This window comes from Pinus tabuliformis, chromosome 3_1 (genome assembly GCF_031772625.1).
Source record: "Pinus tabuliformis cultivar Carrire ecotype Pingquan chromosome 3_1, CPIR1, whole genome shotgun sequence".
Lineage (NCBI taxonomy): Eukaryota > Viridiplantae > Streptophyta > Pinopsida > Pinales > Pinaceae > Pinus > Pinus tabuliformis.
Genome location: NC_142301.1, coordinates 434,292,693 through 434,364,781, shown reverse-complemented (window position 1 = coordinate 434,364,781; position 72,089 = coordinate 434,292,693).

Below are 72,089 nucleotides of genomic sequence, written 5' to 3'. Positions count from 1 at the left end.
TGTGTGATTGATTTCTCATTCTCTGTTATATGTGTTCCAATTGATCTTGCTCAAAATCGATTAAGCTTCCGCAAGTTTGTTTGTAGAAGTAGATCAATTATTTTGTTTTAGTATATTGAATTATCAGGTGATCTACAGTGGGAATTTCTACATGCTATCAGAGAAAAGGTGATCAAAGCGAAGAACAGTATACAAAGAAGGGAGAAGTTCGAAGTTTCAAGTTCCTGATTATAGAATTCGAATTCTTATCACATCTCAAATTTCATCAATGGCGTTCAACGGTTTAAGACTCGAGTATGCCCTTGATGGCAGCTTGAATTATATAGCCTGGAAGGATCGCATGGAAGCGGTATTAGAGGACAACGGTCTAAAGGACTTCATTGATCAAGAAGTCCACAAGCTAGCAGCAGCTAATGCCCAATAATTGGCGGAATGGAAGAAATGTGTGGCTAGAGCGAGGAGAATCCTCCTGGAGGGAGTTCGAGACCACATTGTCTCGAGCCTCCATGGGAAGGAGAGACTGTTTTCAATGTGGAAAAAATTGAAGGATCTATATCAGAACAACAACGATCAGAGGAAGCTGGCGCTGAAAGACAAGCTTCAGAAAATCAAGTGTGAAAAGGGCGACACGATCTCTACATATCTGAACAAGCTCACCACCTGCAGGGATGAGCTTGGAAGTGTAGGGATCACGACAACCAATGATGACATGGTGAGTCTTGCTCTCCTCGGTCTTCCTAAGAGCTGGCATAGCTACCAAGACTCGGTAAATGGAAGAGAGAAACTGCCATATTGGGAACGACTTTGGTCAGATCTGATGCAGGAGGAGATAAGGAGAAGCACCAGAGATGGATCTTCATCAAAGCAAGATGATGAAGAAAATCTAGCCTTAGCGAGTAAGGCAAGGAAAGGGAAAGGGAAGGTGTCCCATTCCAAATCCAGTTCTTCCCATGGTGGGAAGAAGTTTGACAAATCGAAAGTGAGATGCTTTCATTGTCATGAGGTGGGCCATTATGCTACAAATTGTCCACAGAAGAAATCCAAGAAGGGATCCTCGAAGGGATCAGATGGTGAGGCACTGGCCTCACAGTTCGAATTGGATTTCTCTCTCATATTATGCATGGTTTCATCCATGGTGGGATGTTTTTGGCACATGGACAGTGGAGCTTCATTCCACATGACCGACGACAAGAATCTTTTCAGTACCTTGGAGGAGAAGGATCTCCAGATGCGGATCGAGATGGGCGATGATGGAAAGTACCGTGTTTCAGGTGAAGGTACGGTTGTGTTTCAGATGGAGCATGGAGATCCTCTCAGCCTGACTAATGTAAACTATGCACCAGGTCTGAAGAAGAATCTTGTGTCCATCGCTATGCTGGAAGACAAAGGCTATGATGTAGTCTTTAGTAAAGGAAAGGTATTCCTGAGGAATATCGGCATTGGACAGACCAAGAGGATTGGGATTTGAGTTAAGAATCTCTACAAGTTGGAGGTAGATGACTGTGCTGCATTGAGTTCCAAAGCAGAGTTGGTGCAGAGCCAAGATGTTGGCAAGCTATGGCATAGAAGATTGGGCCACTTGCACCATGGGGCCTTGAAGATCATGCAACAGATTTCTACTGGACTTCCCAAGGGAAAATTGGAGCAGACGGATACATGCAAAGGTTGTACCTTAGGTAAGTATGCGAAATATTCCTTTCAGGATCAAGATAGTAGAGCTGGAGCAATCCTGGAGCGAGTTCACACAGATGTGTGTGGACCATTCTCTACAGCCTCCACCGCTAAACAAAGGTACTATGTTATTTTTATTGATGATTTTTCTCGTAGATGTTGGATCTACTTTATGCAGAAGAAGGATCAGACCTTCTCAAGGTTTTGTGAGTTTAAAGCCTTGGCAGAGAAAGAATCTGGAAAGAAAATAAGGGCCTTGCATAGCGACAATGGTGGAGAGTATGTCTCCCAACAGTTTAAGGACTTCTGCGCAGCAGAAGGAATTAAACGGGAGTTGACGACACCCCATAACCCACTGCATAATGGGGTGGTCGAAAGGAAGAATAAATCGATTGTGGGAGTAGCTCGAGTGATGTTGCATGACCAAATCCTACCACTTCATTTGTGGGCTAAGGCATGCAATACAACAGTATACTTGCAGAACAGAAGCCCGCACCGTATACTGGGGATGAAGACACCAATGGAAGCCTTTTCCGGGAAGCGACCAGATGTGAGTCACTTCAGGATCTTTGGATCATCGGTTTATTGCCATGTGACCAAAGATGCCCGGAAGAAGCTAGATCCAACAGCTGAGTTGGGGATACTTGTGGGGTACACTGATACACCCCACAACTATCGGGTGTTCCTGCCTACCAGTCAGAGGACAGTGGTACGCAGAGATCTGAAGTTCGACAAGCAAAAATCCATGCGAGTATCACTTGAGAGGGAGCTCAAGTTGCATGCAGAGGAGGAACTTTTAGTTCCTAAGGAGGAGGAGCCTCAGACTGATGCGGAGCAACCGCATGCAGAGGATTCGGGAGTGGAGACATCCACTCATGCTGAGTCTTCTAGAGATGGGCGGAAACGCTCAAGGGAAGCTGATAGGTTGATGTTGGATGTGCGAGAGAATGTGGGACAGCCATCTTCTTAGCACAGACAGAGGAGGTCACCCGAGTGGTACACTGGTTACATGGCCCTCGTTGGGGAGTGTGTAGAGTACGAACCTTCTTCATTCGAGGAAGCAGTGTAGCAACCAGTCTGGGTTGATGCTATGGTTGAGGAGTACGACTCCATCGTTCGGAACTGTGTTTGGGATGCTGTCTCAAGACCTTAGGACAAGTCAGTGGTGAATTCCTGATGGATTTACAAAGTAAAGCAGGCAGCTGATGGCAGTGTTGAGAAACATAAGGTAAGGTTTGTTGCCCGTGTTTTCTCACAGGTCGAGGGGATCAAATACGATGAGACTTTTGCTCCTGTAGCAAGGTACTCATCTATCAGATCAATGTTGGCACTATCAGCTCAGATGGGTTGGAAGATCCATCAGATGGATGTGAGGACTGCGTTCCTCAATGGGAAGATTGAGGAAGAGGTGTACATTGAGCAGCTGGAAGGTTTTGAGACCTTCGATCATGAGTCGCATGTGTGCTGACTCAAGAGAGCTTTGTACGGGCTGAAGCAAGTGCCTCGTGCTTGGTACACCAGGATCGACAGCTATTTCATCGGGTTGGGCTTCACCAAGAGTGAAGCAGATGCGAACCTTTACCACATCATGGTAGAAAGTAAGCCATTGATCATTGTTCTTTATGTGGATGCTCTGTTTTTGACTGGTGATGATCAGTTGATCAAGTCTTGCAAGGAGGACCTTGCAAGAGAGTTCGAGATGAAAGACATGGGTCTTATGCACTACTTTCTAGGCATGGAAGTGTGGCAAAAGGATGGGGAAGTATTTGTGTCTCAAGGAAAGTATGCCAATGAGATACTCAGGCGATTCCACATGGAGAAGTGCAAGCCCATACAGACTCCTCTAGCTGGTAACTAGAGGAAGGAGGATGCTACTTCATGTGAGGTAGTAGTTGCTACTGTTTATCGACAACTTGTGGGTTCACTGATGTATTTAGTGAACACACGACTAGATCTGTGCTTTGTGGTGAACCAACTGAGTCACCGGGATCGACAACTATTTCACCGGGTTGGGCTTCACCAAGAGTGAAGCAGATGCGAACCTTTACCACATCATGGTAGAAGGTAAGCCATTGATCATTGTTCTTTATGTGGATGATCTATTTTTAACTGGTGATGATCAGTTGATCAAGTCTTGCAAGAGAGTTCGAGATGAAAGACATGGGTCTTATGCACTACTTTCTAGGCATGGAAGTGCGGCAGAAGGATGGGGAAGTATTTGTGTCTGAAGGCAAGTATGCCAATGAGATACTCAGGCGATTCCACATGGAGAAATGCAAGCCCAAATAGACTCCTCTAGATGGTAACTGGAGGAAGGAGGATGCTACTTCAGGTGAGGTAGTAGTTGCTACTGTTTATCGATAGCTTGTGGGTTCATTGATGTATCTAGTGAACACACGACTAGATCTGTGCTTTGTGGTGAACCAACTGAGTCACCGGGATCGACAGCTATTTCACCGGGTTGGGCTTCACCAAGAGTGAAGCAGATGCGAACCTTTACCACATCATGGTAGAAGGTAAGCCATTGATCATTGTTATTTATGTGGATGATCTATTTTTGACTGGTGATGATCAGTTGATCAAGTCTTGCAAGGAGGACCTTGCAAGAGAGTTCGAGATGAAAGACATGGGTCTTATGCACTACTTTCTAGGCATGGAAGTGTGGTAGAAGGATGGGGAAGTATTTGTGTCTCAAGGCAAGTATGCCAATGAGATACTCAAGCGATTCCACATGGAGAAGTGCAAGCCCATACAGACTCCTCTAGCTGGTATTGGAGGAAGGAGGATGCTACTTTAGGTGACGTAGTAGTTGCTACTGTTTATCGACAGCTTGTGGGTTCATTGATGTATCTAGTGAACACATGACCAGATCTGTGCTTTGCGGTGAACCGACTGAGTCAAGCTATGGTTCAGCCTAACAAGCTATTGCAGCGAAGCATGTGCTGAGATACCTCAGAGGCACATCTCAGTATGGATTGTGGTACAAACGGACAAAGGGAGTGAAGCTTCAGGGCTTCACAAATGCAGATTGGGCAGGGAGTCCATCAGACCGGAAGAGCACTTCTGGAGGAATCTTCAACCTTGGTTCAGCTGCAGTTTCTTGGTACAATAGGAAACAGAGGTCAGTTGCACTTAGCTCAGCAGAGGTTGAATACATGGCTGCCAGTTAGGCAACATGTGAGGCCATTTGGATGCGGAAGATTCTAGTGGGATTGTTTGGTCAGAGGATGGATCCAACTGTGATCTATTGCGATAATCAAAGTTGTATCAAACTCTCTGAGAATCCAGTATTTCATGACAGGTCCAAGCACATCGATATCCAGTATCATCATCTTCGAGACTGTGTGGTGAAGAGGATCATGTTGTTGTTGTATGTTTTGACCGAGGAACAGGATGCAAATATTTTGACTAAGGCATTGTCAAAATGCAAGTTCGAGTTCCACAGAGACAGGATTGGGGTGACTAATAATCCCTTTCTTGTTGAGAGGGAGTGTTGAAAATAGCAATAAGAAATGCTAAAAATAGCACTGCTATAAATAGCATTTCGGGATACATTCCAATTTTAGTTAGTCCCTGAACTAAAATTGAGAATTAAAATTCGAATTTGATCTTAGCAGTTGTTTGTAAAATAATTAATTAATTCATCTTGAGTTAATTAGTTGTAGAAAATCAAACATGAAGTCTATGTGAAGACATGCAACAGTTTCCCCTTTGATTGAGGAAGTTATCCCTTGATTAAGGAGATCAGGATGAGTTGTACTTTGAGTTGTAATTAGTTAGCTCAGTTAACTGAGTTAAGTCTAGTTAGATTAGTTCCAACAGTTTGTGGAACTGATTGTGAGTTCAGTTAGTTAATGCATGCATGCATGTAACTGCTGCACTTCAGATAACTGAATATTCTCTCATAAATAACTCATGCATGTCAGTTCAGTCAGAGACCCAGTTGAGATCAGATGATGGGACAGTGTACTATCAGTTGCAGGAATATTCCATTGAGGATATCTCTTGCATGCAGAAGGAATTCATTCCTTGGAGATTGCGCAGTTACTTCTGAGTTTGGTGAGTTGTGTGAGAGGCCAATTCACACAGGTGGCAGCATTGGACCCCAGGAGAAACTACACAAGGAAATAGGAGGCTTGGAGGATTGGAGGAAGGCATATGTTGTGTCTATTCAGTCTATGAGCTGTATTGAGGGATTGTACTGAGAGTTGGATAGCTTGTGAGCTAAAGCTTTGTGTAATCCAGACATATTTCCACTTGTATGATAATACAGAGATCAGGGTTTTTAGCTGAGGCTTTCCCCAGATTATTCTTCTGTGTTCATGTGTGATTGATTTCTCATTCTCTGTTATATGTGTTCCGATTGATCTTGCTCAAAATCGATTAAGCTTTCGCAAGTTTGTTTGTAGAAGTAGATCAAGTATTTTGCTTTAGTATATTGCATTATCAGGTGATATATAGTGGGAATTTCTAGAATTCAAACACCTCCAAAGCATACCATCTCTATGATGAAGTCAATAAAAAGTTTGTTGTATCTAGAGATGTAATCTTTCTTGAATCATCCAAAACTGACAATGTTGTTGAACGGCAACTTGATCACTTGGATAGATTCAAAAATGCAAAATCATTTCAAGAATTTGATAATCAAATTCCACATCTTGAAGGGGGGATTCCTATACTAGATCAACCTATGGAATCTTCTTCCGAAGCACTCTCTCCCCCGCATGAAACTCCAACAACGGATGATACTTTGAGTGATGTGATTGACAGAATTGGGAGACTCAATCTTGATTCAATCCCAACTTAATCAATGGAGCAACTTGGACCATCTCAGAAAGGTCCCCCAAAGTGGCTGACGAAGACACTTGAAAGTGTTCATCCTGATGAGGTTGGAAAGACAGGAACTAGAAATTCAACCCGGCAAAATGGAGGTGATGTAGATGACTCTAATTCACCTGTTGATATGGATGTTTCTTATGATTGTGAATTAATTTGTCTACAGATTTTGAACCAACTTCCTTCAAAGAAGTTGCTTCTCATGATGAATGGAAAGAAGCAATGCAAAATGAGTATGATGCCTTGATAAAGAAAAGAATGGCACTTGGAAGCTAGTTGATCCTCCATTGGGAACCAAACCAATTGGCTGCAAGTGGGTCTACAAGAACAAGTATAAAGCTGATGGCTCACTTGACAAGCACAAATCTAGGCTTATGGCAAAAGGTTTTACACAAAAGGAAGGGGTCGATTATGAGGAGACTTTTGCCCCCACAGCAAAATGGGCTACCATCCGGACACTCTTTGCCCTAGCAGCTCAGAACGGTTGGAAAGTCCATAAAATGGATGTAAAAATTGCTTTCTTGAATGGAGATCTAAAAGAGAATGTTTTTATGTCCCAACCTGAAGGATTTGCTATAAAAGGACATGAACATAAAGTATGCAAACTTGTGAAATCCTTGTATGGCCTCAAACAAGCACCATGAGCCTGGTATGAAAAAATAACTGAGCATCTTCTGAAACTCAATTTCAAACATTATGATCTTGATGATGTAATTTTGTTTGTCAAGAAGGTTGGCAAAACACTTGTATATCTTGTGGTATATGTATATGATCTTTTGATGACAGGGAACAATGAGAGCTACATTGCATCCATAAAGAAGGAATTGAGGAAAGGTTTTGAAATGACTGATTTGGGCTATGTTCATTACTATCTTGGTATTGAAGTAACTCAATATCCGAAGTCCATATTCCTTTCTCAAAAGAAGTACATTGGAGATCTGTTGAACAGGTTTGGCATGACTGAATGCAATCCCCTGACTACTCCAATGGAACAAAACTTAAAGCTCATATCCATTGAAAGGAAAATAATTTGAGGATGCAACAAAGTATAAACAGCTTGTAGGAAGTCTCAACTACCTAACTACTACCAGACTAGACATTTCGTTTGCTGTTGGAATCCTCTCCAGGTTTATGAAAAATCCTTGTGAGGGACATTGGTCTGCTGCAAAAAGAGTTCTAAAGTACTTGAAGGGAACTCAAGACTTTGGAATCAAGTATACACAGGTGGGCGACTTCAGCTTGATTGGATACTCTGATTCAAACTTCGATGGAGACAAAGAAATTGGGGTATCTACTTCAGGTTATGCTATGAGTCTTGGATCAGGAGCTATCTCCTGGAGATCACATAAACAATATGTTCCAGCAGATTCCACAACACAGGCAGAATATGTGGCAACAGCTGAGGCAACAAAATAAATTGTATGGCTTAGGAAAATTCTGGAAGATTTGCAGGTAAAACAAGTACAATCGACTCCACTCATGATTGACAATACCTCGGCAATAAAGTTGGCCAAGAATCCAAAGTTCCATGATCAAACGAAGCATAGCAATACAAAATATCATCTGATTCAACATCATGTTGAGGCCAAAACAATCCATCTTGGCCATTGTTCCACTAATGAGCAGATTGCAGACATCTTCACCAAAGTGCTTGGAAGAGAAAAACTTGAAAGATTCAGAACGATGCTTGGAATCACCAACATCCCTTCACATTAAGGGGGGGAATGTTGACACCGAATCATAGGGATTGGATGAACAACTATAATGAGTGTAAATAAATAATAGAGAAAATGAAGAGTCATCGAGAGATGAACTGAACAGTCACTCCCTCTTGTATATAATAATGAACAACCTGAATGAATAATACGATTACATTTGAGGAGTTACCTCCTGGTCTGACAATCCCATAAATCAATTCTATTCCAATATATTAAATTATTAATATAGAGTGGAGATTCAAAATCATGATGTCACTTGCTATAAAATTTCAGAAATTAGAAGGTTGAGTATAACAATGAAATCTTAAAAATTAAAAGGTGGTTGAACATAATGATAACAAAATAATTTTTTATTAGTAAATTAAGTTCTTTTCCATAATGTGGAGCTCATTTATTTCAAAGCATGTAAAATTAAGCATTTAGGACCAAGTGGCATTGATTTTTTTCTTTTTTCTTTTTAAAGGAAGGCATGTAAACTTAAACATTAGTTAACACTTGGTATTTAAAGTTTTAAAGAGTGTCAAAGATTTCCGCATAGTGAAAGCTCCACACAAGCAAAGCTCCGCACAAGTCTAGTAAATATATTTATTTCAAAGCACATAAAATTAAACATTTAGGAACACATGGGGTTGATTTTTTTCATTTCTTTTAAAAGGAAGGTATGTAAACTTAAACATTTATTAACACCTAGTGTTTGTTTTTAAATAGTGTGTGGAGCTTTGCATGTAAAGCAGTACCCAAAGCTTTCCGTGAAATCCCCACACAAGTCTAGTAAATATTTTTAAGGTTTATTTCTTAGCATAGGTCATGGAGATAAGTAAGAGATGTCTATTACTTTTACAAATTTCCACGCTAGGAATGACATTATTGAAACTATAGTTTTAACATTTTATTAAATTCATGAAATTAATCATATTTTTAGCAATTAAACTTGTTGCTACTTTGAGTGTCATGAATATGCATGATAATATAATGTAAAAACATTGAACTACTCCAATAATAAAAAAACATTAATATAAAACCTTGTCATTCTCTTGTTATTTGTTCACGTGGATCTTCGTCATCTCATAAATCAATTTTATTCCAATATATTAAATTATAATTTGAAAATGGACATTCAAAATAATGACATCACTTGCTATAAAATTTCAAAAATTAGAAGGTTGAGTATATCAATGAAATCTTAAAAATGAAAAGGTGGTCGAGCATAATGATTGACAAATTATTTTTTTATTAGTAAGTTAAGTCATTTTCCATAATGTGGAGCTCATTTATTTCAAAGCATGTAAAATTAAGCATTTAGGAACACGGGGCATTGATTTTTTTCTTTGTTTTTAAAGAGAAAAGCATGTAAACTTAAACATTTGTTAACACTTGGTATTTAAAGTTTTTAAACAATGTGCATAAATTTGCATGTAAAGCAACGTGCAGAGGTTTGCTTGTGCGGAGCTTTACACACAGTAAAATTTTAAAGCTCTGCGGAGTTTTGCGCACAGTGAAAGCTCCGCACAAGCAATGCTCTGCACAAGTCTAGTAAATGTTTTTAAGGTTTATTTCTTAGCGTGAGTTGGGGAGGTAAGTAAGAGACGACTAATATTTTTAAAAATTTCCAGGCAGGTAATGGAATTATTGAATCCATAGTTTTAAAGTTTTATTAAATTCACGAAATTAATCATATTTTTATGAGTTAAATGTGTTGCTACTTTGAGTGCCATGAATAGGCATGGTAATACAATGTAAAAAACGTTGAACCAAAACATTTAACGACTCCAATAAAAACAAAAAACAAATAATCCAAAAATCCTGTTGTTTCTCTCATTATTTGTTCACATGGATCTTCGTACTTGTCTCATAAATCAATTATATTCCAATATATTAAACTAGCAATTGCACCAGATGTTGCAAAGGAAACGCCGTAAGGAAATGGCATAGGAACTAGTATTATAGAAGACGCAACGAGAGTACTTTATAAGGAGATGGGAGATAGGGGCATCCTACCTACCTAAGTAAATGTCTAAACCAAATGTGGTGTGATCCTTTGCAATGGTGTGGCCAATTAAGCGAGGCGGGGAATTGTACCAAACCTAACCATTTCACATTCACCATTGTTCTCTCCACATGTGCTAATTTGGTAGATCAAGAACATGGCAAGGAGTCCACCATGACATAATTTCTAGTGGATTGCAGTGTAATGCCATTGTGGGGAGTGCTCTTGTAAATATGTATACTAAATGTGGTTACATAGAGAATGCACAAGTATTTCACAAAATGCCTGAACAAAATGTAGTATCTTGGAATGTTACGATATTAGGGTATGTAGAGGATGGGAACGTAGATGAGGCCATGAAACTTTTTCTTCAAATGGTTTCATGGACTGCAATACTTGATGGATATGCGCATAAGGGGTATCTTGATAAGGCTATGGAAATATTTTTGCAGATGCCTAAAAAAATCCCACATTATGCTCAACATGGACATTTTAGAGAAGACCATAAGCTCTTTGATGAAATTCTTGAACGAAAGCTGATATCATGGAATTCAATGATTGCAAAATATACACAGGGGGAATTTTGATGAAGCTTTGAGGCTCTTACAATGCTCTTACAATTTATGCAATTACGAGGAGTGAAGCCAAACCCCATCACCTTCATGAATATTCTACCAACTTGTTGCCATTTTCCACTTTCACAACATGGTGATAAGGTTGATGCATATATTATTAAGAATGGAATTTAATCTTAGGAAGCTTTTTGATGAAATTCCTGAACGAAAGGTGATATCATGGAATTTAATGATTGCAAATGGAATTCAATGATTGCAGAATATACACAAGGGGCATTTTGATGAAGCTCTAAGGCTCTTACCATTTATGCAATTATCAGGAGTGAAGCCAAACTCCATCACCTTCATGAGTATTCTACCAACTTGTTTACATTTTCCACTTTCACAACATGGTGAAAAGGTTATGCATATATTATTAAGAATGGAATTACCAATATGCATCATGGTTTACCCAACATTTATTAGAAGACACCTATTCTGTATGCTAGGGTTTTTTAAGAAAATGAAGTGTGGTTCTTAGTATAATGCAATAGCTTACCATGTATCTTTCTTCAAGAGTCTTCAAGAGACACACACTAGAGATTTGGTTGTCACTATAAAACTATCTTTCTATAAATTTAGGCAATGCTTTTACCATAAAAGATTTGATTCTGGTATCTTTCTTCAAGAGTCTTCAAGAGGGACACAATAGATATTTGGTTATCACTATAAAACTATCTTTCTATAACTTTAGGCAATGCTTTTACCATAAAAGATTTCATTATGTAAGTTTCCACATTGTGAGAGAGAATTGCAGCATCCTATTCCAGTGGATCAGAACAAAATTCATTCCAACGGATGAAAATAAGCCACTCAAAACACACATATTATGCATTTTTCAAATTATTGACTTTTTATAAGCACATCTAAATTGTTAAATAATTGTAACTCTCAAAATAATTTCACGAGAAAAGAAAAACCTATGAAGCAATGATAACTAACTCATTCAATTAACAATAGAGTGCAAAGTTCACGAGAAAAGAAAAACCTATGAAGCAATGATAACTAGTAAAAACACGTTATAGGTTAGTTAAAGGTGATATCATGGAATTCAATGATTGCAGAATATAAACAGGGGGCATTTTGATGAAGCTTGGCTCTTACCATCTATGCAATTAAATTCAATGATTGCAGAATATAAACAAGGGGCATTTTGATGAAGCTTGTCTCTTACCACCTATGCAATTATCAGGAGTGAAGCCAAACTCCATCACCTTCATGAGTATTTTATCAACTTGTTTACATTTTCCGCTTTCACAACATGGTGAAAAGGTTATGAATATATTATTAAGAATGGAATTACCAATATGCATCATAGTTTACCCAACAACATTTATTAGAAGACACCTATTCTGTACGCTAGGATTTTTTAAGAAAATGAAGTGTGGTTCTTAGTATAATGCAATACCAACACTGCAAATAGCTTCTTCAAGAGTGTTCAAGAGACAACTTTATTTTGCCCAAAAAAAAGGACATTGTTAACAAGATTTACAGCTTGATTACACAATCGAGATATGTAAAACTTTAAATGACCCGTTTTATGTAAGGCTGCATGGATATTTGGGCATGTATGCACGGTTGGAGAGATTTAAAATAAATGTTGTATTGAGAGATGGGACCAATTAGTGAGACTCTCTATTTGTCGCTGGTTCCATACAGTGAACATCTCAATGACAATTGAAATCATAGATGCTTAAATAGAGTCTTATTAGCACTCAGTAAATTTTGCTATTCTGAAGCCATTTACATGCGATAATGCCAATACATCTAACTGTGGGTTACCGACACTGTTATCTGCAAAGCGGGCATGGGCATGAGAGTTGATGATAAAACCATTAAGTAGTACAGTTTACATGGCAATTGTTTTGCATACTGTCCAATGTAAATCATTTCATGATAAGTTGCACATATCAATCCGTCACCATCACCACCCCCAGGACTTACCAAATCGCGAGAAAATATAACAGATACAGAAGAATCAGCCGCTGAATTGTGACAGTACCACATTTCCTGGACCACTCAACCATGTAAGGGAAAGCTCTATTTCTGAAATCGTGATGTACAAAAGCGTCTGTGCACAGCTCCCTCTGTATATTGCTCGCAATATCCAATTGCCGATCATAAATCGTGGGGTAACGCCTTTGAATCCCTATTTTTCAGTGCTCCATGGCGAGCCCATGGCATCCACAAGTATTTGAGGAAGAAAAGTAGCAGAAAAGGGGATATTCCAGCATGAAATAGTGTGGACAACAGACCATTAACGAATTGTAATGGATTCATACTGGTATTTTCAATTTGATGGCAGTCGCTCTTTCAACGAATTGTAACTGATTCATACCGGTTTTTTCAATCTGATGGCATTCGCTCTTTCCACCGTTAATTTTTTTAATAACACAGTTGTTGATTTTTTTAGTAAAACATGTTTTATAATTATATATGTTTTCCTTATGATTAATTTAAATTAAAAAAAGGGAAGGTGTTATATGTGAGAAGAGTTTATAGTTTGTTATATACTTTGTATTAAAGGGGGTTTATTTTGGTCAAGTGGTATATTATTTTGTAAGCAGAGTCTTGATTTCTTTGTGGGCGCGAATTTTATTTAGAATGGAGACAAAAATTATTGATTTGGAGAAGTTGAGTCGGGCTAATTTTTCCCTATGTAAACCACAAATGGAGGATATACTGATTTTAAAGGATCAATATTTGCCGATTGAGGGTGTAACAAAGAAACCCTCATCAATGACAAATAAAGAATGGAATAAGCTAGATAGAAAGGCGATTGCAACAATCTGCCAGTATCTAGCAAAGAATGTGTATTTAAATGTATCTGGAGAAAAGAAAACATAAGGATTATGGAAGAAGCTCCATGATCTATATGAGAAGAACATGACATAAAACAAAGTGTTCTTGATGAAGAAGCTTTATAATCTCAAGATGAAGGAGGGTGCTTCAGTTGTTGAGCAATTGAATGAATTCAATATTATTACTAGTCAGCTTGCCTATGTTAAAATCATTCTAGATGATGAAATTAGAGCCATTTGTTAATGTGTTCTATGCCAGATAGTTGGGAAAATTTAATTGTAGCTATGAGTACTTCAGCACCTGCAGGGACCCTGAAGTTTGATAGTGTCAGGAGAAGTTTAATGAATGAGGAGCTACGACGCAAGTCAATTGCAGAAAACCAGGGAGGAGAAGCTCTAGCTCTAGCTGATCATGGTAGGAGAATTGATCGAGGCCGACAAGGGCGATCAAGATCGAGAGGCTGATCAAAATCAAGGAGGGGTAGGCTCATTTGCTTTCATTGTGGCAAACCCGAGCACATGAAGAAAGAATGTTGAGTCTGGAAGAAAGGACAAAAGGATCAGAGACCAACCAATACAAATCACAAGTCATCCAACACAAATGAAGGTGAGACTATTGTAGTAGTAACATATGATGATGTGTTATTTACTGTTTCGGTAGAGGATGCATGTTTATATACATCTATTAGTATCTTTTATTGGATCCTTGACTCTGTGGCATCTCACCATATAACCCCATGCAAAGATAGTTTTGTTGCATATAATCCTAGTGATTATGGTAGAGTGCATTTGGGGAATAATCATTTTTGTAGTATTGTTGGAGTGGGAGATGTCCAAATTAAGATGAAGGATGGAAAAGATATATTGTTGAAACAGGTCAGACATGTACCATAAATGCACATGAATTTGATCTCTATGGGACGACTGGATGATGAAGGCTATTCCATAAGCTTTGGAAAAGGAGGCTGGAAAATTAGCAAAGGAGCATTGGTCGTGGCCAAAGGACCCAAGACAGGAACATTATATACATTGAAGGCAATGATAGGAAAATCAGATTTGGTTGCTGTCATAAAAGAAGGAAATTCAGCAGATCTGTGGTATAAGCGCTTGGGTCACATGAGCAAGAAGGGTTTAAAAATACTTGTTGGTAAAAATTTATTGCCGGGTTTGAAATCCTATAATCTTGATCTTTGTGAGCATTTCATATATGGTAGACAAAGAAGGGTTTCATTCCTTAGAGGTGGCCATGATAAAAAGGAAAATTTGTTAGAATTGATACACTCAGATGTGTTTGGGCATGTTAACATTAAGTCATTAGGAGGAGCATCATATTTTGTAACATTTATAGATGATGCATCCAAGAAGGTTTGGGCCTACCCTATGAAAAGTAAAAGTGAAGTGTTTGGAATATTTTAAAAATTCCATGTTGTTGTTGAAAGAGAGACTAACAAATTGCTCAAGTGCTTAAGAACAGATAATGGTGGAGAATATTGCTCAAATGCATTCAAGGAATATTGTAATAGGTTTGGTATAAAGCATGAGAAGACTGTGTTTGGTACTCCTCAACAGAATGGTGTCACAGAAAGGATGAATCGCACCATAATGGAAAAGGTGAAAAGTATGTTGTCCAATTCTTGTTTGGAGAAGCATTTTTGGGCAGAAGTTGTAAGGATAGCCTGCTATCTTATAAATCGATCTCCAAGTACAACCTTGGATGGCGACATCCCTGAAGAAGTTTGGACTGGTAAGAAGTTGAATTATTCTCATTTGAAAATCTTTGGATGTGAAGCATTTGTACATATTCCCAAAGAAAATAGAACTAGGCTAGATGGTAAATCTATGAAATGCATTTTCCTGGGATATGCGGATGAAGAATTTGGTTATCGTCTACGGAATCCAGTCAAACATAAAATTATTAGAAGAAGGGATGTTATATTTAACAAGTCAGAAGTGTTTAAGAGGACTATAGGTGAGCTGGAGGTCAAGAATTTTTTTGATAGGTTTGAAAAGCAACAGGGAGACGTGAGGAATACATCCCACCAATACAAGAAAATGGACAACAAATTCAAGAGCGGGAAGGACAACAAGTGGAAAGTAATGAACATCAAGAAGAAGGAATCTTTCAAGAACCTTTACAAGAGATACAACCTGATAATCCACCACCACAGTTGGTTCGCAGATCTTCTAAGCCTCATAAGCCTTCACAAAGGTATCCTCCTTCAAACTGTATTTTTTTTTACTGATGAAGGTGAGCCTAATTGTTTTCAAGAGCCTTGTAAAGTTGAGCACATTAAAGAATGGAAGGAAGTAATGGAAGAAGAAATGAACTCTTTGCTGGAAAATAAAACTTGGGAGTTGGTAAAGCTCCCAAAGGGTAGAAAAGCTCTACAAAACAAATGGGTTAATAGGATTAAGCATGAAGGTGACGAAAAGGAGAGGTATAAAACAAGGCTGGTGGTGAAAGGATTTGTCCAAAAAGAAGGTATTGACTTCACTGAAATTTTCTCACCTATTGTTAAATGCCATCCATTAGAGTCATTCTTGGTATTGTCACTGCTTTAGACTTAGAATGTGAACAATTAGATGTAAAAACTGATTTCCTTCATGGTGAATTGGAGGAAGAAATTTATATGGAGCAGCCATAAGGCTTCATATAAAAAATCAAAGAAGACTTTGCTTGCAAGTTGAAGAAGAGTCTCTATGGGTTGAAACAAGCACCTCGACAATGGTACATAAAATTTGATTCATTCATGTTAGAACATGGTTTTCACAGGTTGGAAGCTAACCATTGTGTCTATATCAAGAGGTATGATCAAGGAAAGTATATCATATTATTTTTATATGTGGATGACATGTTGATTGTTGGGCATGATAAGAATATGATCAATAGGTTGAAGAAATATTTGGGCAATACATTTGCAATGAAATATTTGGGTCCAACACAATAGATTTTGGGCATGAGGATCATGCATGACAGGAAAAACAAAAGGTTATGGTTGTCACAAGAAAAATATATCAAGAAGGTGCTTGACGGGTTTAATATGAAGGATGTCAAGCTAGTTGGTACAACCCTTGCAACCCACTTCAAGTCGAGTACTAAATTATTTCCTAGTGATGAAAAGGAGAAGGAAGAGATGAGTAGGATTTCTTATGCTTCAGCAGTTGGTAGCTTGATGTATGCCATGGTATGTACACGACCAAATATTGTATATTCAGCGGGAGTAGTGAGCAGGTTCCTTGCCAATCCAGGAAAACAACATTGGCAAGTAGTAAAATGGATTTTGAGGTATCTTAAGGGTACTAGTAATTATTGTTTATGTTTTGGTCATAATGATATTGTGCTTGAAGGATTTACAGATGCAAATATGGCTGGAGATATCGACACTAGAAATTCCACTACAGGTTATTTGTATACATTTGCAGGAGAAGCAGTATCTTGGGTGTCAAGGCTACAAAGAATAGTAGCTCTCTCTACAACAAAGGTAGAGTACATAGCCACAACAAATCCTTGTAAAGAGATGTTGTGGATGCAACGATTCCTATAAGAGATAGGAATAAAGCAGGACAAGTACATGTTATATTGTGATAGTCAGAGTGTCATTCATTTGGCGAAAAACCCAGCATCTCAATAAAAAACCAAGCACATTGACTTAAGGTACCATTGGATCTGACATGTGTTGGAGGAAGGAAAATTATACTTGGAAAAGTTCCATAAAGATAGGAACCCTGCTGACATGCTCACTAAGATTCTGCCAAGAAATAAACATGAGTTATGTAGAGGCAGGGCAGGGCTCGGTGTGACTTGATTCATGACTCTTCATTTGGTTTCAAGTGGGTGAATGTTAAATGTGAAACCAATGAAGACTTCGGCACCGTCCTCAGCTGTCCGTCGCCCACGCCACCGATGCCAACCTACTACATCGTCCACTAACTCCACGATGTAGTCATGTATTCCACATGATAGAATTGGAAAATTCTAGAGCTTTCCTCATATATAAATTTGTAATCTCTCCTCCGCCTGAGCAATGCAAGCCAAGGCCAAGGCCTGTGTGCAATAGAAATATGTGGTTCTCCATTATAGTTTTTGCTCTCCTTAATGAATTCTGCCTATTCCTGTTATCTCTTGTCGTGTCTATGATTATTTTTATCCTCTGTCGTGCTTCTTTGATCTCAACATGCTTGAACTCTACTGCCATGCAACGATTTGAAGAAGGAATCACTGTTGTGATGGATCAAACTCCCTGTTTTCCACGTTCCCATCTCTAAAATTGTGTTCGTTGAAAGAAGCAAAGGGAATGCGATATGTGCCAAATTATAGGTTTTGCAAATAAGACTTCTAGGCCGTTCGTGTAGCAATTCAACATTTCTCATATCAAGTTGGGTTGTATTGTTTGGGTATGGCTGTAGCTATTCAGTTACGTTTTATTGTTTAAGGTTTGAGCTAGATTTTGTCCTATTAAGTCTGGTTAGAGTGCCAAATTATTATAGATTTGGTCATGTTAGGTTTGACTTAAATAGTATGTGTGACGTGAATTGTTTGTGTAAATTTATTATATTGAACATTCTTCATATTATCTAGTGTTATATTAATATTTTTAGTGATTTCGTGTATGTTTTATTTTTTTATATTTAAATAATATATTTATAATTTATGGAAAATAATTTATTTTATTTGTTTTATGTTTATAATTTAATAAAAATCATAATATTTAATTAAAAAATAAAATAAAAATATTAAAATAAATATTATTTATCTTTAAAAAATAAATATATATTATTCCAAAAATTTAAAACATGGTTAATATTTTAATTTGAATATAATATCATATTTATTAATTTAAAGTTTATTCGAAGTTAAAATGATTAAAAAATGTATACTCTTGCTTTTAATTTTTTATTTATTTAATCTATGTTTTCATTTTAAGAAGATAGCTTGTTTTTGTTTTTGGTTTTTTCCTCTCTCTTTTTCCCTCCGATATATTTAAAGAGTTTACTAATTTTACTTTTAATTGTTTTTCATATTAAAAAATGAAAAATAATAATATTTCTTTTTTTTGCTATAGCAAGAACAAAACCTTCTATATCATTAATTCAAAATATGGTTACATAGTGTACATAAAACCGTCCGATACCAAGAACTTTGGACAAACAGTTCCTTACTAAACACAAAAACCTTACACCCAACCTCTGGACAAACCCAACCCGCAGGGGCCAACTTATGAGTTTATATCGGTTATCCCCTACCTCAAAAACCGCGCCAAAGGGTTTGCGAATCCTCCTAACCCCACCAAACCACCCGCTCTTTCCCAACCGTTGATCCGGGCGCCTGGATCCAACGGCCAGGAGCCATATCGCTCCCCCCCACACAACCAAACGTTAATCCGCGATGAAGGGTGGTAAACAAAACAAGCCTCTGCCACGTGTTGAATACTCAATGGAATCGCGGCCGAAAAAGTAAAACCGCTTACCATGCAATCTTCGCGCGATCACTAGAAAACCACCGTGGCATGGTATTCCACCCGAACCCGGCAAGGAAAACATTTCCGGTGACTGGAGGAATGAACCTCCCGCCGCCGATCTTACCATGGACCTTGAATTCAAGACTGCCCTGATGAAGCAAAAAGCTCCGTCTTGAATCCATCCGAAATCAGGGGAGCCCAAAGGAGAACCTTTGGGGAAAAATCCAAACTAAGAGGCAGAGGATGCTCTGGCTAGGGAAACTCCATTCTTGCATGACACCCTCCCTCGATATCGGACCACTTCAATGTCCTCTGCCGCTTGTTCATTGCAGAGTGCCTTTAAACGGTTCTGGGGCATTTCCTGCCACTTCTTCTCCATCTTGCAATCCGCATTATTCACCCCTTGGTTGGCCAAAATGTCTACGAGCTTATTAGCATTTCGACGCACATGATTGAAACTAATAGTACAAAGTCCCTGAAGGTGTACTTGAATTCATTGATAAACCTGAATTAGTCTCCAATGATTTGAGACTTTCTCTGGTTTAGTACCACAGCTAATTCTTTTTACAGAGTTGATGGTTATTTCGGAGTCTGCTTCTATAATGACATTTGGGCTGCGATTTTGAATCAGAATCTCTAGGCATTGCTCCAGAGCCATTAATTCCGCCATGTTATTGGTGGCTTTACCTAAATGGCTGTGGAAGATTAAGATGATCCTGCCCTCTTCATTTCTTAAAACTCCTCCAAAACCAGCTATTCCCGGATTGCCTTTTGAGGCGCCATCAATATTGAATTTCAGATAGTTTTTCGGAGGAGGGTGCCAGAAATCTTTCTCTATATACATGGCCATATCCTTTTTTCCAAGCCCTTGGGGAATGATCTCTTGCAATCCCAGAAGCCTGAGAGTTCTCAGCTCCATCTTTGAGAGAGGATTCTCTGGGATATTGCGAACTGTGGTACTGACTGTTTCCCTGATCTGATTCAAAATCAAATCATAAAGCTTCTGAGGGTTGGACTTTTCATTCTTGAAGATTCTTTTATTTCTTTCTTTCCACACATTCCAGATAATGAATCCTGGTGTGAAAGCCCAGGCCAAATTAAGAGATTCATTCTCCGAAAAGATCCTTCTCCATTTATTTAGGGTATTAGTGATACTTCCTCTGTCCCTGTCTGTTTGTTGGAAAATGTTGGAAAACGAATCCCATAGCCAGGTGGTGTAAGAGCAGCAGTTGAGAATGTGTTCCATAGTCTCCTCTTGCTCTTCACAAAGCTGGCATCTGGAAGGACCCAAAACACCCCTTTTTCTAATATTGTCCCAAGTCAAGATTTTCTTATGATGAACCAGCCACATAAAAAGCTTGATCTTCATCCATCCTTGGTATTTCCAGAGTTGCTGCCAGGTTTTTTCTGGAACACTGGACTCCAGCCCAAGGAGAATATTCTTTGCCTCCTTTAGATTAAAGGTACCTTTGTTGTTGTTACCCCATCTCAATTGATCCTGCCCCTCTGTAACCAAGATCATCCTTTGTTTTAGTAAGCTTCTCAGTGCCTCTGCTTCTATTGTTATGGGGCTGTTATCTCTGCAGTCAATGTTTCTCCAGCTTCTCCACTTTCCCTGTACCTGTGAGATATCCCAGAAATCCTTTACTTTGTTTAACCCTTGGGAATCTGTTTCCTGTTTGAGACTTAAAAAGTCCTCTTTTAACAGCACTGGTTCTTGTTGCCATTTGTCCTCCCAAAAGAGTGCTTGATCACCTTCTCTGATTTCCCAGAAACTGTGTTGTTGCACTATGCTTCTATTATCCCAAGCCCTGTTCCAGATGTGAGAGCCCTTTATGTTTCCTGACATTCTTATGAGATCCTTTGTGTGCCAAGAGCTGGCATATTTTTCTTTCCAGATCCTTTCCCAATGGGCTTTTGGCTCTTGCACCCATCGCCACCAAAGCTTGGCTCCTAACACTTTACTAAGAATCTCTTGATCATCTAAGCCTAGACCCCCATGGCTCTTGGGTTTGCAGATTTTGTCCCAGGAAACCAGGGCCCATTTCTTCCTGGTTTCCTCCTTACCCCATAGGAAATCTCTTTGAATATTCCTGAACTGCTCTAAGACACCTTTGGGAGCTGGAAGGGCTGATAACATGAAAACCGGGATGGATTGCAGAACAGCCTTTGTCAAAACTAGCCTACCAGCCAAGTTCAAGGCTCTGAAGGTCCATTTTTTAACTTTATCCTGCAACTTATTTAGCACAGGTTCCCAAATACTTTTAAGCATTGGTCTATCCGTGAGAGGCACTCCCAGATATTTTGAGGGGAGGGAGTCCCTTTGGAAGCCAAGGATCCTTGAGATATTTCTTTGAATAGCAATGTTAGTATTTAAGAAGAAAATTTTTGATTTTGAAAGATTAACTTCCATACTTGTTGCCATTGCAAAAACATTGAGGATTTGATTGTAGGCGGAAGCTTCTTTGACTGTGGGGATTCCTTGCAACATGGTGTCATCTACAAATTGTTGGTGCGTAAGTGTCTGACCATTCTCAGTTACTTGAAGACCCTTAATTTTTCCCATGTCTTTGGCTTGCTTGATAGACCTCCCAAGTCCTTCCATCATAAGGATGAAGAGAAAGGGAGAGAGCGGGTCTCCCTATCTAAGGCCTCTAGAAGGAATGAAGATCTCAGAGGGAGAGCCGTTGACTAAAATAGAAAAGCTGGAAGTAGTTACCAGAGCCATTACCCATCTGACCCAATTGTGATCGAACCCAAAGGCCGTGAGTACCTTTTTGATGTAAACCCAATTGACCTTGTCATAAGCTTTGGCAATATCCAGTTGCATGATCATCCCGGCCTGCTTTTTGCTTGTGAGAGAGTGAACCACCTCATGGGCTTGAATAATGTTGTTCAAAATTTGTCTGCCCTCCACATAACCTGATTGCTCCTTTGACACCAATGAAGGGAGGAGAGGTTTGAGTCTGTTAGCCACTACTTTGGATATTATCTTGTATACTACATTGCATAAAGCTATGGGTCTATACTTATCTGCTGTTTGAGCTGAGTCCTGTTTGGGTATCAGGGAGATGAAGGAGGTATTGAGAGCTTTTAGGATAGTTTTACTACCCCTTGAATCCTCTACAACATTTAAAATATCCAGTTTGACTATATCCCAACAAGCTTTGAAGAAATCCACATTAAAACCATCTGGGCCTAGTGCTTTGCCATTCTGCATTTCTTTGAGTACCTCGCTAACCTCCTCTTCAGTTACTGGTCTGTTTAGGTTAATATTGTCCTCTCTAGACACCAGCATAGGGATATATCTTGTGATTTCCTTTATTGATTTTTCCCTGTCTGGATTGTTTTCTCGTGAAATGTCTCGAAAATGCTGAATAAACACCGTTTCAATATCCTTATGTGTGTTCTGAGTCTCCCCCTTCTTATCCTTTATTGCCGAGATTCTGTTGAATGCTCTATTGGCCATAGTGGATCTATGGAAAAATCTTGTGTTGCGCTTTCCTTCTTTGAGCCATTACACTTTGGACTTTTGTCTCCAAAACATTCCTCTTGTTTGCATAGGTTTTCCCATTCATGGTGAAGTTTGTCAGCCTGCTCATTTTTGTCTTTGTTAAAGCCATCTTTGATCAAATCCTGGTTGAGTTCCTGAATTTTGGTTTCCACTGATTTTTTGTTCACAAAAATGTTACCGAAATCCTTCTTGTTCCATTCTTTGAGTCTAAACTTAATATGCTTTAGTATTTTATGCAGGAGAAACATTTTAGATCCTTGGATCTGCAAGTCCTCAATCCACCATTTTTTGATATTACTCAAGAAATCCAGGTGGGAGAGCCAAATATTTTCGAATATGAAGGGTCTATTCCTTGGAGAATCCAAACCCTTGATTTCCAATTGAATCGGCCAGTGATCTGAGCCTCCAAAGGGAATAATTTTTGCTGTAATTTCATTATTTATAAGCATAAGTTCCTTTGATATCATGAACCTGTCTAACCTAGAGGCCACCTGAGCTTCCCCTCCTCTCTTGTTGTTCCAAGTAAAAAGGCCATTGTCTGAGTCTGAGTCAACCAATTTCAAGTTCTCTGTGAACGATTGAAATGCTAATGAGTCTTTGTTTAGCGCTCTAGTTCCTCCCTTCTTTTTCGAAAGAGATTTGATCATATTAAAATCCCCTCCCATGATCCAAGGAATACCAGTCTGTCTGTTCCTGAGATCAATGAGGGATTCTAGCAATCTGAGCTTATCCTCTATTCTTTGAGGACCATAAACATTAGTGACTAGGAAGGTTTCAGAAACCCCTACTGGTTGAATGACTACTGATAAGTAGTTTCTGGATGCCTCTGCATCTAATACTCTGACTTTTTGGGGGTTCCAGAGAGTGAGAATGCCCCCAGTTGTGTTATTTGCTTTAACTTCTAAAAACTCAAATCTATGGAGCCATTTGCTATGGATTAATTTTATTTTCTGGATGGAACACTTCGTTTCCTGGATGAAGATCATATCCGACATATCTTGTTTCATTCTAAAACTAAGCATTCTTTGCTTTCTTTTACTACCTAGACCTCTTATATTCCAAGATGTAAACTTCATAATTAAAGATTTGTGAAGGAGTAACTAGTCAGGTCTTTCATCTTACCTGAGTCTATCATCAGCTTTCCACACTCCATCAATAGCTCCTTCTGCTTTTTTCTACCCCTTTTCTTGCCTGCATTTCTGGTTGCTAATCCTGGATTTGATTTCATTGTTTTCACACCTCTGCACTCCTGCACGTTGATGCTTTTTCCTTTAACTGACCCCTTTTCCTGAGTTTTCCACAAAAACAACTGCTGTATTCTATTGCATTCATCTTGAGGTAATGAATCTATCCCCACTGTGGTTCCCTGCTGCAGAAATCCTTCCAGATCTAGGTGTTCTTTATCTAGAATTTCCTGAAGTTCATGATCCTCCAGATCTGTTTCACTCTGGGTCATTTCCTGGTCCATCTCTAGCTCTGTTTCATTCATCATGGTTTCTTCCTTATCATTAGTATTTTGTGCTGGAGTGTAGTTTCCCCCTTCTCCTTTTCTTTAGGGCCTTCCTCCATAGATTGGTCTTCATTTGGCATGTCTTCAATCTCTACTAGAGCTTGGAATTTATTCTGACTGGCCTTTTGCCCCTCATTATGTTGTTGCTTTGGTTCTTTTTTACTTCCTTTTCCTCTGCTTGCTACTTTCTGAAAGCTTTCCGTGTCCTTCTTTGCATTCAGTTTACTTTTGTCTTCTGCTTTACTGAGAGGGCAGTCTCTGATCAAGTGTCCATGTTCGTGGCATTTACGGCATCTAAACGGAATATGCTCATAGTCCACCGTTTGCACCCATTCCTCATCTAAAACTTCCAAGATAACTTCGTCTGGAAGAGCTCCTGAAAGATCCATCTCCACACAAATCCTTGCATAGGAAGTATATTTACCCCTTCTGGTGGCTTCCGAGGCTTTGACAAAACGACCTAGTTTGTTGCCTATAGCCACAAGTGATTCATTTTGCCAATAATCCAGAGGTAGAGAATATAGCCTTACCCAGACAGGAACTGAAGTGAAAGTTTCCCGCTCTGGAACAAAGTTCATCACCCAAGGCCGCATATAGAGGCCAGCTGCTGCAAAAAAGTAGGGTCCTCCAAATATTCTATCTTTGTCTTCGATGTTTGTAAACACCACTGTGAAGAAACCCTTTGACCCAAGATGCAGATCGATACTGCCCTTGGGTTTCCAGTGATATTTGATCCATGTCTGCAAAACCTTTTCAGTGGGCCATAATCCCATGAATTTGCATATGATGGCGTAAGTCTCCATATGTTCCCTGTGCTCCTACAGTGCCGGATTATTTAATACTACTCTCGGAGTGATTTTCGTTCTGGGTCTACACGGTCCCTTTTGTTTTTCTTCCTTTTTTTTCCCTGGTTTTTGTCTTCTTCCTCCTTGTCCTTTGTGTTGCTCTTTTCCTTGGACTCTGCCCCATCTGTCTCCTTTTCCTTATTTCTGCTTTCTTCCTCCACTGAACCTCTGACATTACCCAGATGTGACTTGCCTCTGCTGGCCACAACATCTTTGTAGGAGGGAGTGGAGCTCCCTCCTCTGCGGACCTCCATTAGGGTCAGACTCTGTGTCTCTCAGAAACCCTGCGCGATTTTCCCGTTCTCTCCAGTTCCTGAAGTTCCGCAAACTTGGATTGTAATAAACCAATCTTTCCGAAAAATAATAATATTTCATTTAAAAATAGATATTCAAATATTTATATTAAAACATTTTTTTTAATTATTGTTTGTCTTTAAATATGATGTATCAACTTCAATAAAATTGTTGTATATAATTAAAAAAAATTAGTATGTAAATTTTTATAATAAGCTAACTTATTGGGTTAATTTTTTTTTTTTTGGAATTTTATTGTGTATTAAGTTTGGAAATCCATTATTTCAAATAAACATTTCACCCATTATCACACTAATTTATTGGGTTAATTTTTTTTTGGAATTTTATTGTGTATTAAGTTTGGAAATCCATTGTTTCAAATAAACATTTCACCCATTATCACATTATCACATTATCACATAGTATTGAATCTCAATGTCTAAAAAATGTAATGTCCGAAAAGTGTGCAAAGAGGTGAAAATATAGGTGAGGGAGATGATTAAGTTTGAGAGCATTGTTTTGGAGAGGGAAGGGAAATTAAATCAAGAAAATATAGAAATATTAATTAATACTAAGCAAGAGAGGAAGCCAAAACATGAAAAATGTATGAAATATTAATAATTAATTAATCAATGGCTATAAGGTAATAAATGATGGGGTAACAGGACGACTCATGTGAGGGAGGAATAAAACAAGGATTATGAATTTGCAAGAGAGCATGAAGATAGGCTAAGAGGAATAAAAATTGGAACAAACTTTCCCTCTATGTACAAAAGTAAAATATTCTACATGCTAAACCGCACTTGCATTATTTGATAAAATAGAGAAGCAAAATAATTTGCATGCTAAATTGTAGTAGCATTTTTTATTAGCTAAAGGTGGATTTGAACATCTTCATTAAAAGACCCTGAAATAAATAAACCAATCAAAATTTTATCATGATTTTTGTGTCTTAAAAAAATAAATATAATTAATTCTACATTCCAATTTTTTTTTCCACAAAAACATAAATAAATGTAAATTTAATATCCTTCATGCTTTGTTTCTTTAAATAGGGTCGTTTAAGTACTTATTATTATTAAATCAAAGGTTTCCCAAGAAAAAATGCTTTACCAACCACAAGAATATTAAATAACATCAACACTATAACCTAGAAATCAAAGCATGCAAATGAGAGTTATACAAATGGCAATTATTCCCTAACATACATAATAATATGACTTATATGACTATTACTATTATGAAGGTCTATTAAGGCCCAAGAAAATACTCTAACATCCACTAGAAAACTTATATAACATCAACATAACAAGCTATATGAAGGAAACGAAAACTTGTGAAGATGTTGGTTACCATTCAAATAGGGAGACCTTTCTATGTAAATCAAGGATGAAATGAAACTCAATCTTGTCCATTCATTATATCAAAATAATAACATAAGTAAAAGATTAAAATTTAAATAATTTAAAATATACTATAAAGTATATAGATGCCTTTCGGTACTATAAAATAATTTATGAATTTTCATCTATTCTATTCATCTATCTCAAGTATTACATAGCCATTTTATTCACACATTTTCATCCATCTAATTGTTGAAGATAATTACTTTATCATTTACTATAAATTTTTTTAATTAAATAATTTTTAAAATATATTGTAAAATAATTTATTGATTTTCATCCATCATTTATCCAAAGTATTAAATGACCAACTCATTAATTCATTTTCACCCATTCATCCATATATGTAATGTTTTAAACAATGACTTCATTAATTCACTTGAACCAAATGTCATTAATTCATCTTCACCCATCCATCTCATGTTTTAAACCAGCATAGATCCATATTAACTCTGGATCAACCATGCACCTAGAGGAATCAAATATCTTTTCGCTTTAAAAGACGCTTGCATATTAAGAGATTTGACCTTGGGCTTGGTAGATCCGGTGTTAAGATGGATGTATGCTAGTTTAGAGATTTTGATTATGGAATTTGGTTGGAAGTAGAAATAGGTTGGAAAATATAGAGTTAGATAATTATGGGAACAAAATATTTTGATTATGGAATTTGGTTGGAAGTAGAAATAGATTGGAAAATATAGAGTTAAATAATTATGGGAACAAAATTTCGTTGGATTGGATTTCACCATGAGTGCAAATTGAAATTTTGTATACTAAACTTAGAGCCCCTCCAAGTTCGATCATGCAATGTTTGTGGATGTCTGCATGTGTGCTTTCCTTTAAAAATACATGCAAACAATCAAGTATCTATCTATTTTTCTTTCTTTCTCCTTGATGACTCACATAAGAACTTGATCTTTGTTTTGAAATGACACGTATTGCAATTTTAGAAGACATGTCATCAAATGTGACACATTCCCACATTTGTTTGTTAAACTATTATAGACTAAAGCCCACATGAATTATTAAAAGGACAAAGTCAAAGTTAAAAGCCGTATTTATGTAAAATAAATATCTAGGCGGAAATGAGATTTTTTGAAAATGCTTTTTGCAATGCAAATATAAAATTATTTGACTTTTTTGTATAATTAAGTTGAGTAAAATTGATTATTTATTATATAATTTTAATTTATTTGAAAGAAATATTGTTATTTAATTTTTATATTATCGTAAGAATATGAAAATATTAAATTTTCATTATAATAATTTAATGAATGATTTTAATTTTTTATATACAAAATAATATTTTATAAATTAATTATAATTTAAGTAGCTGAGAATTAATATGATAATGTTTAATTGTAACTACTGATTTCATTGAAGAATTTGACGGACCTCATTTACATGCATATTGAATATTCCAATAGTAACTTTGAATATTCAATAGTGACTTTGTTTCATGGCAAGATAATCTCCCATAATCTTTATTCTTTATGTGTAACTTTGTACCTTTAAAAGCAATTACTAGTATACATTTTAAAAATAAATTTAACGATGGAGTATGAGCTATGAGCTATGGACACACATTATTTATTTTATATCATTCAGTCTTAGTTCATGCATTTTCAAGTAAAGACTCACGTGGATTGCTATTTTTACTCTGATTCGGATTGGTTCTACATATGGGTATTAACAGGAAATTTTCCTCACCTATTTCTAAACAGGATAAACATGCAGATTTTGGATATTTTGATATTTGAGGTTACAAGATTTTAGATTGAACGTTTCCATAGTGCTTCATCTGCACTGTAATACATTGTTAAAATTAAAGATACAAATAATTATAATTTGTATTTGAGTTATTATGATGGGAGAAGTTTTTGAAATTATTAATCTTTATTTCTTAAATTACAATAAAATGTAATTACAATTTATTTAAAAATAAAACATTATTTAATTAGTCTTTAAATTATTGTAATGAGTTGCAAATATTTTTGAAATTTTTAATTTAATATATTTTTACAATTAAAATTAAAATTAATTAAAAAATATATTTTATATTTAAAAATTTTATAAAAAGAAAAAAATATATTAAAATGATTATATATTTTACAATATATTTTTTTGAGGTGGTAAAATACTTAGTATTTTTCAACCTATGTAGTTATTTGTTACATCATCTACTTATTTGTTAGATAATCTAATATTCATCTACTTAGACTATAAAAACATAGAGCTTCTACCTACAATGTAACCACATGTGATTGTTTTCTAATTTAATTCTTATATTAAGATATTGTATATGGAATGAGATAACAATGATGTTAATGTAATGTAACGTATATATAATATGGACGACACACTTATAAAAAATTTAAATTTTGGTGAAATATTTTCTTTAGGCCATATTACATTTGTGATATGGAGTGCTAGAATATAATCTTATTCTTTAAATTTTGGTGAAATATTTTCTTTAGGCCATATTACATTTGTGATATGGAGTGCTAGAATATAATCTTATTCTTTAATTTAATTTTATGATATAGTGAAATATCTATGATGGGAAGCAATTACAATGAAAAATGTATAATATATTGATTGATCTATGAAAAGTTAAAGTTTTCTTAAATCACTATTTACATGTAATTATTTTTTAGTCAAACATAACATTTTAAGCATTATTTTGGTTTAACAAGTTGAGAGTCATAATAGACTCTTTAAATGTTTTTGGAACATATAAATATAACACACTTAATATATTTAATTCCAACATTTATAGATATGAAAATGCAAATTAAAAAAAGTCTTTGCAAGTGTACTTATTTATATTTACTAATTAATTAAAGTACATGAAATTATTATAGAAGGTTGTGTCCAATCGCTAATTCAAAAAATATTAACGTTTAATATGCTATAGATGAGTGAGTTATACTATTATGAATCTTAACAATCACGAAGTTTCTCAATAGGAAAAATAAATAAATTTTCAATCTTTTTCTAGAAGTCTTCTATAGTTAATATCACTAATGAGGTTGGTTAATAATGTTGATATCAATAGTGTTGTTGGTTAATGATTTTTATGTCTCTTTGTGATCCATATTAGATCATTATATTGTTTGTCGTTCATCTCGATGCATTCAAAGTGGAAAAAGTGGAGGAATCAGCTCATGGGACCGTTTTTACTAGCGAGACTTAGTTTGGCAAAGCAGGGTCTGAAACCTTCAGGGAGCGTTTTGAGGCATCAAATGACATTTTTTGGGTGTAAAACTTTGTCGCTTTGGCAACACAATTTTTCATGCTATTTTACACACAGATTTTTCCAACGACACAAGAAGTGCGTCAATCAGAGTCCGTATGCAAAAGTTATGCCACTCAGAAGTTGACCTTCTTGTTTTCACGCTTATATTTCAGGAGGATGTTGCATCAGCCCCCATTATTCATGGAAAAGGGGCTATCCATGTGTTTTTGATGTAAAAGACTTTAGAAGACTCTATATTGTAACTCTAGTTAAAAGTTGATGCAGTCAAACTTAACCACTAGTAGGCTACTGGGCTGTGTTATAACCGGGTCACTAGGAGGAAGAGGCATTCCATTCTTTTTGAGAGAATTTTGTTCCATAGTTAAGCGAAGATAGGCAGTAGAGGTAGGAGGTAGAGCACACAAAGAGGATTTGTGCATTGTAGCAACTCACGGGCCACAACCATTACTTCTTTGTATCTGCAACCATATTTCCAGATAGAGAAAGAGAGTGAAGCGACTTCACCTTCCAACTGGGATTTCTCCCGAAAGCGTTTCCTAGAGCATATCTTGTGTCTTATGAGTGCGTGTGAGCTTATTTGTTCGTTCTCTAATTTTCTACATAATTTCCATTCGCATGCATGCACTAATTACAGTTAAATTTACAGACCTAGAAGTTTAATAAAACTGTAATAGTGTCAAAATTCAGAATTTTAATTTATTATTATCATATATGTTGTGACGAACTATCCAGTGGAATATCCAAAACAATTTACGGATCATTTGGCATCGAAGTAGGTTTCTTTGGGTATTTTGTGGATATTGCAAGAATCTAGACCGACAGGGCCGAAAATCGTAAAACCCTAATCATGGCCGACAAATCTGTAAACGGACCTCGTGATCCTGCAGAGGTGAGTTTTATGCGACTCGAACAACAAGTCACATATATCAACCACAATGTAAGCCTCCTCATGGAGGCCTTGAATAACAAGCGGGGGATATTTGGAGAAGATGGGGGTTCGAATGTAGAGGAAAAATTTGAACGAGGATCATAAGATTAGAGAGAAACAAAGAACCAGTCAAAGAAAGAATCTAGAAAAGATCAACCCAATTTGAGTGCCATGAACCAACCCCTGTTTTAAATGGAAGCAAAATTTGATATCAAGCCATATCATGGTGAGATCGACGCTCTGAAGCTAAACCATTGGTTGTAGAAACTGGAAGTTTATTTCAGCGTTTATCAAATTAAGGAAGGACAAAAGATCTCATTCATGCATCTAAAATTAGAGGGCCATGCACTGACTTGGTGGGAAAGCCACACATAAACCCTGAGGTTGGAGGGAGAACCTCCAGTGACTAAGTGGGAATATTTCAAAACCCTCACTAAGTCACAATTTTATCCCATTGGGTACGTGGAGGACCAGTGGATTCAGTGGCATTACTTCAGGCAAAAGTTGGGCCAAAGCATGCAGGAGTACACCATGGAAAGTAGAAAGATGGCTATAATGTTGGGTATCTCTCCAAAGAACCCAAATGTACTCCTCAAGTATTTGGGGGGCCTGCACTGCCATTTGCGTGAGCAAGTGATGTTGTTCAAGCCTAAGTCAGTGGACAATGCTTGTGTACAAGCATAATACTTGGAGAAAATAGGCTTGAAGAGATCACAATCAAGTGGATCCAATAAGAAGGAGCAACAAGACACTTCTAAGGAGTGGAAGAAGAAGCAAAAAGGGGAAAAAGATAAAAAGACGACAACCACAACACACCAGTGTAAAGATCCTAGCAACCACTATAACCACTGCAACATTGATGGCCATATAGAGGAGAAGTGTTGGAAGTTGCATTCAGAGCTAAACCCGAAGAACAAGAAGAAGAATCTCATGGTCGTGGCTTCAGGCAACCAAGTTAAAAGAAACTTGGGCGTGGATGAGAATATCATCTATACGTTAGTACAAAAGGAGGTGAATCTGAGTAGCCCTCAACAACAGGAAGAGAAAGAAATGACCAAACTCTTCCATATAAAGATACAGGCCAAGAAGACAAATATTGATGCTTTGTTTGACTCACGATCATAGGAGAATCTCATTGCAGCAAAGCTAGTAAAGAATTTGGGGTTGGAAGTTCATGATCGTCCAAACCCATATCCAATGGGATGGGTAAATAAGGATGGTGAGTTGAAGGTAACAAAACAATGTAAAAGTAGATTTGCTATCAGTGCTAATTTTATTGGTGAAGTAGATCTAGATGTGATTCCCCTTGATATATGTGGAGTCGTGTTTGGGACTCCATACATGTCCATGCGAGATGCAATATTCATTAGGAAAGTTAATCAATACCGACTCGTCAAGGATGGAAAATCATTCATCATCAACACACACAAAGGCAAGTCAAAAATTTCAATAGTAAGTGCCAACCGAGCCAAGAAATTGATTAGTTCTAGTAAGAAGTATGTTTTATTATTTTTAAGAGAAATTCAGTCTAAAGAGGAGTCAATAAGAGGCAAGGGATTTTAGAGGGGTGTACTAAGAAACAAAAATAACAATCTGAGGAGTTGTTACAGGCATATAGGGATGTGTTTCGAGAGCCTAGAGGGTTACCACCTAAGAGAGAAGTGGAGCATGAGATCTAGCTACTACCAGACTCCCCATTGCCAAATATTGGGTTGTATAGGCAATCTATTATAGAAGCAAGTGAGGTGAATAAACAATTGCAGTAGCTATTGGAACAGGGTGTCACTTGACCAAGTACATCACCATGTGGGTCACCCATCATCATTGTGCCAAAGAAGGATGAGACTTGTCAGATGTGTATATATTACAAGGCATTGAATAAAATCACACTCAAGAATAGATACCCCCTACCTAGGATATACGATCAACTAGATCAGTTGCAGAAAGCAAAGTACTTCACCAAGCTAGAATTGAAGTCTAGATATCACTAGGTTCGAGTCAAAGAAGAAGATACATGGAAGATCGCCTTCAAAACTAGGCAAGGTTTGTATGAGTGTTTAATTATGCCATGTGGCATATGTAATGCAATAAATACATTTATGAGATTAATGAATGTTGTACTGCGCCCTTTCATAGGTTCATTTGTTATTGCCTATTTGGATGATATACTTGTATATAGTGCTACCTGGGAGGAGCATATCTCACATTTGACGCAGGTGCTCGAAACATTGAAGAAGCACCAACTGCTAGAAAATTTCAAGAAGTGTGAGTTTATGTCGTAGTCCTTGGTGTATTTTGGGTATGTGATCAGTGGAGGAGAACTGAAAATAGATCCTTCCAAGATGGATGCCATCATGAAATGGCTAGTGCCTACTAATGTTTCTAAGGTTAGGAGTTTCGTTGGGGCATCACAATACCTAATAAATTCATAGCCTCATTTTCAGTGGTACCAACACTTCTCCATGCCATAACAATAAGTGGAAAGAGTTTCCAGTAGGGAAAAAGTCAGTAGAAGGCTTTCGACGAGCTAAAGAAGAAGATCAATCAAGCACCAATCCTAGCATTACCAAACTTGGATCAGCCCTTTGAAGTGCAGGCATATGCGAGTGGGTATTTTATGGGAGTTGTCTTGATGCAAGGAGGAAGGGCCATTTGCTACCATTCTGAAGTATTTCATCGGGCAGTTCTTAACTACCCTACCTATGATAAGGAGCTCTATGCCATGGTGCAGGTTGTGAAGAAGTGGAAGCACTATCTGATGGGAACGGAGATAGTAATCCATACAGACTACCAGCCGTTACAGTACTTCTAGGCCCAAAGTAAGATACAACATACCAGGCATTACAAGTGGAAGGGGTTTTTACAACAATTTCATTTGTTGATCACGTATAAGAAGGGCAATACAAACAATTTGGCTGACATGCTGTCAAGGCCACCAACATCAAAGATCACAACTTTGGGGACTCTTATGCACATGGATCCATTCACCGATGATGTATACATAGAGGTATATTTAGAGGATGAGGAATTCAAGGAGATGTATCAACAGTTGCAGAGCCAGAGTCATGTGCACGATGATGACAACACCCTTGACTACCATCTCCAATATGGGTTACTCAACATGATGAATAATCTATGTGTTCCTAAAGGTGAGTGATTACAACTGCTTAGAGAGGCTCACACATTCAATGTTGCAGGGAACTTTGGTGTATGGAAGACCATGGATAACTTGTAGAGGAATGTGTATTGGCCCAAGATGCAAGAGGAGGTAGCTAGGTTCATAAGAGGATGCATGTTTTGTTGTACCAGAAATCCTAGCAATAGGAAACAGGGTCCATATCATCCCTTACTTGTACCTTCTCATCCTTGGGAAAGCATTTCCATGGAATTTGTGGGAGGTTTACTGACAACAAGGAAGGGACATGACTACCTGTTCATGGTGGTTGACAAGTTCAACAAGATGTGTGTTTTGATGCCATGTAAAAAGGCAGTCAACGAATAAGAGGAAACAAACTTATTCTTGGACAAGTCTGGTTACACTTTGGAATACCAAGGAACATCATTTCAAACAAGGATACAATATTTCTCAGTGTATTCTAGACTACATTGTGGGAGAAGATGGACACAAAGTTGAAGATATCTACAACATTCCATCAACAGACATATGGATAGACAAAAGTAGTCAATAGGACTTTGGTGCAGCTTATTAGGTGATACAACCAGAAGCATCTGAAGATATGGGATGAAAATATGGTATATATACAACATTCTTACAATAAAGCAGTCCACACTTCTATAGGAAAGTCTCCATTTGAGACTTGTTTTGGATATTTTCCACCTTCAACTTTGGATATTACATATGGGAAACAAGGAGGAGTGAGGGAAGATCTTATAGGAGATGCTTTGAGGGCTGAAAAATTTATAGAGAATATCAGGTAGATCCATCTGCAGGTACAGGAAACACTGCAAAAGTCGTATGAGAAGTATAAGACTAGGCATGATCAACATAGAACAAAGAAATCATTAAAGGTGGGAGATAGAGTATGGCTATAGTTGAACAAGAAGAGGTTGCAAGGGCCTTGTAGAAAAATCAAGGCTCTCAGATATGGTCCCTTTGAGATATTGGAAAAGGTGGGTGATGATGCATATCGACTCAGTTTAACACCATATATGCACATTTACTCAGTTGTGAATGTAGAAAATTTGAAACTCTATGAGCCTTCCATGATAGATCTGGAAGAGGAACAAGTCCTACCTTTTGTGGAGGATTTGGCACCAGATGCTCAGACAGAGTTGACATAAGATACAATTTTGCATAAGAGGTCCAGAACTAGAAGACGGGGGCAACATGAACTTTGGCAGATTGGGTTGAAGGGACAACTTCTAGGAAAAGCTAAATTGTACACCAGAGAGAAGGTGGAGGAAAAATTTCCTCACCTCATTTAGTAAAAGCTTTTGGCAACAAAAAGCCTCCCAAAGAGGGGAGGTGTGATCTAGATTGGATCATTATATTGTTTTTCATCAATCTTGATGCATTTAGAGTGGAAAAAGTGGAGGAATAAACTAATGGGACCATTTATACCGGTGGGACCCAGTTTGGTAAAACAAGGTCTGAAACCTTCCTGGAGCGTTTTGTGGCACCAAACGACGTTTTTTGGGGGTAAAAATTTTCGCGTTAGCTCCACACCCTTCCATGTTGTTCTACATACAAATATATTTCCAACGACGCAAGAAGCGTGTTAATTGGAGTCTGTATGCAAAATTTATGCCACTCAAAAGTTGACCTTCCTACTTTCACACCTATAGTTCAGGAGGATGCCGCGTCAGTCCCCATTATTCATGGCAAAGGGGCTAGCCACCTTTTTTTGATGTAAAAGACTCTAGAAGAGTCTATATTGTAACTCTAGTTAAGAGCTGATGTAGTCAAACTTAACCACTAGTAGACTATTAGGTTGTGTTATAACGGGGCACTAGGAGGAAGAGGCATTCCATTCTTTCGAGATAATTTTGTTCCATAGTTGAGAAAATATAGCCAGGAGAGGTAGGAGGTAGAGCACACAAATATTATTTGTGCACTATAGCATCCCACGGGCCATAGGCATTACTTCTTTGTACTTGTAGCCATATTTCGAGACAGAGAAAGAGCACGAAGTGACCTCGCCTTCCAGTTGGGATTTCTCCTGAAAGGGTTTCCCATAGCATATCTTGTCTCTTATGTGTGTGTGGGGGCTTATTTTTCGTTCCATACATTTCTGCATAATTTCCATTTGCATGCATGCACTAATTATAGTTAAATTTATAGATATAAAAGTTTAATAAAATTGTAATAGTGTAAAAATTCAGAATTTGAATATTATTATCAGATATGTTGTGACAAACTGTCCAATGGAATATCCTCAATAGTTTACGGATCACCTTGAACGAATTTCAAATTTTGATTCTAGGCATTAACCATTATATCAATGTCAAATCTTGAAATGATCGTCATAGTAGTCGAATAGAACATGCTACAAAATTGTTGGGAACCATAGAAGTACAATTGGTTCACTCTATAATCACATTTTATTAGTCATAGGGTAGAGGAATTTCTTTGTAAAAATAATTTAGAGTGTTGCCTCGTCAAGGGAAAAAATCAGCCTTGTATTAAGTATATCACTAAACGCAAAATCAATTAAAAGTTGAGATGGCCTTCTTACCTAGTCAAATATGTCTAACAATGTAAATGAAAAATTTAGCTAATCTATAAATAATATAACCTATATAAATCTATATATTTGTACTAAGGATCACGTGAATGGATTGATTTAATACAAAACAAAAGGTAAGTACAAAGAGCATGGGGAATAGTTCACCTCTACCGTTGACAATAAACCTAACTTATCAACACAATATATAATAAAATAAGATAAACATGGTAATAAAGAAAATTCCCTTATACCACAACATTTGTAAGACATGAAATTTATCATCATAAGCAGCCGAGAAAATATCAATGATGAATATAGCTTACAATCATAGATAAATTCATCATAGTATTGAAACATAAGCCAACAAAGGCATCTTTATGCACACACAAATTAAGCTTCAAGTACTAGTAGATGGATATATTTCACACTGAAAGAATTACACATAAGTAAAGAGATATGCATGCAAAGAGTATAAAGAAAATTCTTTCTCTTCAATTTGCATGATACCCTCAAGTTTGGTCCAAAGACCAAAGGTAAATTTCATACCCCAAGAGTCATATCCAATAAGTCAGCATAGTGTATGATGTAAAACTAAACATGGTTATCAAGAGAATGTCCATCAACCAAAACATTCACAAAATACTATATTCAAACTTAAACATCTAAGGAAATGGTGAATGGTGAATATATCCTACAATCAACAACAATTTCATAAAATTATGATGCTTAAGCTAACCATGTTATTCTATTCAAGATAAGAAGATAATTTATGATGTCAAAAGTAGGATTTTTCAATAGTGAGAAATAGCTTGGCTTTATTAAATTCTAATGCTTTAATTTTAATTTCAATCAATTATTCTTATAATTGTGCAATATTTTGCATGCTTAATAATTGATCATTGTAAAAATCACTTTTAGGTGCACGCTTGGTAGTACTTGACACCATAAGGTGATATAAATCAAGCAAGTATGAGATAACAAATACAAGCAAGTGTGACAAGTGAGCATGTTAAATGAAAAATTGGTAAAGGAGGACTGAGTAAATTCCTCTCGGGAAATTAAATATTTGCAAGAGTGCAACCATGACTTGCACAATAAAATTAAAGTACTTGCGCATAAATTAAAACAAATCAAACCATAATTGATCAAATGTGCAACATCCCGTTGTTATACCTTTGCTTATTATAATGATGATTGTGATTATAATGCCAACATGGCAGGAGGATAAATTCTAATTTTCATTTGGAAACTAATTAATTAATTGACACCAATAAAGGTTGGATAGTCTTACGGATCGTTGGTCTGAGGGAAACTTGCTTGCTCACCTACTTTACTTAAAATTGCTTTAAAGCTTGAAGCTCTCTTTCCTACTTGTCTTTCTTGAAAAGCCACGACCCATACTAGAGCTAAAAAAATAATAAGGTTTCTTGTATACTTGATGATTTAGTTGTATGACAGATGTTATGTGATGTGATTGGGTCTATACTGAAGCTGGCATAGCTCATTGACGAGTGTTACAAAGTAGAAACAACACCTCCCCAAAAGAGTGAGGAGGTGGCATAACAGGCGAAACCACCTCATGATAGATGAAGAGGCATGTTGACGGTACTGGACCTGCCAACATGTCAAGGTGATATCCCCGGTAAGAAGTCCCAATTAGACCTTAGACCGTTTGGTGTAGGAGTCCCAATAGTGGGTCGTAAGGTAATGCCTTGACCGTGATGTCGCATAGAGGCAAGTAAGATAACTCTGTCAGTAGCAAGGGTGTGACTGATGCAGTGAGTCAAGGAAGATGTATGAGACGTTCTAACAAATAAGGGGGAGATGAGGGTGAAGGTGAGTTCTAGGTTAAAAGGGATCAATCCCAACTCGACTAGGAACACACAACACAAAAGGACGTGCACATCTTCCGGCAGAGGAGTCCACTCGGATGTGGAAGTCACATCATACAAGGTAAGATAACACGCACAACACTCACGGATCAGTCCGAGATGAGTGCGACGGTTGTTACAGTAAGGTTCATGTGAAAGGTTTGTCTAATGTCTGGCAGAGCAGTCGACACGGATGGTGACAACATTAACAACATATACAACACATTAACAACAAGATTCATATAATTTCATACAAATCAGTTCATACACCAATAAGTAAGTTAAACAACATATATCATTAAGGCAACCAGAACAGTCCAACTAGAATAACAACAGATGCATGAAAATGTGTTGGCTCTTATTATATAAAGAAGCGTAAGTTCCCATCATACAATACATCCATGTAAGCCTGCTAGCCCCAACAGTGAAACATTACAGCGACATCTGCCTGCTCCTCCAAAGAGATGAACTAGCTTCGTGTAGTGGAGAAGCCAAGGCACATTACAATACTGTCCAAGCTCTTTCCAAGATAGTGTTATCAGAAGCTTGGCTGACCAAAAGCCCATATAATGAGTTATGAGGGACTATTTATAGCAAAGGGTGGGGTGACCCTTGATATTCCCCTTTATGACAGTTCAACTACCCTCATGACTCTTCACCTACTATATGACTGTTACATCCAACTATTGACACTTGACTTACACTTGACATGACTCAACATTAGAATGCACATGTACTCATGTGAGACAACATGGCTTGAGCAAGCCTTGCAAGACATCACTAACACTCGATCTACTGTGACGAGACCAACTCTTTGACATGCTCGTGATGGTGAAGGTGGTGAGATGATGCCAAGCTTGGTCGTCAGTGATGGTGTGCATGCACCTCATGGTGACATCTTGGTGAAGCGAACTCTTGTCTCCGTTGCAACCGATGCATTGGTTCGACTCCTTCATCCAACTCATCTGCTAACATGTGCATGGTCTTCTTGGGTGCGGCTGAAATGGAAACACACTGATGCATAGTGTCTGTGTTGATATTCAAGTGTATGATGGTGGTGATGCGTATCAACTTGCCGAAGTACATGTTTAGCCTCAGTTGGACTTACTTCTTATCTTCGCCTTGGTGAGTGTGTTGAATGGGTTGGATTGCATGCGTGTGCTCAACAACATGCATGCTACTGAACCCCTTGCATGCGATCAACAACACTTCTCACCATGTATGCTTCGTGTTAGCTACTGGGATGGATCTTTAACTTGTACGGGCGCAGTTTCATCCGTGAGTGCATGTTGCACCCACTGTTGTTCCTGATCCTGCTGCAACTCATTCGTCTGTCTGTGCAGCTTCATGTTCTTCCTTGAGTTGCTGCTTCAGCACATGCAACTCCTTCTTCGTTCCATTCTCTGTATTCGTGTGACCTTCATGTTGCGCCGTCACCTCATAGCCTGAGTCTCCAAAGTTTCTTTCATTATCAGTGGATCTGCTTGATCTTACAACTTTGTTCCGCCTCTGTGTTTTCAACAACCTTCCTCTTGTATTCGCTGCATTTGTTATGCTGCCTTCAGCTACTGTTCATGATGCTGCTTTCTGTGGTGCTGCTGGTTGATGTCCTTGTCTACGAATAACTTGATGACTTCGTGAGTAGGTAAGCTTGTAAACACTTGATTGACTGCATCCCCAAGCATGCTCTGAAAGGTTTCTTTGTCTTTGCTCTCTTGGAAACCATTGTACCTGTACTTCTGAGAGGCAGATGAACACCTGCGATACTTGGAGACATGGCGACACTCATAGCAAGCACTCTGCCTGTCAAAAACCAAAAATGAACATGAGAACTGACTTGCAACATACCTGGGTGAATGATCATGAAGGTTGCACAATTTCGGCTGGGAGGTCGGGAGACCGATTGCCAAGCCTACTCAAGGCACAGTCTGGGCTGCTGGGAGACTGGCTGACTGCTGGAACTGTGCAATGCACAGTCTAGACTGGCTATTGACTGTTGGGATTGCACAATGTGCAATGCCAGCTGGGAAGGACTGCTGGCCTAGGGACAGATTTGTGGAATTTCTTGGGCCAAGTAGCCATTGTCTTCCAAAAATGCACAAAACTGTCCTGGAGGCCAGTGCTGGGAAGGAATTCACAAATATGGAGAGGAAGGTGAGGCTTCCCTCCCCAGATTGCGCAATGCAACCTTGTTGAAGGTAGTCCGGGCCAAGGTTGGCCCATCTCGCTGACGGGAAAATGAAAGCAACTAAGACAATAAATGCATGGCGAAACTAAGTGATAGCAGAAGTGATTAATAACATGTGCAAAACATGAATGAAAGATTCAACAAATAGATCAACATGCATGTGGGTGAGGCAGTTCATCGATTGGGCGAATGTCTGTGCAAAACAATTTCATGCATGCGACAACAATGAGATAGAAACGAAAACTGAAACAAAGCTAGTAAAAGTTAGTATATATGTAAATGACAACAAGCGCTCAAAAAATCAAGCAAATAGTACTCCCACAAGCGAAAACACAAAAAGCGACATTAATGTAGCACAAGGCATGGGAATCGGGCTTACCCCAAAACAACTGTGCTGAATGTGCCGACTGTTCCTAGATGTGATGTGGGATGTCAGAGCTACAAGGTTGATGTGAGGAATGGGCTCTACAATGTCCAGTTGATGAGTTTTGATAACATCGAGGTTGTGACGCACATGCCACGAATCTAGGGGAAATGACACTTGGTGGGAGGTTTCAAAATTTATCCTTGCATGTAACCTTCAACTGCTAAACATAGATCCATAAAGCAAGGGATGCCTTTGCATGTTGCTTTGGGAGAAGTAGCCCATGCATGCAAGTCTGTTTTGCTTAGTCCCGGAGGGAATCGGTCAACTCAGCTGCACATGCAAGAGACTGCTTGAATGTTGGAGAAAAATGCGCATTTCTGGCTGGGAGCTGGGTTGGTTGCCCAGGAGATTTGTGCAATTTTTGGGCAGAGTAGCTGACTACTGCCCAGATTTACGCAAATTCTGGGCTGAGCAGCCTTTTTGGTGAAATTTGCGTAAATCCTGCTGGGAGTGTTGGCAGGCAGGATTGTGCAATCCTGGAGCCCAGTAGGCTGCTAGAGAGGATTGAACAATTTCTTGAGGGAAGTCCAGTTGCCCTCCAGAAATGTGCAATTTTCAAGGGGAATCTACTCAGCCTGTAGCTGGACCAAGTCCGGGTGAACATCCTGTGAGGGGAATGGATCAAGCTGTGGCCGACAGGTTGCCTTTGTGCAAGAAAGACACTGAAGCTTATGAACTCGAAAAAGTAAGGCAAGCTACTGTGAAGGTTGGAAGGGATGCTCCAAAATGAGGCTAAGGAAAAATTTTGGAGGGTGGTTGTAGCCGCTACAACACTTGGCGACACACTGGTAGAACTCCATCTCTCTGAATGGACCTTGTTCTTGAAAAGAAAGTCTAATACCTCCGGAAGTATTGTTCAGTCCTCAGCTCATCTTGGTTTCACACTAACTTGATTGTAAGATGTAGCATCTGCCACACTCTTGGTCGATTGACACACATTCCAAGCCAAGGCAACAAAATTGTTTCGATTGGGGTTGAGGGGTATATAGGTGAACAAGCAGTATAGTCGTTAGAGTCTTAGTTACATCGAATCTGGTATTGCTCCACTGCCAGCAGGCCTTGACAGTACCCCGGTGGAGTCACATAGGAACACAAGCATGGCTCTGCTGCCAGCAAGCTTGGTCAATACCCCAGCGGAGTTACTTGCATCACCTCCCTGCGTAGGAAGCCTTTCTCTTCTTTCACCTTATTCATTTTTCTTTTTGAATTTTTTGACTTTTCATTTTTCGTTTTTCACTGTGCATAGAACTTATTCATTTCAGAGGCGGAAGAGGGATCCCAACTTATTGAGAGCAGAAGAGGTTGTTCTAGCAAAGAAGTAGTTTATTGTATCTTTGACGTGCCTGTTAAGGTTTTCCCCCTCACCTTACTCTACTTAACTGAGCTGATAAGGGTTAACCCAAAACAACTGACTAGAGAAGGTGACACTAGTTAGCGCGCAAGCGTTGTGTTTTCACCAAGGTTCACTTCGAACATCACGTATTTTCCTTCGACATATCATGGACTAAAAGTAACAAGTTCATCATACAGAGGCAATATGACATATAACCAAGTGGTGATAGCTGTAACCAAGTGGTGATAGTTGTACAAGCCCTCTTGTACTTTACCGAGCTCGTTTCAAGAGTCATACATGGTTTCATGAAAAACTAACCTACGAATGAAACAAGCGAACTAACAAATAACAAAGCAAAGCAAGAGCAAAAGAAAAAGCGAAAGCGAAGCAAGTAAACAAACAAGCAAGCAAACAAACAAGAAAACAAAGCATGTAAGCAAACAAGCATGCAAGAAAACAACTGAAAGCAAACACTACTCCTACTCCTACATTAACGGTACATTGGCCTGATCACGTGAAGTGATACTTCCAATGCAGCCACCGACGCATTAGTAGACCCACGTTGGTGAAGGCTTGGTCTGCGAGCAACCTAGTTGTGTGAACTAGCAAGTAAGAAAGATATAATAATGAAGACAACCACACTTCGTGATTCAAAGTGCCCACGAGACATAAGTGAGTGCATGTGCATGACGGGCAGTCCGCAGACTTATCATGGTGCTGCGTGATACTATGTGCAAATTTGAAGCATAAGCACACTCTTGACTGTGACATGCAAGAAAACGAAAGAAACAAAGATAACTTGCATTGCGCACGAGTGCTTGCAATGTAAGACTCCTCCAATGCATGAGCAATGGTATCATGTAGTTCAAGTGTAGGAAGTAAAATCTAAGTGTTAGATTGATATTGAGTGTATACCATGAGTGATGAAGAGCCTTGAATGTTTGAACAATTTGCTGATCGGAAGCGAAACCAACCTCAGGACAGCGAGGGCCTAACATAACCATCAACTCGGGCTAAAGTGCCTTGACGTTCTGTGGGGTTTCGACTTCATGGACAGATGGATCTTCGTAGACCAGTGGCTTAGACGGATTAACAACAAGTGAATCAACATTGTGATCGGATGATGAGGTGAAGAGATCACGACAACCAAGATCAAAAAATTCAGGATGTTGGTCGGCATCCTCATGGTTTGATGAATCACACAGAGGGGTAGATGAGAAGGAAGGATGTTCACCCTCTATGTTTCCGGAAAGAGCAGATGAAAGATCAAGTGGATTTCCAATGAATGATTGGTCCTCTCTGTTGTTGGATGATGGGCTAACATATGGTGTGTCCTGCGAAAGATCAACAATGGGTGCATCCGTGGATGAAGACACACATGCAAAATCATGGATGGCAGGTTCACCAACGATGTTAGGAAAGAACGGAGGGGGCTCGGACGGAAGGGAGTCATCCTTCGCCGAGTGTTGATTCTCAAGCTCCCACTCATACTCTTCATGAATGACAATGCATTTTGGTTGTGCAACACCAACTCCGTCAGTGGGTTGTTCCTCGTTCACAACAAGCGAAGAGTCCGGAATGGATGAACACAAGATAGCATCATCCGGAGGAACACCCGGGTGTGAAGACGGAGGTCGTAGAAAAGAATGAATATGAGGACTCGAAGGACTCACAACCAAATCTACGCGAAAATTGAGTGAAGTGATGTTGGGAGAGTGTGAAAGATGAACCGGTGCATGAGCATGATCCTCAACATCACTGGGCAGTGGCGGGGCTATTGAATGAGAGGAAGGCAAACAGTTAGTTGAGACAGTGCCCGCATCCACATGAGATTGTGCAGCTCCATCAATGAAGAATGTTGAGCGGGGATTGATTTCAAACTTTCTCTTGGGACGGGAAGATTTCTTAAGGCAATACTCGAACCGGTCCCAAAGATAAGCAAATTTCATCTGGCTCCTTGGAGCTTGAAACTGTAAGTCACAGAAGCGCTACCAGAAATCAGTAACAGATTCATGCGGAGCCCTCCGTTGCTGTAATAGTTTCCGGTCAAGATGGTCTGGATCAAAATGATAGAACATGTATTCAATAAGATCACATAAGTGCTTGAATGAGTGCATGGTGTCAGCTGTAGGCTGAGCACCCAACGAAATGGAAATCCGCGAAGTGTGTATGCAAGAAGCAAACCGACCTGTTCATCGGAAAACTCATCTTCCTCATGAATCATGGAAAGAAAGTTATGTAAGTGCTCAGGCCAGGCCACTTTGCCTTCACCATAATACATGTGAGTGGACAAGAGATTTAAAAGCTTCCTCGAGATGGAGACATCTTCACGATTCGAAAAACACCTCGGGGCGAGAAGAGTGCAAGACTCCATGAAAGATATGTAAAGGTTCAAAACTAGATGAGAGGACATAGCTTGTCATGAGGCCCTCCTTCTAGCACCAAAAATGTTGACAGTGCTGGAACTGCCAACATGTCAAGGGGATCTCCCAGGTAAGAAGTCCCAATTAGACCTCAGACCATTTAGTGTAGGAGTCCCAGAAGTGGGTCGTAAGGTAATGCCTTGACCGCGATGTTGCACAGAGGCAAGTAAGATAACTATGTCAGTAGCAAGGGTGTGACTGATGTAGTGAGTCAAGGAAGATTTATGAGAGGTTCTAACACATAAATGGGAGTTGAGGGTGAAGGTGAGTTCTGGGTTGAAAGGGATTAGTCCCAACTCTGCTACGAACACACAACACAAAAGGGAGTGCACAGCTTCCTGCGGAGCAGTCCACTCGGATGTGGCAGTCACATCATACAAGGTAAGATAACATGTACAACACTCATGGATCAGTCCGAGACGAGTGCGATGGTTGTTACAACACGGTTCATGTGAAAGGTTTGTTTGATGTCCGGCAGAGCAGTCGACACGGACGGTGACAAGATTAACAACATATAAAACCCATTAACAACAAAATTCATATAATTGCATACAAATCAGTTCATACACAAATACGTAAGTTAAACAACATATATCATTAAGGCAACCGGAACAGTCCAACTACAATTACAACATATGCATGAAAATGTGTTGGCTCTTATTATATAATGAAGTGTAAGTTTCCATCATACAATACATCCATGTAAACCTGCTAGCCCCAACAGTGAAACGTTATAGCCACATCCGCCTTCTCCCCAAAGAGATGAACTAGCTCCGTGCAGTGGAGAAGCCAAGGCGAGTTACAATATTGTCCAAGCCATTTCCAAGATAGTCTTATCAGAAGCTTGGCTGACCAGAAGCCCATACAATGAGTTATGAGGGACTATTTATAGCAAAGGGTGGGGTGACCCTTGACATTCCCCTTTTTGACAGTTCAACTACCCTCATGACTCTTCACTTACTCTATGACTGTTACATCCAACAATTGAAACTTGACTTACACTTGACATGACTCAACATTACAGTGCACATGTACTCATGTGAGACAACATGGCTTGAGCAAGCCTTGCAAGATATCACTGACACTCAGTTTGTTGTGACGAGACCAACTATTTGACATGCTTGTGATGTGAAGGTGGTGAGCTGATGCCAAGCTTGGTCATCCGTGATGGTGTGCATGCACCTCATGGTGACATCTTGGTGAAGCTAACTCTTGTCTCCATTGCAACCGGTGCATTGGTTTGGTTCCTTCATCCAACTTGTCTGCTAACATGCGCATGGTCTTCTTAGGTGCGGCTGAAACGAAAACACACTGATGCATAGTGTCTGTGCTGATCTTCAAGTGTGTGCTAGTGGTGATGCGCATCAATTTTCCGAAGTACATGTTTAGCCCCAGTTCCCTTGCATGCGATCAACAACATTGCTCACCATGTCTACTATGTGTCAGCTGCTGGGATGGATCTTTAACTTGTATGGGTGTAGTTTCATTCGTGAGTGCATGTTGCACCCACTGCTGTTCCTGATCCTGTTGCAACTCATTTGTTTGTCTGTGCAACTTCATGTTCTTCCTTGAGTTGTTGCTTCGGCACATGCAACTCCTTCTTCATTCCATTCTCTGTATTCGTGCGACCTTCATGTCACACCATCACCTAGTAGCCTGAGTCTCCAAAGTTGCTCTCATTATTAGTGGATCTGCTTGATCTTGCAACTTTGTTATGCCTCTATGTTGTCAACAACCTTCCTCTTGCATTCGATACATTCGTTGCATTCGGTATGCTGCCTTCAGCTGTTGTTCATGATGCTGCTTGTTGTGGTGCTGCTACTTGATGTCCTTTTCTACAAACAACTTGATGTCTTCGTGAGTAGGAAAGCTCATAGACACTTGATCGAATGCATCCCCAAGTGTGCTCTTAATGGTGTCTTCGTCTCTGCTCTCCTGGAAACCATTGTACCTATACTACTGAGAGGCAGATGAACACCTGCGATACTTGGAGACATGGACACACTCATAGCAAGCAATTTGTCAGTTGAAAACCAAAATGAACATGAGAACTAACTTTCAACATACCTGGGTGAATGATCATGAAGGTTGTACAATTTTGGCTGGGAGGTCGGGAGACCGACTGCCAAGACTGCTCAAGGCACAGTTTGAGCTGTTGGGAGACTGGCTAATTGCTGGAGCTGCACAATGCATAGTCCAGTCTGGCTGCTGACTGTTGGGATTGCGCAATGCGAAATTCTAGTTGGGAAGGACTGCTGGCCTAGGGACAGATTTGCGCAATTTCTTGGGCCAAGCAGCCACTGTCCTCCAGAAATGCACAAAACAGTCCTGGAGGCTAGTTTCGGGTAGGAATGTGCAAATCTGGAGAGGAAGGTGAGCCTTCCCTCCCCAGATTGCGCAATGCAGCCTTGGTGAAGGCAGAGTCTGGGCCAAGGTTGGCCCGACTCGCCGACAGGCAATTGAAAGAAACTAAGATAGTAAATGCATGGCGACACTAAGTGATAGTATAAGTGATTAATAGTGTGTGCAAAACATGAATGAAATATTCAACAAACAGATCAACATGCATGTGGGTGAGGCAGTTCGCTGATTGGGCGAACGTCCATGCAAAATAGTTTCATGCATGCGACAGCAGTGAAATAGCAATGAAAACTAAAATAGAGCTAGGACAAGCTAGTATATATGTAAAAGACAGCAAGCGCTCAAAGAAATCAAGCAAACAATACTCCCACGAGCGAAAACGCAAAAAGTGACAGAAATGTAGCACAAGGCATGGGAAGCAGGGTTTCCCCAAAGCAGCTGAGCTGAATGTGTTGACTGCTCCTAGATGTGACGTGGGATATTAGAGCTGCAAGGTTGATGTGAGGAATGAGCTCTACAACATCCGGTTGATGAGTTTTGATAACATTGAGGTTGTGACGTGCATGCCATGAATCTAGGGGAAGCGACTTGGTGGGAGGTTTTGGAATTGCTCCTTGCATGTAACCTCCAACTGCTAAACATAGATCCCTGAAAAAAGGGATGCCTTTGCATGCTGCTTTGGGAGAAGCAACCCATGCATGCAAGTATGTTTTGCTCAGTCCTGGAGGGAACCGGTCAACTCAGCTGCACATGCAAGAGACTGCTCGACTGCTGGAGAAAAATGCGCATTTCTGGTTGGGAGCTGGGTTGGTTGCCCAGGAGATTTGCGCAATTTCTGGGTAGAGTAGCTGACTGCTGCCCAAATTTGTGCAAATTCTGGGCTGAGCAGCCCTGCTGGGGAAATTTGCGCAAATCCTGCTAGGAGTGTTGACAGGCAAGATTGCGCAATCCTGGAGCCCAACATGCTGCCAGAGAGGATTTATCAATTTATGGAGGGAATTCTGGTTTCCCTCCAAAAATGCGCAATTTTCAAGGGGAAGCTGCTCAGCCTGTAGCTGGACCAAGTCTGGGTGAACAACCTCTAAGGGGAATGGATCAAGCTATGACTGATAGGCTACCTTTGTACAAGAAAGACACTGAAGCTTGTGAACTTGACAAAGCAAGGCAAGCTACTGTGAAGGTTGGAAGGGATGCTCCACAATGAGGTTAAGGAAAAAATTTGGAGGGTGGTTGTAGCTGCTACAACAAGGCACAATTAGACTGGGCATTAAAACGGGGTAGGAGATGCTCATTCTCAGGCTCCCTCTTGTAGATCGAAAAAGAGGACGAATTGAAGAGCCAAGTTAGGCTCTCGTAGCCATAAGAAAATAGGATAGTTGGATGCTCTAGGATTGGGAGTGGTTGGCTTTAGTAGGCTCATATTCCCTTGTTTTCTAATGCTTTTCCAATAAACTAATGGCCTACTCTATGTGAGCTTGGTTGGTGAATGCTTTGCTTTAGATTCCTTCATGGTCATGATTTAACTTGTGGATCTATGTGTTTGTTGATATCCTCATGATTTAGAGTTATTTACATGAAAGTGCATGGTTTCTTGATATACTTCAGCTAACTTGTTATGGTATGTGATTTTTATAATCTAACACGTTGTGAATATCATGGTCCATTGCCTTGTTGAAGGTTGTAGACTCACTCTTGAGAGGAGAAAGTAATCAGGTGCTATGTGAAGCTAGAAGGATTTAGATACATTTATTTAATGCTTGTTTGAAGGTCAAGTAAGCATTATGCAGTTATGTGCATATGTGTGATGTCCATAACTTCATAGAGGAAGCATATCATGTGAATTCTATGTCAAATCTATTTATTGGAACTATCTCTTACTTTTATTCAATGTTTGATATATGGCAGGTCTGATAATATCATTATATTTGTTGTGGTCATGGTGAAGTTCCTGAGTGGGATAAATGTTCAGATATTGTTTTCATTCATGGAAATTTGGTGCTCCAGGAAAGGAACTATCATAAGGAAGCCTTGGTCTAAAATGTTTAAGTTTCCCTTCTGTAAGTTTGGAGTAGAAATGTGTTTTTTTATCCAGGGTTGAATGCCTTTTTAGCTCCCTAATTTTAAGTGTATTCAGACATGTCAAAGGGGGTGGATGCATTAGATCTAATGGATGTATCTGAAGATCTAGGCATCCGGCTAGTCAAGAAGGGTGAAACTTTGACAACACCCAGATTTAGACTAGGCTAGAACTCTCCTAGAATATGAGGATTAAGACGTCGATATATGGGGTGGTATCCATATAATTTATTATCATATCGAGGTGGTATTTACATGGAAGGCATATTTTAATATCAAATATCCAAAGTGGAGCTCATTCGGGTGTTTGTAGGCACAAAGCCATATTTAATCGCAAGTAAGATTTCACATAAAGTATAGTGATCTGGGATGGGGCACGACATGGTGGAATAATTGTGTGGGTCCAGGTTCCCTTGTGAGCCAAAATATATCTGGGACATTCGAGGGTGAAGACATGGTGCAGAATTATGAAACCCCAGATGTGGGCTATGTTAGGATATTCCGACACATAGGAAATAGTTAAGTACAACTTGGTCTAGTGTAGAGTTAGGTAAAGTGTGTTTCTTTACCGTTGTACATTTTGTAACTTACAATCCGACGGTCACGATATGTAGTGATCCGACGGTTCATTCTCTCCTCGGTATTACCGACACTTGATCCGTGGCTTGACACCTGATTGGTCCATGAATTCTATTTAAAGCGCATGGAGGGTCATTTGTAGGGTAATCCGTGCATGAGAGAAACATATGTAAATTTTCATTCTTTTATTAATAAATTGCCTGAAGTGGCCGCGTTGGCTCAGGCCGTGGACTGTTTCCCTCTTTGAGGGTTTTAACCACGTCAAAATACTGGTGTATTGATCTGCGATCTGGTTGTGAGCGGTGTCCTTTTGGTGTTCTGTCTGAGGAACTTACCCTGTAAATTCCTACATGGTATCAGAGCTATTTGAGGGCCGCGTCCGTTGGTGATCCAAATTTGAAGCCGGTAGAACTGCATCCGACTACCGTTTCTTAGATCTACTGTTTCTGACCGCTTTCGGGCCGAGAGGACTGCTCTATTGTGTTGGGAGCATCTGTTCCAGTGAGGAACCCCTTTCGTTTCACGCGAAAAGGTTTCCGGTAGCCCTAGCTGCGTCATTTTTAAGATCTGGAGGTATACAGTGTTTATTTGCAGTTTACTGTTATTTTCTCTCTGTTTATTTCGGTTTCGGTTTATTTAGCCTTTTTATTACCGAATCTATACCTTTCATTTCTGCGTATGCTCTTTGACCTGCGACTCTGTGCGATCTGGGCAAATCAGAAACAGAAAGGAAGGATTTTTCTCATGCGTATGCTCTTTTCCCTGCGCCTTAGGGTGATCTCAGAAAATCAGAAACATTGAGGAAAATATTTAGTTTCCGGCCAAAGCTAACTTTGAGCCGCAAGGTTCATTTTTTTAAAATATTTAGTTTTTCGGCTAAAGCTAACTTCGAGCCATAAGGTTCGTTTTCTTTGCATGTCCGTGTTGGGTTTTGTGTTTTTTGTTTTGTAGGGAAAAAGAGCTTTCTCAAAGCAAGCACGCAACCCAAAGAACCCCCCCTCCCCCCCGCTCTCTCTCTCTCTCAAATTTTTTGTATAGATCAATTGGTTCAAAGCTATTTTAAGAGAGTAGAGGTCTTGGGTTCAAGTCTCCATTTTGTGGGGGCGGACTTTTTCATTTCCGCACATTCCCGCACTTCGTCGGCAACTTCAACAACTTTTTTTCAAAAAGCTATAACTTCTTCATCCGGAAGCCGTTTTCAGAGCCGTTTTTTTTAAACCAGCCTAATTTTTCGAGATCTATCCATTGGAACACTTATTTTCAGCATCTTTAGCTTCAGTTTCCATTGAAATGGAAAGTCAATACCAAGTTACCCTTGACAGCACCAACTACTTCCAATGGTTGGCTTACATTGAGGATTTACTTAGAAGTAAAGGTCTCTACAGAATAGCCTCAGGCCAAGAAAAGAAACCGAAGGATGAAGATAAGGCTGCTAAATGGGAAAATAGGCAAGATCAAGCACGTGGATTGATAGGGATGTCTATTTCTCCAGATCTTAGATTCCATATTGCAGAAATTGATTCTCCTGATGAAGCAATGAAACAAATCAATAAAGTTTTTGGGATTAAAAATGAAATTAGAGCCCATCAACTTGAAAATGAGTTGCTTACATTGGACCCTAATAATTTTTCTTGCATTGAAGATTTCTTGTCCAAATTCAAGACCCTTAGATATCTTTTGGAAGGTGTTAAAGTTAAAAAAGAAGATAGTAACCTTATCTATTCCATTCTTACAAAGTTGGGACCAGCCTACTCTGTGTTTGTTTCCACCTTCCATTCTACAAGAGAAGCCTTCATTTCTCAAGGAACAGACTACAAGTCCCCTTCCTTTGACTCTTTTTGTGATTCTTTAATAAGAGAACAAGAAAAAATCTTACACCTTGGTCTTCTTAATCTTGGAAACTCTTCCAAGAAAGCGTTAGCCGCCCAACAGCAACCAAATTCAAAGAATCCTAAGAATTCATATCCTAAAAAGAATGGTCCTAAACCAAACAAGGGTCCTAAGCAATTTCAGCCCCAAAATGAAAAATCATTTCAACAAAATGATAAGACAAATAAAAACAAAGGGAAGAAGACTGATAGACATTGCAATTTTTGTAATCGAGATGGCCACTTAGAATCAAAATGCTTTAAGAAGATGGAAGCCTTGGAAGCAGCAATGAAGAAGCATAACATCCATTTGGGGCAATCTTCAACTTCAACTTCATCTTCAGGAATGACACTTTCTGCATGTGGTTGTCAAGCATCTCGGTCTGGCTATGCATTAAATGTATCTTCTTCTTCTCATTCTCATGAGTGGCTCATTGATTCTGGAGCTTCTTATCACATGGCCAAAAACAAAGCCATGTTTTCTTCTTTAAATGATTGTAACACCAAAAATATATATGTTGGTGATGATAGATCTCTTAATGTTGTAGGGACTGGAACTGTTCATCTAGACAATGGTCAGTTTAATGATGTATTATGTGTTCCAACCTTATCCTGCAACCTTCTATCTGTATATCAGATAACTCATTCAGGTGAAGGTAAAATCGTTGAATTTTCACCTCATGATGTTGTAATCAAGGATTTAAGAGATCCTAAACATATTTTGGTTACTGGCATTGCTCATGATTCTACAAGGTTGTATAAGTTTCACAACTTTGGGTCATCAAATATTCCCTCAGTATTTGTTGCTCATAACGATGAAGTGAGCAAACTTTGGCATGAGCGATTTGGTCACTTAAACTATCGCTCCCTTCAGCATCTATGTAAAGAAAATATGGTGACAGGTCTTCCTATGGTATCTTGCAGAGATGGTGTTTGTTCCGGATGTGTACTCGGAAAAAATCATCGAGACAATTTTGAAAAACGTGCCTCTTGGCACGCCTCAGCCCCTTTACAGCTTGTGCATAGTGATTTATGTGTTCCACTTCCAGTTGTGTCATTCTCTGGCTGCAAGTATTTCTTAACTTTCATTGATGATTTCTCCAGACGCACTTGGGTATACTTCTTAAAACTCAAGAGTGAAGTATTTAACACTTTTTTGGCCTTCAAGGCCTTTGTTGAAAAACAATCTGGACATCAAATTCTTAAGTTAAGATCTGATAATGGCGGAGAATATGTTAAAAACACATTCATCAACTATTGCACTGAGAATGGAATTCAAATGCAACATACTGTTCCATATACTCCACAACAAAATGGTGTAGCTGAAAGGAATAATCGCACCTTAAAGGAAATGGCTAATTGTATGCTACAATCTAAAGGAATTGGTCTTAGTTTTTGGGCAGAAGCAATTAACTGTGCAAATTACATAATAAATCGCACTCCTACTAAGGCTTTAAAGAATATCACTCCAGAAGAAGCATGGAGCTCAATCAAACTAGATGTAAGTCACTTTCGTGTTTTTGGAAGTGAAGCGTGGGCCCATATTCCAGATGAAAAGCATAAAGCTTTAGAACCTAAGAGTGAAAAATGTACTTTTGTTGGATATTCTGAAGATGTCAAAGGCTATAGACTTATTCCATTTAAGTCCAAAAATGTTATCATTAGAAGAGATGTAAAATTTGCTGAAAATATATCGGCCTGCGAGCCTAGTCCGGCGGCTGTGCCACCTCTCCCTATCTCTTCTACCTTTGAAAACATTTCTTCTTCAGATGATGAAAGTGAGGATGAAAATCCTCCCCCACCATCTCAGGATCTTCCTTCAGCTCTTGAGCTTCCAAAATGGGTTCGTGCTACTCGAGATGCAGCAGGTGATCTTGCCGGTGATCCTACAGATCAGCGACGTACACGTTCTCAGTTCGAGAGAGCCTCTTCTTTACTGGCTCAAGCTCCAGTAAATTATGATCCTGACACCTTTGCAGAAGCTTCAGGCAATCCAGATTGGGAAGCAGCTATGAATGAAGAATATCATTCATTGTTGGCAAATGATACATGGGATCTTGTTCCTATACCAAAGGGACGAAAACTTGTCAGATGCAAATGGGTTTACAGAACCAAGTATGGGCCAGATGGGAAAGTTGATAAACATAAAGCTCGTCTTGTTGCTAAGGGTTTTTCACAGGTTAAAGGCATTGACTACACTGAAACCTTCTCCCCTGTTGCCAAAATGAACTCTATCCGCCTTGTTCTTTCCCTTGCTGCCTCTTTCAAATGGGAAGTCCATCAGATGGATGTTAAATCTGCCTTCTTGCATGGAGACTTGCATGAAGAAATCTATATGGAACAACCCATTGGCTTCATACAAACAGACTCCAGCCTTGTATGTCGACTTAAGAAATCCCTTTATGGTCTCAAGCAAGCTCCTCGGGCTTGGTATGCCAAAATGGATAGCTTTCTTTTAGAATCTGGCTTTTCTAGGTGTCATTCTGACAATACTTTCTACACCAAGAAAGTGGGCAACTCTCTTATCATCCTTGTTCTTTATGTTGATGATCTTATCCTTACTGGTAGTGATCCCAACCTTATAAACCATGTGAAGTCTAGCCTTAAAAGGAAATTTGAAATGACAGACTTAGGACACTTACACTATTTTCTCGGTCTTCAAGTCTTGCAATCCAAGGAGGGTATTTCCCTTTCCCAGTCCAAGTATGCTTGTGATATTCTACGTCATTTTCACATGGAAGACTGTAAGCCAGCCCCTTCTCCCTTTCAGTCTGGAGTCAAACTTTCAGTCACTTGTAATTCTCCTGAAGTTGATGCTACCTTATACCGTCAACTTGTAGGAAAACTTTTGTATCTAACCCATACTCGTCCTGACCTTTCCTTTGCTATTGGCCTTGTTGCTCGGTTCATGCAAAACCCCCGTGAAAGTCATTGGAAAGCAGCTAACAGAATACTTCGTTATGTTCGAGGTACAGTTCAGTTTGGGATTCATTACAGTGCCGAAGCAGCTCCTCTATTGGTTGGTTTCACTGATTCCGATTGGGCTGGTGACCCTGATGATCGGAAGTCTACTGCCGGTTATGTGTTCACTCTTGGTTCAGGACCTATTACATGGGCTTGTAAGAAACAAGCTGCCATTTCTCTTTCATCAGCAGAAGCAGAGTATCGTGGTGCCGTAGAAGCTAGTAAGGAAGCCTTGTGGCTTCGTCAGAGCCTGTCAGAGTTTGGCTTTCAGCAGCAGCATCCGACTACACTTTGGTGTGATAATCAAAGTGCCATTCAGCTATGCAAAGATCCAGTCCAACATCAGCGCAGCAAACACATTGAACTGCACATGCACTTCATCAGAAAGCTCATTCATGACCATGTTCTTGAAGTGCAATATTGTTCAACAGATGATCAAGTGGCAGACATCTTTACAAAGGCTCTCACAGAGGCGAAGTTCACTAAACTTCGATTTCTAGTTGGAGTTCAGGAAGTTGTCACTAAGGGGGGATATGATCTAGTGCCTCCTTCCTTCTCATATTGTGTCATATTTGTAAATCCTTCAATCCTATCCCAAGTTGTTCTTAAGGGGGGATGTTAGGATATTCTGACACATAGGAAATAGTTAAGTACAACTTGGTCTAGTGTAGAGTTAGGTAAAGTGTGTTTCTTTACCGTTGTACATTTTGTAACTTACAATCCAACGGTCACGATATGTAGTGATCCGACGGTTCATTCTCTCCTCGGTATTACCGACACTTGATCCGTGGCTTGACACCCGATTGGTCCATGAATTCTATTTAAAGCACATGGAGGGTCATTTGTAGGGTAATCAGTGCATGAGAGAAACATATGTAAATTTTCATTCTTTTATTAATAAATTGCCCGAAGTGGCCGCGTTGGCTCAGGCTGTGGACTGTTTCCCTCTTTGAGGGTTTTAACCACGTCAAAATACTGGTGTATTGATCTGCGATCTGGTTGTGAGCGGTGTCCTTTTGGTGTTCTGTCTGAGGAACTTACCCTGTAAATTCCTACAGGCTAGGGCCAGATATCTTTGAATGTGAAGAAGTGATTTGGGGGTCTAGGGAGGTTGCAAATGGAGAAAAATATCGTGCACCTAGATTTCTCCTTACAACTGGATATAATAAATTTTTATGAAAATACATGAATCTCGGTCAAACCTTGTGGGACCTGCGAATTAATATGAGGTGGAAAGTTCCACGAAGGAACGACTATGGCCATGTAGGTTCCATGATGGATCTACAAGTGACATGGAATATTTAGGGTGAAGTGAAAATAACACATGGGTCACACATGGATTTCACATGCAATACCTTGCTAATGTGGTAAGATTTAATTGGTTAAACTTTAAAATGGCATAAATTTCAATTTGAGAGTTGAATTGAGATAAAATTTACATCGCTAGAAATATATCAATGAGCTAAACACGATGGTGACTTTTGTTTCGAGCTTTAATGAAGTTGGAAAAAAAAGGAATTTTGTAACCCCATCTTCAAAATAGACCATGAGGGTCGGATTAAGTCATAAATAAAACCTATTAAAAATACTAATGGGGGGGTGAATTAGAATTCATTCCCAAATAAAATTTACTTAATTTATGCATTCATTTCCAAAAGTGATCTTGAACCATTAATCATTAACAAGATACTGTTATATAGGTTGTGTCTTGTTCAATGAAACATTAGCAACATTAAGTATGAAAGCATGTAAATCATAAGAATCAATGCACATCAACACATCAACACAACTGGACACTAGGATTTTAGGTGGAAACCCACTGTGGTAGAAAACTACCGCTATTTTCATTTTTTTTAATACTAAAAAATCCTTCATTACATCATGGTCTTGTATTGGCGCAAACTCTTTCCAACATGCAGGAGACTACAACCTCCAATTGTTCTCCAACAGCCATTGGAGGGGAGATACAACCCCCTAATCTCATTTACCAGCTCCTACCGGAAGGAAGAACCTACTCCCTTACTGAAGGCTACGACCCTCCATACCTCATGGACCACGTTTCACAATTTTTCACACTAGATCCACTACCGGTCAACCATTAAGCACATGCATGCCACCTTTCATCTATTTTCAAATTGGACCCACACCAGCAATAAGCTCAAACCAAGATACCAATTTAAACCATTGAAGATGCTAAATAACAGAAGCATTGTAAACCAACTGAATCACCGAAACATCAAACAGCTAAATGTTGAAGAAAAGCAGTCATTGAATATCAATACTGAATCACAACCAAATAATATACCAGAACAGAACCACTGAAGACTGAACTAAATTCCAATACTGAAACATTGAATTAGACTGAATACCAATATGCCAAATAACCTCTTTCAACTAAGCCAAGTCACCATTGTCAATACCAAATCAATCAATTTGTTTAACCATGCCAAGTCATATTAATATTTTCAAGTGCCAAGTCTAATGAGATCATCCATCTAACATAAGTCAACCCAACTCAGGAACATAATACCAATAGTGTAATAAATGAGCAGTGTCAGTCAGATGCCAAGAAAAATCTTTGTCAAATACTCAACAAACAACAATATACAAATTGTCAACTACCAAGTGCCAAGTTAGGTCTTTCAAGCAAATCTCATGCTCTCAAGGTTATCATAAAGAAAATTTGTCATAAGTCTTCTCAGATGCTAGGAAAATATTCATCAAACCATTCAACATAGCATGAAACAACATATATATCTAATCTCTATCCAATAATTCACCAGGGTTATACATGTGTCAAGCATTGGATCCAATCAAGGCATATCACTTATCTAAGAAGATGATAATACTTCTGTCACCGTGCAACAACAAACCTACCAAACTACACCATCATGCAAAAGTACAAGAAACATCTGATTGAAAATAACCTCTACAATAAGTTAAGAACTAGTTTTGATGTTAGAAAATATGTTCATCAAAGGCATCCACAAGTAAACTATGTCCTTGCAAAACCCTACTGCAAAATTGTCTTCATAAACTACAATAATAATCATATACTTTCAAAGTATCACTTTCATATGGACCTTTGTCATTTATTTCTACGTACTATAAGGCCTTCTCTTTGCTTCAAATCAAGTGAACCATAAGGGCATAATAAATCAATTCATTAAGTCCACAAGGCATCAATCTAAGGCACATAAGGCTATACAACATAAACCTTTACTCTTCAAAACATATTTTGATCTTTGCATACATATGAAGAAGACAAACAACAACACTATAGAAGGTATCCCTATTTATACGTATTCATACTCTCTGCAACTATACACAAATCGACCTCTGAAGTACCAAGTAAGACCAACAAAAGCACAAATCATCATTCACTGAATTCAAATGGATAAGCTAAGACCAATAGACATTTTACAAATCAAAACATTTATTCATAAACTGATCTCTATATAAAATTATGTCCTAGTATCAATACAATCACTGCATACTTCATTAAGATAATCACAAGGCACAAATCAAACACAGTATCTTCATATCATCCCGCCGCTCACTATTTCATTCTTGCGATTTTATTAAGTTAAGCATACTCAACCTCTATAGTACATAAACTATAGCTAGCAAGGGACTGTAAAGTAAGGATAAGAGCGAAACACATGCTGAGAGAGTGTTTAATACCCTCTGTATACTCACTCCTTTTCACACATTCAGAGAAGGCCTTCAAAAAATATCTTAGTGCATCAAAACATACCTGTAATCTATAAAACCCTCTGGGATAAAAACAAAACTAGTGTGCACCGTTCTGTTTAGGACAAAGACATAACATCAAAAATATAATCAGTGCATTAACCTCCACTATTTTAGATCTTCTCTGCATAATCAATGATAATCCAACCGTCCCTATAGCTTCTCCAAATATTCAACGCATCTTGCAAAAACTCATGACAAAAGACTAATATACCCTGTCTCTAAGATAATCAACAAGTTTCTCAAATTTCAATACAAATATTGTGCACACAATTCACCAAAAATGTCGATCCAGTTCAAAGTAGCACTCGATCAACATAGAGCAAGAGTCAGCATAGAGGAAAATTATGAAATCAATGCAGGGATGATTTATATATCAATGCACAGCTCAAAAATAATCAACGTAGATCCAATTAACAAAGAGGCACATAAATCATTAACGTCAAGCCAAAGTCAACATGTATCACAACCAATTACATTTAATTACCATGCAACCCCTCTCAAAGGAAAAATGCACAAATCATTCATGCTAGTGAACAAATCGATCTCACCAAATCAATGTCCAAATCATTCTCACTAGATGCTTGTCCCAAAAAGGCATCATGTCAATATTATTTCTTACCTAGTGCGCAATAGAATCTATCTATCACTTATTGCTGCAAATATCCAACGCTGACCATCCTCAGAGAAATGTTGGCTAGAAGCAACATTGATCTCTCACAATTTCACACCAAATGACGAAGATCGATCTGCCTTTATCTCTGTGTTATTACCATGGGAAAAATCCATGGTTTGGATTTGACCAAATCAAATTAAACCTAAGCACACATAAAAATAATTTATATTCAATATTTTTTGTTTTTATTTGGTCCAAAAAGTATTTTTCTCTGGATGAATAGATCTTATTTAATATTAATATGTTTTATTTATTTCTCTAGTGTTAATAACAAATTCCACAACCATATCCTAATGTATTATACCATAACCACCATAAAGAAACCATACCATAAAGTATTGGACCATAAATAAAATAAATCCATGACCTCGATGTTTGTGTTAAGTAACCAACCATATGAGCATAACCGATGACTAATTAGCATTAACCAAATAAATTGAGTAACACACAATCAAAATTAACCAATTGAATTTTTCCCCTGTATTCTTCCTGTGTAACTTGCAGTGTTCCTGTGAATGCTATGGAGTTTTTGTGAACATTGTGGAGTTCCTATGAAATTAGCTTGGTTTCCATCAAGTACAACATAGACCCATAATGCCAATAATGGGTCCGAAAGTTTAGGTCACGTGGGGGGGACACGCGCCTAAGGGTTGATCCCTGGCGCTGGCCCTCCCCCCAGCGGTTAAAACAATTGTTTGTGCGCATTCACATGGAAAGTTTAATGTTGCGGTTAGGCTGGTGGTTAGCCGACCTAACCGCTTAACCCAAAATGTGCTGATTCATAAACTTTAAGTTTATGCGGGTAGGTATATATGTTAAGAACCATGGTTTGGTATAATGGTAAGGCACTGTGTTATGAGCCCTAAGGTCACATGTTCGAACCCTACCGGTCCCTCTGGCCCTCACCCATAATTTTAATAGGCCCTCAGGAGGACACGTGGCAGTCTCTGAAGGGGCCATGTGTCCTGATTGGACGAGCCAATACCCTTCAACCAATCAAAAACTGCCAAATCGACCTCTACGGTGAGGACACTTGTCATATCCTCATTCACCGAAGGAGATCCATTGACCAGTCAACCTGGAAACTCATCCTGCACAGTAAGTGCCACATCAGCAATACGGAATGTTGACTGAGCTGCGAATTTTGCAAAATTTACTTATTTGAGAAAACGGACAAAATGCGTTTCTGAGAGCATACGGTGTTTGTTTTGTGCGAAACGAGTTGCGCTAGATTCAAGATGAAGAGCACTATGCGTTCATCCAGGTTCCACACCAATCTGATAACTTTGAAATTTGAGCCATTTTTTTGAGCCCCTGATCATTCCTCCCCACTAGAAGATTTTGGACCCCAAAAGATCATCTTCAATTGTTCAGCAGGTGAGGGTATAATTCCCTCACCTTTCTAATCTCGATCCATTCATCATTGACTTGGAACTTGTGATCTACATGATGCTTGTCATGCCTTGCTTTGTACTTGCATTTTCTCTTTTCAAGTTGATCTTACACTGTTTGATGTACCATTTGAAGTCCGTCAATGAACTATTTGGCTTTGTCCATGTTAATATCAACAGAAACATCCTTCTTACAAAGATGATACAATATATTATGATGCAAATTTTAAACAAATTCCTCTACATGATTCCCTTGACTCAAGCTTGAATGTACATCTTGAAAGTATGTATTTTGCTAAACATAACTTTCATGTAAAACAAAATGATGCTTGATGAAAGTAGTTATACAAACTATAGGCCTAGAGATTACATCAACAAAACTGTCACTTATACCTTTCTTATACCTTTTGACCAAATGGAATAGTAGAAGAAAACCCATCCAATGCAAGTTCCTTTGTCGCTGCAAATTACTACACCATTGAAAATTTCTGAATGAAATGAAATGGGCTTACCATGTTGCATAAGGACTGCGCCCATGGTATAGTCACATACATCAACCTGAAACTCAAATGAATTTTTCAAGTTTAGAAGACCACGTGTAAAGGCTGAACTGATCTTTTTCTTAAAGCATCAAATGCCTCTTGTTGTTTACCTCCCCACTAGAAGACCTTTTGCACAACTGCAAAAGAATGTAAATGAGCTACAAGAGAAGAAAAATTAACAAAATATTTCCTCCAACATTGGGCTGCTCCCAAAAATCCTCTTATCCAAATGACTGTCTTGAGCATTGACCAATCCATTATGGCATCAATCTTGAAGAGGTCTAACTTCACCGCACCTTCTCTAATATTATGGCCCAAGTACATCAAAGAAGTTTTATTGAAGAGGTCTAACTTCAGCTCACCTTCTCCAATATTATGGCACAATTACATCAAATAAGTTTTATCCAACACATACTTTGACATCTTCAATAATCAATGTTCTTGACATACGACATCAAGTATTTATTTCTCACACATGACATCTTCATAATGAAATTTTTTGAAAATGAAAATGTCATCCAAGTAGACTATCATGTCTAGAAATGGCTTCAATACATCTTTCTTCACATGTATGAAAGTAGTAGGAGCATGGAAAATACCAAAAAGAATAACAAGCCAATCAAACAAACCTTGCTTGGTTTTTAATGTCGTCTTCCATATGCCTCCTTCAACAACTCTACTTTGATGAAAACCACTTCTTGAATCCCATTCAATGAAATTCTTACAATTCTTCTTGGGCGCCAAAATAATAGGTGCACCACATGATAAAGGAGATGGTCATATGATCCTTTTGTTCAACAATCCTTGGATTTTATTTGTAATTTTTTCACTTTCCCTTCTTGACATCCACTGCATATCAATGTCAGGAAGAAGACACTTTTGCTGCAATGGTATTTCATGTTGGATTCTCCTCTTGGAAGTAAATCCCTTTACTTTCTAAAACACCTCATCATCATGGCTAACAACATCAAACAAATTAGTTTTCGAATTTTAATTACAACTATCAAACGCTTCATAATCAACATCAACATTGGGTTTGATCATAAGAAACACTAAATTCTTGCTTGAATTCGCTAGTATTTTCATTTGCCTTGCATTAACTAATGAAAGGTTTAGTTTCTTGCAATGAGATCTCACAATATACTCCACTCCATCCTTGAACAAGTGGTACTTGTTTTCACGATGATATAAGATTTATTTTCTATCATAGAGGTAAGGACTACCCAAAACAATTCCTGATATATCAAGCAGTACAACATCTAATTCAACTTCGTCAATGAAGTTTGTTGTGATTCCAAACTGAAGAATACATTTTCTTTTAACCTGTAAATTTGTGTCATTGCATATCCAACCCAATGGATATGGCTTGGGATGTAAAATGGTTCAAGATTAAGTTTCTTTACTAAACTATTAGATATCAAGTTGGCTTGAGACCCACTATCAAAAAGTGATCCAGGTGGGTCTAGAGACACACGCAGGACAAAGAGGGCTTATGAAAGCTCGAAAATCAAAGTGATTAGAATGATTTCGAACTAGGACCAGAGCGAAGATCTCATCGTCCTAATCGCGGCGGTGCGAACAGTTCGTCAATTTGAGCTCGTATGAGGGAGAACGAGCCAGTCAAAGTTGGGCTGTGGGCCAGGTTTAAGTGTCCTACAATTTTTCCAACCCCGAGGCATTAAAACTAGCTCCTGAAGCGGGAGAAATTGTTTCCTCTTTAATTGTCGAATAACCCTTATGTTAGACAAATTAAAAAAAGGCCCTATTTTTAAATTAAAAATTAAATATATATCTATATATATTTTAATATTATGGTGGCAGGCCACCACCCCCGCCACCCCCAAAACCATATAACACAAAAAATCAATTAAAAGGATCGATGGCCATGACCCCGTCGGTCCAACTGCACCCCACATCGAAAACATCACATATATGGGGTGGGCACGGGCCACCTCCGGTGGACTCAACCCACACCCCTCAAATGTTACCTCATACATATGCCGAGGGTGGCGGGGCTCGAACCTGCCCGGCCCGCCTCCCGGGCACCCTCATTCACTCCTCCATCTACATAACCAACCACTGAACTCATGTCATTCGCCACCATTGCATGTACCAGCCACACCATAAATGCAGCAACCAAAAATATGCCCATTAAATGCAAAAAAAAGAACGCGCCATCATTCAATGAAGACTGGCGGAGGTAGGTACGGGGGGCAGGCCGCCCAAGGCAGGCCTAGCCCAACCCATAGTTAAAAAAAAAAGGGATTCAGTTATGTAAAAAAAGGGAGGAGGCGGGGTTTGCCCGCCCGACCTCCTCCACAATATTTGGATCCATAACCGACTGCACTATAACTGTTTCTTTGAAAAATCCACCACCTAATTTTTATTTAAACACAGTTTATCAGTGCGCCCAAGAGGAGATGGAGGAACTAGGAGCGGGCATGGATTTCGAGATAGAGGAGGCAGAATATTCTTTGATGCCCAAAGATTCTCCGGGGAGGTAAAAATTATTTTGTCGGAACATATTCAAGTTTATAGTCGTTTTTCATGGTTTTCCGCAGGGATTGCAATGGCGAGGTCAGATTCACCTTTTGAGTTGCGGATTTCCAGTCCACCCATGGAGAAGAATCTTTGAGGAATCTAAGGGGGATCTAAAAGATTCCTTGAGCCCCACATTCTCAATTTCTCAAAACTCATAAATTTGAAAGTCGATTTTTCACTATTCGACGCCACAAATTTGATGGTGCGTTCATATTTCTCATTTGCTCACTATATTCTTTAGCCACTTTCCTATGTGGAATGCAGGTATCAACATTAATGTGCGAGCAGTCATTTCCATGCGATCAACGCCGTGAGATCGATGGTCCGAGCAACTTCAACAGTTTGACATCCGCTTCTTCAGATGGCCCTTGGTTGTGAGGTATATACAGTGTGTTCATGTACTTCTTTTGCCATGCATTGTGCTACACAGATCCCTATTTGATGTTGATGAGGGATATTGTTTCTTACTTGTTTTCATGATTCCTGCTTGATGTGATGCGGAACCGTCTATGTGATGTACTTGTTGTCATGATTTGTCATGTTATGTTTTGAGATACCTTTGTTGTATGTTGATGGGATACTCAGGTCATTGTCATGTATGTTTGCATTGAGATCCCTTTTATGCCATGTTGGGGGGATGCTCATCATGCATGAGTTTTGTGTCATACTGATAGGAGTCTTCTGACTGAGAGTTCCTGTAGTGGAACATCTCTTGGCACCACTCCTGCGTGAGGGAATTTTCCTTGTATTATAACAACATCATCTCTATGTACATCATCACTATTGACAACACTTAATGCAATGACCTACACCATCTTGACACCGGGGCCCGGAGACGTAGTCCCTCCTAGAAGAACTCCGTTATCAACGACTTATATTTTATGTTGCTGATGATTGTCTTGTTCCTCTTCTTTACAACATGCAGATGTATTCATTTATGTTCTTTTAAAAATTCAATTTAACACATCAAAAAAGTAAAAGGTCTTGGAAGGGTCCTTCATCACACCCGGACTCAGATCAAGTGGTATCGGAGCAGTCTTTGAGTTGATGTGAATTGCAAGTGTGAACAATGGAACGTGCAGAAAGAGAGGATGAAAAAGCGATGTATGAGACCATGATCAAAATTTCCAAAAGGGTGGAAACAATGTATGAAACTCTACAGAAAGAGACAGAGGAAAAGGAGCGATTGCAGCTTCAGTTGCGAGCCACGGAAGAGGCCTTGGAAGAACTAAAGCACAATAACCGAAGTCTTCAAACAAAGAATGTCGAATTGAAGATACGGTTACATGAAGAGATAGAGGAAAAACAAAGTTTGCTACAACAGCTGCAAGCTAAGGACAAGGCCTTGGAAAAGCTGCAGCGTGACCCATGTGAGGTAAAAAGTAGTTCTCCATATTCATGTATGTTTCGTGATGATGATTTCTCTGTTTTTGAAAATCATACCACAGGAATTGGCTCCAAACTGTTGAAGAAAATGGGGTATGAGGGAAAAGGCTTGGGCGCCAATGGCCAAGCCATTGTCAAGCCCATCAAAGTAGAGGAATTATCGTGTGAAATAGGACTTGGGTATGTCAGAAAGGAAGTTTAGGAATGCGCCATGACAGTTAGCGAACCACTAACAATAGATGATGAGCAACCCTCATCAGTTCTTTCCAAATCGACAGAGGAGGTAAAAGATGTTGATTTCCTTTCGGTTTCGTCTTCACATAGTATGCTTTCTGTTGGAGATTTGGAGATCCCAATTACAGGGACAAACATGAGGCTCCTTACAAGGACAAGGCATAAAGAGGAAAAATAACTTGGTGTTAATAACCAAGGCATAACTCAACCTTTATAGGTTGTGCATAAACATCGATTTGCAGGCGTGGGATACACCAAAGGAGAATGCTCGAAGGTGTCAGATTCTTCCGAGACATCGTCGAAATCGTCGAGGAAAGAGAATGATGGGAAAACATCCCCATCATCCCATGGCAGTTTCCATTGCAGGGAAAGAGCTGAGGCAAGCTCTCATTTCCATACTTACACCAGAGACAACAAGGAAAGGTATAACCACTCTCAACATTCGAATGTTCATTTCAATTATAATCATGTTTTTAATGATGGAAGTAAAACATGGCATCGAAAAACATGTACCTTTTGTGGATTACATAACCACATTTTCTAAGTGTTGGAAAAGAATGGCAGCACACAAAATGATGAGGCGTGAAAGACCCTCTCAACAACATGTAAAGAAATAGGTTAAGAAAATATGTAGGAAGAAAACCTATTGTAGTCATTACGATAGAAATGGCCATCAAAGAGCCACTTGTTGGAGGCTCCATCCAGAGCAGCGCCTTAAAGACAAAGTTTCGGTGCATGAACCTGATGAAGCAGTTGTTCGACAAGCAAAACCACCACAAGGAGGCAACCTATTCACCTTGATAAGTGAAAAATGGTTTCTAGACATGTTAGCATTTCATGGTCCTTCTTTTGTAAATCATTTGTTGCATTTTAAAATGTAAAAATGATGACGTATTTCCATCACTTGTTCAGCAACAATGATGTCCAGTCTTATTTTGAGTTGCATGATAAACTATGAAAGTGATGTCGTGTTTCCATCACTTTTCAAAAGTAAAAAAAATAGTGTTTGGCCTTATGATTGTAAATCATGTGTTGCAGTGATGATGTGTTTTCCATCACTTGTTGAAGCAACAATGATATGTTGGCCTTGTTTTCATAGCTAGGGGTATTGCGTCCATCTTGATGTAAACTTGACCACTGAGTATGTGCTATAAACTCGTGGCAAGTGTGGGATGCTTGGGTCATTAGTTGGTCATGAAAGTCAAGCATGTAATTTGTAAAACAATTTACTACAGGTTGTAGAGGTTTCAGGTGTCGGATCATCGCTTGAAGCTCTAAAGAAAAAAAGTGAAGGAGAGGGAAGCAAGAACTTTCAGGATGCTTGTGATGCAGACAAGGTACAGAGAAGTTGCAGATTATTTTTCATGCTTTTGGAGGACCAAAAGCTCCTCAGTGGGGAGGATTAATCTAGGTGGCTCCAGAGACACACACAGGACAAAGAGGGCTTATGGAAGCTTGAAAATCAAAATGATCAGAATGATTTTGAACCAGGACTAGAGCGAAGATCTCGTCGTCCTGATCGCGATGGTGCAAATGGTTCGTCAATCCAAGCTCGTATGAGGGAGAATGAGCTAGTCAAAGTTCTAGTCAAAGTTGGGCTATGGGCGAGGTTTAAGTGTCCTACAATTTTTCCGACCCTGAGGCATGAAACCTAGCTCCTGAAGTGGGTGAAATTGTTGCCTCTTTACTTTGTCTAGTAACCGTTATGTTAGACAAATTAAAAAAAAAGTCCCTATTTTTAAATTAAAAAAAAAAAAAAAAAAAATATAATATATGGTGGTGGGCCACCACCCCCGCCACCCCCAAAACCATATAACACAAAAAAAAAGGACCGATGGCCATGACCCCGCCGGTCCAACCGCACCCCACATTGAAAACATTACATATATGGGGTGGGCACGAGCCACCTCCAGTGGACCCGGCCCACACCCCTCAAACGTTACCTCATACATATGCGGAGGGTGGTAGGGCTCGAACTTGCCCGGCCGGTCCACCTCCCGGGCACCCTCATTCACTCCTCCATATATGTAACCAACCACCGAACTCATGTCATTCACCACCACGGCATGTACCAACCACACCATAAATGCAACAACCAAACATATGCCCATTAAATGAAAAAAAAAAAAGAATGCATCATCATTCAATGAAGACCGGCAGAGGTAGGTATGGGGAGCGGGCTGCCCAAGGCAGGCCCAACCCAACCTAACCCATAGTTTCAAAAAAAGGATTCCGTTATGTAAAAAAAGGGAGGAGGCATGGTTTGCCCGCCCGACCTCCTCCACAATATTTGGATCCATAACCAACTGCGCCATAGCTGTTTCTTTGAAAAATCCGCCACCTAATTTTTATTTAAACACATCTTATCATTGCGCTCAGGAGGAGATGGAGGAACCAGGAGCGGGCACGGATTTTGAGACAAAGGAGGCAGAATATTCTTTGATGCCAAAGATTCTCCGAGGAGGTAAAAATTATTTTGTCGGAACATAGTCAAGTTTACAGTCATTTTTCATGGTTTTCGCAGGGATCGCAATGGCGAGGTTAGATTTGCCTTTTGAGTTGCAAATTTCTAGTCCACCCATGGAGCAGAATCTTTGAGTAATCTAGGGGGGATCTAAAAGATTCCTTGAGCCCCAGATTCTCAATTTCTCAGAATTTAGAAATTTGACAATCGATTTTGCACTATTTGATGCCACAAATCTGATGGTGCGTTCAGATTTCTCATTTTCTCACTCTATTCTTCAACCACTTTCCTAAGTGGAATGCAGGTATCAACATTCATGTGCGAGAAATCATTTCCATGCGATCGACGCTGTGAGATCGATGGTCTGAGCAGCTTTAGTAGTTTGACATCTGCTTCTTCAGATGGCCCTTGGTTGTGAGGTATATGCAATGTGTTCATGTACTTCTTTTGCCATGCATTGTGCTGCATAGATCCCTGTTTGATGTTGATGAGGGATCTTGTTTATTACTTGTTTTCATGATTCCTGCTTGATGTGACGCGGAATCGTCTATGTGATGTACTTGTTGTCATGATTTGTCATGTTATGTTTTGAGATCCCTTTGTTGTATGTTTATGGGATACTCAGGTTGTCGTCATGTATGTTTGGATTGAGATCCCTTTTATGCCATGTTGGTGGGATGCTCATCATGCATGAGCTTTGTGTCATACTGATAGGAGTCTTTTGACTGAGAGTTCCTGTAGTGGAACATCTCTTAGCGCCACTCCTGCGTGAGGAAATTTTCCTTGTATGATAGCAACATCATCTCTATGTACATCATCACTATTGACAACACTTAATGCAGCGGCCTACACCATCTTGACACCGGGGCCCGGAGATGTAGTCCCTCCTGGACGAACTTGGTTATCAATGACTTATGTTTTATGTTGCTGATGATTGTCTTGTTCCTCTTCTTTACAACATGCAGATGTATTCATTTATGTTCTTTTAAAAATGAAATTTAACACATCATGAAAGTAAAAGGTCTTGGAAGGGTCCTTCATCACACCCAAAATCAGATCAAAAAGTGTGTCGATTTTTGTATGTTTTGAGATTACCCTCACATGAAATAATTCAATCCCCATTTCTTCATTTTGAGTGCTAGTGTGACAATTTTATATAATAGTGCTAGCAATGGATTCTTTTCCTTTTATCCCCATGGCTGTAATTTTAGTTTCATTACCCGAATTGGATCCCAAATCCTCTGGAATGACGGCAATTTTCTTTTCTTTTCCTTTATTGTTGAATTTCTTTGGTTTCATCTCGGGATGAAGCTTCCAACAATTAGCTTCATCGTGACCATCTTTGAAACAATGTTTACATATTTTTTTTCTCTCCTTCCTTTTTAATGGATGCATTTTTATTTCCCTTGGAACCCTTTTCTTTCTCTTTACCCTTAAATGGATTTTTACTACCTTCTTCTGGAGTGTTTTTCCTTCTTGCCTCAAGATGAGTGGCTTGCACACACACATTGTCTAGATTATTGTGATTAAACATTAAGATAGTATGCCTAAGGTAACTGTGTAAACCCCATATGTACTTTAGCAACGTGTCTTGGGATTGTAAATCTACACCTAACATTAGAGACCTTTTTCTGAATTCTTGGGTGTAATCTCGCACATTTTGACCTTTAATTTGTCTAAAGTTCTACCAATTCATGATGGATTTCTTTAGATAAGCTAGAGGGTAGAATTGTCTTTTAATTGCAACAATGAAATCAGACCAATAAATTGAGATCCTACCATGCTTTTTTATCTCCTCTTGTGTCTTTTATTCCCACCATACTAGTGTTGCACCCTCCATTCTCAAGGAAGCTAATTGAATCTTTATGTAATCCTCTTGAAGGTTTGAATTCTGCAATAGACCTCCAACTGATGAATCCAATTTCAAGCGTCTCTGCATTCACTTCACCATTATACATGGGCAGCTCAACTTTAACATCAAGTTTTAGTAAGGGTGATTTACTAGTTCCTTTTGAGGTATGTTGATGAGTATGAGTAAGGGTTGTGTTAGTCGAAGGGGGTGAAGATGCCTGTGAAGAAGAAGATGAAAGAAGATGGTGGAGAGGGTGGAGGTTTAACTCCATTTCCATTACCTCCTCCTGAAGAAACTTCTCCTTTGGGGGGTTTGGAGCTTTCATCCTATAGCCTGGTATTCCTCTCTTCATAGAGGACCTTCACCATCTTTGTCATATCAAAGAAAGCCTTCCTGAAAACCTTCTCATATTCTGTCATGTTTGTAGGTTCCCCTTCACGAGACATGTTCACTGGAGTCTCAACTTCAACTTGAGGATGAACTGGTGTTGGAGATTGTGGCAAATTTGCTCTCCTTCCCCTTGACCCAACTTCAGGGCTTCCAACCAACTTCCCTTCTCCTCTTTTGAGTTTTAACCTTGTAAGCATGACATACACTTGCAAACATTTAAATCATTCTTGCACAAAGAAAACCTAGTGCTCTAATACCAAAACGACCTGATTAATAATATAAGTTTTTCTGTGCTAATATCCTCCCAGATTAAAAGAAAATGTTATTCATGTGCTTAAGGATTAATGAGTTTTGCAAGTAAAAAATGAGTTTTTATGTTAATTCTATGAGAAATTTTAACATAAAATAGAAAATAAACAACAACATATAAATGTATATAACATCACCAAAAACACATCACAACAGGAACATGATGAAGGAGTTCAGCCCTCTTGGGCTACGTCTCCTTCGTCCAGCTTATAATGGCTTAGGCCTCTCTATTATGCTCAAATATGTGTTTACAATGCTCAAATGCTTCCGAAACCTGCTCCAATGAGTCTAGAATGTCCAAAAATGGCTACCTAGCCTCTTTCTTCATCCAATTTGGTCTAAAACTAGAGAAGTTATGACCTCTCCTAGTTTTCCCACTATTCGCTCCACAAATTGCCCAAAATCCGGCAACTAACCCTGATTTTCACCCAAATTTTTGCTAACGGGCCACCAAATCCATCGAAAACTGGGCAAATTTGTCGGGTGGATATATTGGCCACCGAGGCCTTAAGTCCGAACATTTAGGTCACGTGGGGGGGTCACATGCCCAAGGGATGATCCTTGACACTGGCCCTCCTCCTCCGGTGGTTAACATAACTGTCTGCGCGCATTCACATGGCAAGTTTAATGTTGCAGTTAGGCTAGTGGTTAGTGGCCTAACTACTTAACCCAAAATGCGCCAATTCATAAACTTTAAGTTTATGTGGGTAGGTATATATGTTAAGAACCATGGTTTGGTATAATGGTAAGGCATTGTGTTATGAGACCGGAGATCGTGATTCAGATTTAAACAGGAACGCAACAAATTACAGATATAACCATAAATATAGAGATGCATCAGAAATAACACGTCCTTTGATTAATATCAAATAATGAAATATGCTTACAAACAATATGGAAATGAGACTAGCTCGACGATGGTAGCTTATCTCTGAGAAGAGATTTGGTGGCTACATTCCTCTGAACTCCCCGTTACGATGAGGCTCAAGGGCCTTTTTATTATTGAACAATAAGAGAAAACCCTAAACATCCAAAACCCTAACCCGAGAAGATGTAACACCAAGAGTTTATGGGCCCCATTGGGGCTAGTTGGGCAGCCAACTTCCCGGGGTCGTAACTTGGTCATATTATCTCCATTTGATTCGCATGATACCTTATTGGAAAGATCTCTCCGAGGAATACGATGGAAGAGACAACATATTAGAAGTCATTGGCGGTAGATTGCCAAAAAAACGTTTTTTAGGGCCTCAAAACGGCTCCGGAGGTTTAGGACCTGACAAAATGCTAAAAATAGTAAATTCTGCTACAATTAAGGAAACTGAAAAACTAAAAGAAACAATGGTGGGGGTCCAAGTGGAATTGGTGGGTGGCCACCAATATCCACCTAGATCATTCCTCCCCCCTTAGGAAGCAATGGTCCCCATTGCGTTGAGTGCCTCTATGAGATGGGGAAATTTTTGCTGAACTTGGTCCCTAGTGAGTTGTTCAACAATCTCTGATGTGTCCAGTAATGGTGGAAAGCATGGTTGAGGGTGGTCCACATTGAACACTCAGTGCAAGCCAAGGAATGAGGGAATGTTGTACTCCAAAGCATTGTTTGCCACATATTTGTTAATGGTGTAAGGACCATATTGGAGTGGTTTGAGCTCCGATGGGCTCTGGTAAGGCATTCTTTCTACCAATGCAACCAAACTTTGTCGCTCACTTGAAACTCATGTGACACTTGATGTTGATCATGTCGCTGCTTTTACTTGGCATTTTCCAGAATGGAGCAGTGATATATCGGCCCGTTGGGTAGAGGTGCTCCATGAGTCAGATTGAACGAATGCTTGACCTGACAGTTTAACGGTACCCCTGCCAGTGAGGAGAAGATGTCCCTATATCCTTTCATGATCGTATCCACCTGCTTCTGCTGCATGGAGGAACCCTTCTCGG